At 45.1% G+C, this 72,089-nt stretch overlaps 1 protein-coding gene across 1 annotated transcript; it reads left to right on the top strand.

Annotated features, from left to right (window-relative positions):
• The first annotated feature begins 24,219 nt into the window (after positions 1 to 24,219).
• LOC126101388 (PR domain zinc finger protein 8) lies at positions 24,220 to 71,287 on the top strand. The gene is made up of 3 exons (XM_049912053.1): positions 24,220 to 24,741; positions 35,953 to 36,096; positions 71,003 to 71,287. The coding sequence occupies exons 1-3, from the start codon at positions 24,220 to 24,222 to the stop codon at positions 71,285 to 71,287; spliced, it is 951 nt and encodes a 316-aa protein (XP_049768010.1).
• Positions 71,288 to 72,089: the final 802 nt, after the last annotated feature.

Raw genomic sequence — 72,089 nt, 5'->3', positions numbered from 1 at the left:
AAATTCGGTTTGTTTGTACATCATGACACCAATATAAAGAGACTAATGAAACTCAGTGTCATTGGTCATCAGCTAGCATAGAAGCTATATCTTCAGTGCCATAACTCATACGAAAATAATTAATTTTACGCGTGGAATAAATATGAAGGTGCTGAACTAATTAATGCAGTTGTACATAAGAGAAGGGTTAACGTTTCGAACTCCATTGAAAGTATACAGTTTCCTTTGTTTCTTATTTTCCTACATTATTTAATTCAGTACTCCAAATTCTTGTAAAATACAGATGCATGATTTATGAATTAGTTCGTCTAATAAAAATATGTGACGTGAAGACTAGAAGATATTTTGTAAGACGGTATATTTTAGGGCGTTAAGGCACGTTATAAAACGTCTAGACAATGTTTCAGTAGATCAACTAAGTTGATACGGATGATATTATTACTTCCGCCGTGTATGGAGTCACCAATTCAGAATGAATTATACTTCCGACAGTAATTTCTACTGACAATGTTTTATAACATTCATATTTCAGGAAATCTAAGTAAATAGAGTAGAAAGGTATACTTGCTGAAAGATTATTGAAATTAACAGATTGGCTCAAAGGAGTTCCCTCCAGGTCACTATGATGTCAGATGTTACATGGTTTACAGGAGTTTAACTGCATTTCGTGACAATATTTTTGTTCGTCGTAAAGCTTGGACGCCATTGGCGAATTTGTGATTCCTAGAAAACATAACTTGGAACAGTTATTTTGTTGCGAACAGATATCATTGTTAACAGGTTTCTAGCTTGCATTAGCTACGCCAGAGAGCACTTGAAGCTGTCTAAGAGGGAGTACAGCTCATTGCAGACGTATTCAGTCACACCTCACTTGTGACAAGGATTTCGTAACTTCCCCTTCTGTACGAGGGATTATAATGTTTTGAATTTCTTGTTCCTTCATGTCAACCAATAAAATTCTGTTGCTTGACAGTCCTAGCCGTTGTCATCCAGTTATTGTCGTTCTAGCAACGTCTTTTGTTGGGAGACGATATTTATTTATCGTTGGATTTCGTAATAAGTGTTGGACTATATTCTTGAAAAGTTAACTGTCGATATTTCATAAACGTCTTTACGAAATACAGAAAATGTGTTCACAGTTGGGAGTATGGACCGGCATCGCTTGCATACTGGAATGACGTCACTGAACATTTGCGCCGGGCAGGGACTCGAAGCCGGATCTCCTGCTTCACGTCGGCGGTCGCCTTAACTGTTTCGGCTATACGTGCACGAATCACAGCCAGACACTAACTTAGATAAGTCGTAGTCCATTTGTTACAATCTGCACTCGTACGTGAAGCATGTTCTCGTCGAGGAAGGACATTATTACTGAGAGTCGAAGGCAAGTAAATACGAAGTAGTAGTGCCTGTGTTGTTAAGAAGTACGGTCCTATGTTTCTTCGGGCATGCATGCATGCATGCAAGCATGCATGCATGCATGCATGCATGTTCGAAAGAACATTGCATGGTACTTCTTAACAATACAAGCACTGCTACTTCGTATTCGTCCCATGAAACATTCGTAAAAATACGGAGCAAGAGGAGACTCTATGTATGTAATTTCGATTAACTTATAAAGTCTGATTACGTTTTTGTTAAGCATTTTCTGCCGTACGTTTGACCTTCAATGCAGATCGCGCAATAATATCATCGCTTTTAGTTTCAATACAATTTGCGAATTTGCACAAATTGCTGTGATGTATCATGGTTGTTCGTAGCTTCTGCACTCTATCGACTTCACGTAACCTTGTCCGACTCAAGTACTACATCTCGGCGAATGACAGAGAGACGAAAAGTCCAAGAAAAGCGATATCTAAGTGATTTCACTTGTAAATTACGCTTCACCAGCTCATTTTCTCACGTTCGCTGCAACAGCACCAGTTATTGTTCTAAATCTTCGCGCGAGATCTCTAGGCAATACCGCAGAACTACTTTGTTTCACGGATAGCCTAAACATATTTATTCTAGGGGCAATGGATATGGAGGTACAACTGCATCGACTTATGTTGCATCATTTCTCTCCGTTGAGAAAAGCTTTTCTTCCTGTCATTGCACATGACGTATGCGTCAAAGGAGAAAAATGCCTTACCTGAGAAGAATGGATGAAAAAGAACCCATAAGACACCAAGTAACAGCAGCCCAAGAGACCTAAGAAGTCCCGAATCCTGTCTGTGCGACGCATTTGTGTTACTTCATTTCGGTGACGCCCTGCTGCAATTGTGTGGTGGCTATTACAGAGGGTACAAGTCGTAAGAACCACGTATATTTGTAATTTTTTACAAGTACTTATGAGAAAATTTCTTGCCTGAGGCATGATTCCTGCGCGAGAATTAAACAAGCATTTGTACGTCAGGTAATCAACAGCATTCTACAAGCAATGGAGGGCATCACCAATAAAAAATTTCTGTTTGCGTTCTCGAGAGCACGGTCAGCACAGCTTATTTGACAGACACACGACGACTCAGCCTTGTCAGTTGCTACTAAAACTACTTAAAATATTCCTTGGTGGAATACAACCCATTTGGATAAAAAATGTTATTGTAATCCAATACGATTTTTGATGTTTTGGCTATTACTGCGTCGACAATAGATGTAGTTGACAGGGGTTCGGCATGTTAATTAACGCATTTGACGGTATTGGTGGAAGTGAGTAACCGGAAGCCCTTCCTGTCGCCATCCCTGAACCCCATAGGAACGAAATTTATGCACCCCGTCTGTCTGCCTGCGGTTTTATCCATGTTAAAGGGTATCATCGTTTTCTGAATGTTTACCACTGTGCAGCTTAGCAGGGACTTCGTAACCAGCTCAGAACTCACCTGGTCGGAAGAGGCGCACCGCCTGGCAACCACGCCCAGGTTGTCCGGCTTACCGACCTACGTCGTTAATACGTCGGAAGATCTCGCTCCGGGGATCACCGCTCCTCCACGAATACTGGAAGAGGTAGACTAACGAGTGAAAGGAATAAATAAAAAAGTTCTGAGGCCGACTTCCATACTGATTTGCTAGTAGTGGACAAGTTGCGTATTACATGTTGTTCAAGGAACTTCTAAGGGGATGTCATCTTTTTGCCTACTTCTGACTGCAAGCCATTTGTGGGTTTAACGTGGAATCTAACAATGAAACAGTTTTCCATTTTTCATGTATCTTGAGCAAAAATAGCACCTAACGCGCCAGAAAAGGAAATCTAAGAATAGAATGACGGACCTTGAGATTAGTAGCCTGAAACTCTGTTCTGTCATATTTCAGACGTGTAGCCATCTTCAAGGCGAGTAGACCATTACACACGTTTCTATACTGTGGAGTAAAATGCGCATGCGTCACAAATGTGACAGTCGGCATAACTGCACCAGCCACAGATGAAAGTTATCTGCCTCAGAATAAAACATAGCCAGCGCCAAGCCAAAATATCAACGGTACTTACGAATTACGTGATTAATTATTACAATGGATGGCACGTCCTTGAATGTGCAGACTCAGAACAATAGAGTGCAGACGTGAGATGAGGGATTTCCATTATTTATCGAGCTGGAAACCCACGTTACCGTTGAACTGGTTGTCCTCCAACTGTATTTCCAAACTTTCCTGACCTCTGAATCCCAACAGTGTGAGGCAGTGGCTGCTATCTTTAATCTCCCGTAATCCTTACAAATGCGTGCTTTTCGTAAAAGCAGATCATCTTTCACAGATCCCAGAAGAGATGCCGTCTTAGCTGATGGGCTGAAGATAATAACCACTACATTCCTCTTCATTCTTCTGACAGTTTTTGAAGAATCATTTCTTCGGTACGCTAGAAAAGCCATAGACTGGACTTGACTGAGGTTTTCTTTTGCAGTCTGATGTTCTGTATAAAAAGTTTTACTCAGTACTTCCTCCAGGTACACCAACTCGTGCTATAGTCTGTCAGCGTCAGCCGCTGCAAGGGACCTATCAAATAAAGGTCTACATATGCTCATAATTGCGGTAGAATAACGCCTTTACTCTTGTTGTGTGTGAGGTAAATGCCATACTAGTGCGGGGACAAAACTGGCTAACGGAGGAGATAGAGAACATCTACTCAGTTCGTTCACAGGGCTGTTTACTCAGCGCTTGTGCGTCAGGCAAATACGGACAATCTCATGTGGAAGACAGCGCAGTAAAAATGCTGTACATCACACGAAGGGCTTATCTTATATTTCCAGGACTCTCCACCCGCCCCCATTCACTCTCCCTCTCCTCTCTCTCTCTCCTCTCTCTCTCTCTCTCTCTCTCTCTCTCTCTCTCTTTCTCTCTCTCTCTCTCTCTCTCTCTCTCTCTCACGCATACACACACACGCTGCTATCATAGTCTTGACTGAGACTGTCTTGCGTCGTCTACACATTAACACGGTACCAAACCTCGGGCCCGAACAACATTTGGCAAATTGGTGACCCGCTTTCCCTTGTCACTCTTGTACGAAAACCAAGAGGGAACAATAAGAATGAAAGACCAGAAAGCAAATGCTCGGATTCAGAAGAATATAAGACAGGCAGGCAGTCTTTCGCCCCTACCATTCGATCAATACATCGAAGCCGCAAAGACGGAAATGAAAGAAAGGTTGAAGACTGGAATTAAAATTCGAGATGAAAGCATAACAATGGCAACATTAAAAATCAAGTAAAAACAGTCTCGACCGCGTTTTCGGGCCTTTTATTCGTTTGCAACCGGTTTCGGCCGTTTCCTCAGACCATCTTCAACCTCTTGACCGCCATTTAGGCTGCTGGTGGCGGCAGACGGAGCGAGAGCGTTAAAAGTAGGGTTGTCTTTACTCTTAAGGATCTCGTTCCGTCATCCACAACCAGCAATCTAAATGGCGGTCAAAAGCCTGAAGATGGTCTGAGGAAAGGTCCGAAACTGGTTGCAAACGAATAAAAAGTCTAAAAACATGATCGAGACTTTTTTTATCTGATCTTTAGCATTTATACCGTTCGCTGTGCTCAGGAATACTTTCTAAAATTCTAAATGGTAATATTCGCTGATGGCATTACTGTCCTCAGTGGAAGTGAAGAAGAATTAAATGATATGTGGACCAGAATGAACAGTGTAATGAGTAGGCTATAGAATGGCTTCAGAGTAAACCAAAGAAAGCCTAGAGTAATGAGCAATGGCAGAAATGAAAGTAACTATAAAGATAACATGAGCTACTTCTATAGGCAGGAAAATGTTTATGGTTGTAAATTACTCACATATTATAGAAACTAACCCCATATTATATTAACAAAAATGTTTGTTTTTAGACGACCGTTCGATGTATATAATTAAAAATTCGATTTTCCGTCATCAACCTTGACCTCGATGTTTTTCAAAAACTACGGAATGTGTAGCAAAAGGCCGAAACAGGTATGGCTTTATTTTCAATGCTTGATCAAAATCGGTAACCCACATGTCAGGCCCTCCCCTAGTAAGCTCTGCACTATCTGTTCCACATGAAACGTAGTTCCACTATGTTTAGCGACCTCCGCATCAGGTCGCTACTTCGCCTGCTGGTTATGCTGACGTGTGTAGCTTTGGTTATTTGAGGGAAGTCTAAATCGCAGGGGTTGGGAATCACGGCCACAATACCGCTGCTTGGGTAAGGAGCGTTGCCTTTTCTACGTTTTGACGAAAGTGAAGTAAAAGAAATTTTCTTCATTTTCCTGAATTTCCATCGAACAGGACTTGGCAGCTAACAATTTCGATAGCATCTAATTCTTATATCATAAATGGAAGATGAATACTTGTAGCCAAGAAGAGTTTAAGGCCTAGTACGGCATAATGGCCGCTGCTCTGTTTTATATAATTTCGTAGTGAATCCGAATTAGCGTGGGAACACCATTTAATATACGAGACAATTGTCTCTCCGTCAGAAGCTGTCATGGTTACTTTAGTGAGACACGAATCGGATGGTATACTTCAGTATCTACTATTCTTTGGTTATAGGGGTATGGGAGAAACCTGCTGCTTCTCCCACAGGGACAATAGCGTCTTCCTCGTTAAACGTCCCCAAGGAATGAGGGAAGATGACCTGTGTGTACCGTGCAGCGACTTAGTGAAGCCAGAGGGCACGTTTGCTTACAAGAGCCTACGGTACGCTTGACAAAGCAAAATTACCTTGTCTACGGTAATGTTCGTTATGGTTTGTGGTATCGAAGTCGTTAAGCAGCTATAGTGACTGGAGGAACTATCGATACTATTAGCAAAATATCAAAAAGACACTAGTGGTTAGCTACCAAGTGTTGCTGGTCTTTTGAGATTTCCAGACAACGCCTACTTTGGGAAATTCGCCAAGGAGGGCCCAGCACTGCTGCAGGATAACAGCGAACCGAGTGACCAATGGGAATTACTTTTTATTGAAGCTTGTGAGACAAACGATCAAAATTGCGAAAATGCAGAATGTGCCTCGTGCTACGGGGACATATGCGGAACACTGGCACTCTTTGCTAGGACTGTGTAGGCTGTTGGAGAGTGGAATGGCCATACGGGAAGCGGCGTTAATTAGGGTGGTGGTTCCTCCATGCAGCCGACGTATGTCTCTACCTACAAAGCGTAGGCGATACAGTTTCCTACAGGGTCGTTTGTTGTGCAACCATTCTAATTTAACTGCTTATAATTACCCTGGACTACTGCAGTCCAACTCTGGTTCCATACATGGAATAAAGAACATTACTTCAAAGCCCTTGCTAAGATAACACCGCAGAAGATCCATAGATAACTTATATCACCTTCAACGCTACGTTATATATTTAATTAATTATCAGAGCAGAGGCAAAAGCGTGATCCGCAGAACCTATTCGTTTCTCTTTCACAAAATTCTGAAAGGTATTTGACACTGAACCGCATTATTGACTGATAGAATGTACAGCATAAGGAGTATTTTAATAATTTAATTGATCAATGGATGTTGGTTACCGTCATTCTGGTATTCTACCGTAGCCCCGTATTACGTCAGAAGCACCAGTAAGGGAGTTTTCCAGGATATGTCTTATGCAGACAATAGGGCACCGCATTGAAGGTTTTTTCTGACGGCGGCTTTGTGGCCAAGAGAGATTCAGCGCTGCACTGGAGGTAGTTACTGTCGTACTTAGGACGAACAGCCACTTGCTTCACTGATTGTCCACTTAGCTTAAATGTAAATAAATGCCTGATAATGCACACACGCACCGGTAATACGCTGGTAGCACCATTAGCGGTCGGCTGGTTCAGTGTGTATGGATAACGCTATTAAGATGTGTGTAGGAGGACTGTATTAGGAAATCAGATACTAAAAGTAGTAAACATGTTTTGCTATTTGGGTAAGAGAGTAACAATGACAGAGGTAAAGGTAATATGACACAAGGACTGGTAATGGCAAGAACAGTATTCCTGGGAAAGAGAAATATATTAAAGTCGATTATAAATCTAAATGTTGGGAAATATTTTCTTAAAGTATTTTTATGGATTGTAGCCTTGTAAAGAAGTAAATGTGGACGATAAGAATTACATAAAAGGACTTAGATGCTGTTCGCATGTGGTGCTATAGAAGTATGCTGAAAAATACATGGGCAGGTCAGAGAACCAATTGTTAATGAAGAAGAACTGAAATGAATCGAGAGAAAAGAAATTCATGGTATAACTTGACTAAAAGATGGAATTTGCTGACTGGACACATGATGAGACATCGAGGATGGACTATCATATGCAATTTCGTAGTTCACATTTACCGCACGCACGTCGGAAAGACGCGAATAGCACACTAACCCGTCGCCTACGTGTTGGTGCTTGTATACCCGCATCGGAGAGCATATATGCTACAGCAGCGGCATCAAACGGAAACTTTTTGATCGCCTCTTATATATTTTAATGCCTGTCATATGTTTGGCATTAATTTTTAAATGAAAATATGTATGAGAGTTTCGTGTTGCAGTGTCACGTTAAACATAGATTGCCATATGCAAGGACTTACACAAGGCAGGACCTCTGCGGTCATTATGCGTGACTAGTGAGGAGGGGCGACAGAGGACAGTGCGGCTATTTTTTGATTTACGTAAGTATAGCTAAAGAATTACGACACGAATCGTGTTGTTTTTCCCTAGTCAACAGAATTGTCTACCTTTTTCTGAGTGATTGATAAGAGTGTTTGAAGAACTGTTTAACTACATAACATCTGCGGAACTTGATCCAATACGATCAACATAAGAACACCAAAGAACACTGTTCCACCAACAGCACGAGGGGCCCTGCAAATGTCTTCACTTCTGTGCCAAATGTAGCCAATCACACAACTGAGGTACGGCTGAAAGTGGACTCATACGTGGACACAACATAAAATTATTAAAACTGCTGGTAGCTAAAAATCAGAAGACTGCAGGAAAGGATCCTGACTAAGGGTCGACGGATAAGTCTTCTACTCAGTCCATGGCACTCAGGATCGCAGCCGTATTGCACAGCGAAGGTTCTGGCGCTGCAGTCCGGAACCGCGGGACTGCTACGGTCGCAGGTTCGTATCCTGCCTCGGGCATGGGTGTGTGTGATGTCCTTAGGTTAGTTAGGTTTAAGTAGTTCTAAGTTCTAGGGGACTTATGACCTAAGATGTTGAGTCCCATAGTGCTCAGAGCCATTTGAACCATTTTGCATAGCGAAGGCGCAACAACAAGCCATTTAGCAGGGCGTCGTAATGTTTTGGCATATGTGTTATGCATTCAAAAAATGGCTCTGAGCACTATGGGACTCAACTGCTGTGGTCATAAGTCCCCTAGAACTTAGAACTACTTAAACCTAACTAACCTAAGGACAGCACACAACACCCAGCCATCACGAGGCAGAGAAAATCCCTGACCCCGCCGGGAATCGAACCCGGGAACCCGGGCGTGGGAAACGAGAACGCTACCGCACGACCACGAGATGCGGGCTGTTATGCATTGTTGCGCGATTTAAGAAATGCTAGAAACATGTCAAACAGTAAACATTTTTTGTCAATATGAGCTACTGAAAATAGCAAAACGCGCAGAGTGAATGAGGTTTGTATGCGATACTTGTTGCTCCATAGTACTCTAGTACTCTACAGCTGTGCACGGTAGGTAATACCGACAGAGCCTGATCTAGAAATGAATAACTGGCTCACCACGCAATCTGTTTAGGGAAGCAGAGTTATCTGTGTCGCTCTAACATCGAGGAAGTAGTGCGCCAGCGTGCCAATGATATACCAGCTGTATGTTTAGGGAGGAAGGGATTATCCTCACCTAAATTCGTGTATGATGAGATGATGAAAGGGGGGAAGGTAAAACAGATTATTTTCGCTGTCACCTCCATATTTTTCAGAAACAGAAGGCTGTGACCTAAACTGTGTAAACCTGAAACTTTTCCCGGTATTATCACCCATATGTAGAAAGCTCTCAGCCGTTGTGTCGCCTACTGGTTATGGATGAGGCGTACTTAATTATTTGACTAATAATATTGCCGATCATGGAGTCGTACTAGTAGAAAAATTAGAAATCCAATAACAGTAATCACAGGCCTATTGTGTTAATATTTAGCAAACCGGAAAACTGAAACGGCAAATCTAATTTATAATATCAGTTTTCTCTATCTTCTGGATCCACCGACGTGTTGGCTAGATGCAGGACCATTGGATAGTAGGAGACAATTAATTTTAATATCAGCCAAACAAATGGTTCGAGAAAGTAGCATCATGCCACAAACTGATAAACAACGGAGCCACTACTTTCAGACAGCGAGGAAGGAGATGGTTTTCTTTCGTGGGAGTTAAGCTAAAATGGTTCAAATGGCTTTAAGCACTATGGGACCTGGCATCTGAGGTCATCAGTCCCCTAGACTCAGAACTACTCAAACCTAAGTAACCTAAGGACATCACACACATCCATGCCCGAGGCAGGATTTGAACCTGCGACCGTAGCAGCCGCGTGGTTCCGGAATGAAGCGCGTAGAACCGCTCGACCACAACGGCCGGCGAGTTACGCTCCTGGCTCCACTGCGGAAAGACCACCCTAAAGTGTCAGAGAGAGTCATCCTCTGCCTCTCCAGCCAAAAGCCATTGGAATGGACAGTTCTGCTCCCCCCCCCCCCTCCCCCTTCCCTTCCGACATCCAGTACGGTTGCCTACGAGAACTATTTTTCTCCAGAGTAGACACTCTATAGTATTTCTTCTGGCTCTCCAAGCCCATTCAGTTGAAGATTTCGGACGGAGACAGTTCGGACACAAACTTGTCAGAGTATTGTTATATGGTTAGTGCGGAAGTCTTGCCTATCTTTAGTGAACGTGAACTGCCTTCCATTACTTCGTATCAGGTGTGTGTGAAACCTCATCGGTAGAAGTCCGCTTGCGCCGTGAGGGTACACACGTGCTTACTTTCGTTACTAAATTATGTGCGTTTACAGCTTACTTTGTGAGTTGCCTACACACTTTTGCCGATACTAATGGGGTAAGAGTTTCTGCTCCTATTGCTCTTTGTATTTGAATCTCTTGTATCTCATGGTCAACAACAATATCTCCTGTTCTCCCCACGTTTCCCTAGTTAGTACTGTCTCTTGTTACTTTCAATTCCTGCAGAGGAATGGCTATCCGTCGAGTAATACAGAATTGAGGATTGATGTCGTCCCCTGCTGTGACAAGGCTACCTCGAATTCAAACGTGATTTTAAATGGTCAGTATATAATTACTCTATTTATTTACTGGTTGTCTATTACGTGTTTGTGGCTTTCAATACGTAACTGGCGGAAACACCTGCTCTCACGTCGGCTTCCGATGATGTCACCGACAGGAGACAGAAGATCTTCAGGGAACATATCTTTTACTGCTGATTGGGAAGATAGGACAGTTAATTCGATGTAATTCTCCTCATGTTCGACGTTATCAAGTTCGTCCACTCTAAATCCATTTCACACACAACTACGACTTTTTTAAATTAAGGCGGAATTTTTCCACTTAAGGACTATTTACCGGGATCTCTTCTTTGTTCCACAATTATTTCTGGCATTTAAATCCGTCATCGAATGCTTATCCAGAACAAGGCAACTTACATATAGAAATGTGTGCCACCTCGTTCTAGCTAACCACCCGATAATCGCTTAAAAGGCCGAAACTACGGGTCTACGTCAATAAGTATCTGTAATTTTATTTTGGACTTCTTCAGGCTGGTAGTACGGCTTAGTGAGCTCGCCAGCTGCTCGATGGCATCGTTCTTTTCAGTTATGGCAAGTTTCAGTCGTGTCACATCAGTTCGATTTACGCTCTTATGAAGTAAACGTGGCTCCATCGGTCTCTGTATACAACAGTGATGAGCACCGTCTGTAGTCAGTTTTTGTGGTCTGAAGGTGCGCCAGGAGCTGACCTCCATAGAAGACCTTCAGCAAAATATGAGGGGCATTACTTTAGCACGGCCATGTTTTTACCAGTGGACTGAGCAATCCAAAAGCGGGCGAATAATCGTGAATGACGAGGAAAGATGGGAGCATCCCGTCCACTCACGTCCACTTATTGACGCCAGCACTGAACAAGTCCGTGATCTGATTTTGAATAACCGACGAGTGACTTGATAAAATGGCAAACCAAAAGTACGTTAGTCATGATTTTTTACACGACCCCATCTATGATGGGCTCAGCTTTCGTTAGTCTGCGCAAGACGTGTCCCAAAACAACTCTCGAGGCGCACACGCCAGGTGCCGTAATCTGATTTCCCAGGAAGTTCACTCAGTGGGAGAGGATTGAAAACATGGGAACACGCGTCTCGGTTTATCTGTAGACACTCGACCATTTCTGAAAAAACGACGTCAAAGTTTTTGAGGTACTTTGTGTACCTTTCACCGCCCGATACCCTCAGACGAAATGGTCGCTCAATGGTTAGCGTCGCGGATTCTCAATTTTGCGTCCCGTCTTGTGAACCCGATTATTGTTTTTATTTATTTTATTTTTATTGTTTTCATTTATTACCCGTGCCCGTAGAATGTTACTTCACGAATGTTTCTTGTCACATTATAGGAGACGAGGAGGTTATATTAATTGTAAAATTACAACTGGATTTCACTATATGTGTGACACATTTATTATGTAATATACGTGTGTGTGGTATGTTGAAAGGTTACAATTTCTAGAGATTCTCGAATCCTGATATTTTATTTTCATATCAATAGTTCTATTACTTATTTTTATTCATATGTTTACTCTTCAGAAAGATTCGGTGCATGAACTTGGATGATACCGATCGCAGAAACATTCGGCACGCAGATATTGCGAACGCCACGAGCATCGCGCGAAGACAGGTTTGCCGCAGTGACATTTCTACGTATGAATCTCACTCGCGAAAGAAACAGTTGTGAAGATTTCGCACGTTGGCAATAATTTCGTAGCAAACCATGCATTCCGAAAACTGGCGCTGGCAACTTTGATTATGAAAGAAGATGCAGTACAGGAATTTCACGGAATCTCACTCTTTTACTTTTTTAAATTCATTCATCTGACATACGCTTAGTAGACCATAAGGACAACGTCGTATCAATATACACTGTACAATATTCCACGTTGATGGTTATATAAACGAAAAACAAAACTAAAAGTAATAATCGGGTTTCGAACAATGGGCGCATAATTGAGAAGCATTTTACCGCGCTGTCCTCAGAAGACCATTTCGCCTGAGGGCTTCGAAGACATCTCGAAAACTTTGAGCGTCGTTTTTTCAGAGATGGTCGAGTATCTGCGGATAAACCGCGACACGTGATACTTATTTTGACCCCTCTACCACTGACCTAAGTTTCTTGGAAATCGGGTTATCGCAGTTGGCGCGTTCTTGTCAGTGAGGAGCGCAAGCGCTATCGCGTATGAGAATCTGTCAGCAGCTACTCGAGCGTCAGGCTAATGAAGGTGAAATATTCTGAAACGAATCATCACTGGAGGTGAGATGGAGTTAATACTTTGAACCGGAGAGAAAACACCAAAACTTAGAACGAAAACGCCCGTAATCTCCAGCGGAAAAGGAATACAAGGGTCAAACCTCTGCAGGAAAAGCGATGTTGACTGTATGGAAGCAGCACGCCAATTCAGCAATGATGTGTGGAAACAGGATCAAGAGTCAACAGCCAACATCACAGTGATGTGCTTTGCAACGAGATGAAGCCTCCAGTTAGAAACAAACTCTCGTACCACCACTCACACAGTTCAGACTCTTCACAATACGCATTTTCAGATGTTAGAGCACCCTGTGTACGATTGTTGCCCAGAAACTAATGAGTCCGCAGCTCGCGGTCGTGCGGTAGCGTTCTCGCTTCCCGCGCCCGGGTTCCCGGGTTTTATTCCCGGCGGGGTCAGGGATTTTCTCTGCCTCGTGATGACTGGGTGTTGTGTGATGTTCTTAGGTTAGTTAGGTTTAAGTAGTTCTAAGTTCTAGGGGACTGATGACCATAGATGTTAAGTCCCATAGTGCTCAGAGCCATTTGAACCATTTTTGAACCAGAAACTAATGCACCGCATTTTTTTCTCAGACGAAAGCAATGCTACGATTGCAAATTGTTACATATGCATTATTTGAAGTCTCCTGACTGAGAGTGCCAAGTTTGCGTCATTTCCGACAGATAGCGTAGCAGCAGGACTGTTTCAAAATGGTGTCTGTCGGTGATATACGTTATAAGCAACGTGCCGTCATTGAATTTCTCACTGCAGAGAAAGAAACTGTGGGGTCAGAAAGGCTTGTGCAAAGTCTACGGAGCATCTGCTGTCGACAGAAGTACAGTTAGTCGCTGAGCACAGATGGTGAAGTCGTCGGCGGAGCTCTACGATTTGCAGCGGCCGGGGAGACCATCCACGGCTGTCTCACCTGACACGCCTGACCGAGCCCCCTCGGACTTCTACTTGTTTGGGCCATTCGTCGAAGACATTTTGAAGACGATGAGGAGGTGATTCACACAGTAAAGCAGTGGCTTCGCCACCAGGACAAGGATTGGTACCGACAGGTCATACACGCCCTTGTTTCGCGCTGGAGGAAGGCCATAGAACGGGATGGAGGTTACGTGGAAAAATAGGGTGTGTAGATAAAACACCATTCTTTCGTGTGTGTAATTCCCATTATATTCAATAAAAATTGTTGAAGAAAAGAATACGGTGCATTACTTTATGGGCAACCCTCGTACATTCCTGACCTCTACTCGTCGGGTTATCATTTGTTTGGACCGCTTAAGGATGGCTTAAAATGCCGACGATTGACCTCCGACGGAAACGGAAGGCAGTGGCTGCTCTTTCGAAAAACCCCTTTTTTTTACTTTAATGGAATGCTTATGTGGCGATGGGCCATGTCCATTGAAAAGCAAGGTGACTACGTTGAAAAATTGCAATGTAGTTTTTTAATGTTGTTGTAATAAAGTAGGAAAATGTTAAACAAGTACTATTTCACTTACCCTCGGAATTGTGGGACGGAAAAGCGACATGAATAAGTACGGTCTAAAGCGGCCTTTAGACGGTCAGTATAACTGCAGAATGATATTGTACAACGTTATTTAAGTGACAAAATAAAAACACCTACAGCCGTTCTTATGATTTTATTTTATTTCGTCGGTACCAGTTTCGACACTTCATTGCGTCATCTTCGGGCTGTTTTGATGCGGTACAGGTTGATACGATCCCCATGCATAACCCTTCCATGGATGGTTGGAGTGCTGACACATTATCTGCCGGCAACTGAAGGGTTATGCATGGGGATCGTATCAACCTGTACCGCATCAAAACAGCCCGAAGATGACGCAATGAAGTGTCGAAACTGGTACCGACGAAATAAATAAAAACCTTAGAAGGGCTGTATGTGTTTTTATTTTGTCACAATAGTAAACGGCCGTCGTTCCAGAGACGTCCTGCTAAAAAGATGGACATACAAAATATTATTTAAGCTCTCCCCAGACTGCACAACAAAAATGTGCGAAAAATATTGCGTAATGTTGGACGATCTAGACGATTCTTTTTGTGGCAACTGCTCAAAAAAAAAACTGATACAAGGAGCATCAAATATAAAACTTGTGGAGGGAGATAAGGTCGAACGGAAAAAAATAAAAATTTGCCATGCATTTGTACCCGTAGGTGGTGCTCGAAAGTATTCTGTTCGGGCAAGTAATGTACACAAATTAATATCTATGTATACTCTCTCATTCGTAACTTTGCATTAATTAATAATCTTTCGTCTAGGCTGAGTCTTACATAGAAGATTACAGCAACCAACCACTTCTTACATGCTATTTATTTATTTAAACAGCGCCGTTACCGGTTTCGAACCGATAGGTTCATATTCAGACGGCTAGTTCACGTTTCTAATTAGCTTTCGCCTTTTGTTTCCACAACTGACGAAATTTCACTGGGGGTGGTGCCCTAAAACCAAAATAAGATGTGAGACAATGTCTTTTTAACTGTAATTGTTCCTCACAACGATTTTAAGTGATGTAAACAAATTATTAAAGGGAAGCTGTTTCGGTTACTTTCGATGAAGCATCTGTGCCATTATGTTCCAGTGCACATAACCAATAGGTTCGCGTTTTATATATATATATATATAACGTGAACCTATTCGTTCGAAATCGATGACAGGGCTGTTTAAATAAATAAATAGCATTGTAAAAAGTAGCTGGTTGCTGCAATCTTCTGCGTAAGAGTCAGAGTATGTTTTCTACACAGCCACGGATTCAAAATGACAGTTTTTTCAGTTTTTGAGAAAATAGCATATTCCATCGAGGATGTAGGCAATTGTTCTTCATATTTTGTCTTTTTGCACTCATCTCTCCTAACGTCTCACAATTCCGGCACTGATTAACGTGTTTCGGTGCACTTTAAGAACAAAGTGCTTTGCCCTTATATTGAACACAATAACAGAAGCGAACAACAAAAATCATGATATTGTTGAAGGTAGTAAGCGAAAGACTGACAAGAATATTGTCAAAACTAGCCGCAGACAACACAATATTTCTAGGCAGCGGAATAGATTTTAAAATATCATTGCGCAACCTCTCAATCTCACTTCTAGACGTTCAATACAGTATCTGGTCAAAACTTTCCGGACACCTATTAGTGGAGATTGGTATGAGGTGTGTCCATCGTTCCTTTTTAGGACACTTTCATGAGGTGTCTGAATGTCTGTGAAAGAACATTCTTCCTCAAGAGAGAAACCAGAAGAAACATTCATTTTGGACCTGGGGTTTGGGGCAAAATTGACGTTCATTCTCATCCGAAAAGTGTTCGTTCGATTTCAGATCTGGACACTGGGTAGGATAGTCCATTTCAAGTGTAGTATTGTCCACAAATCATTGCCTCACACACACTGCTTTATCGTGGTGATAGAGTATACGAACCGTTTGTTTACTGTTCGCAGTGCACGATGCTGCAAAAAGCGTTCATATATATCTACATATAGCGTTTCTGTAAGCGCAGTAAGGGGACCACCCCATAATGACGAGAAACATCCCCACATATTAACATCGTCTCCTCCGTATTTCACTGTTGGAAATACACACGATGGTGGGTAATGCTCTCCTAGCAGTCACTAAACGAAAGCCTCGCATCAGATTTCGACAGATACAGCGTGAGTCATCGCCCTGAATCATTCGTTTCCAGTCATCCAGTGTCCACTGGCGTCACTCTTTACGTCACCTCTATCATCGCTTGGCACTGACTGCGGAAATGCATGGGTTATAAAGGGGTGGCCGGCTGTTCTACCCCATTCTTTCTGACTTCCAAAGCACGGTCATGGCGCTGGCTGGACGTATGGTAGCACTCTGGTCTCACTAGTGATTCCTTCCTCTGATTTCATGTGATATCTTACAAGCACCGTCCAGGAAGATGGACGATGGTATCCGTCAGTAGAAGAACTCTTCCTGGTCTCGGTTTAGCTGCTGCTGTTCTTTCGCGTTTTCACTTCACAGTCACATCACCAGCAGTGGAATTGGGCAGCTTTAGCAAGGCTGAAGTATCGCTGGTGGATTTATTACTCGGTGACGTCCAACGAAAAGTCGACGTTCGAAGTTACAGAGCTCTTTTTACCGAGGCATTTCGCTGTTACTGCTACTCTGCTGACAACACGGGACACTTCGCTTCCTTTTATACAGATGGCTCTGGCTTGCGTCACGTATAGCTGACAATTCCACTTTACACACGTGTGACGGGATACTTTTAACCAGTTAGCAGAAACAGTGTCCCTTGTTATCCATGTTTAGTACGGATCTCACAACACTGAGAATTACTCGTAGACTCACTGAATTTCAAAAGGGTTCATTGAAACTTCCTGGCAGATTAAAACTGTGTGCCTTACCGTGATTCGAACTCGGGACCTTTGCCTTTCGCGGACAATCTCTCTACCTTCCAATCGTCACAGAATGTCTCCTGTGAAACTTGCAGAACAAGCACTTCTGGAAGAAATGATATTGAGGAGACATGGCTTAGCCGCAGCCTATTGTATGTTTGCAGACCCAAATTTTCACTCTGCAGCGGAGTGTGCGCTGATATGGAACTTCCCGGCAGATTAAAAGATTTCGAGTTTCAGTTCGGCATACAGTTTTAATCTGCCATGAAGTTTCATATCAGGGCACACTCCACTGCAGAGTGAAAACTTTATTCAGGTTTTGATGTGTTGAGTATTTTGGGCAGGCCAGATGCGAGTAGCAATCGCGCTCTGAGTGTTCCACACAAATTTAGTTCTGTATACAGGCAGTCCATTCATACCGGGAATGGAGAATCTAAAAGATTTTTGTCTGTTATCGACATCGGTCCCGGGAATGCCAAGACTTTTGAAAATGTTTCAATTTTAAGTTTGAAATCTCGTCGACACCATTGTATGGCAGGGTGTGGGGTCTCTTCATTACCCACACGTAAGGCCCACAGAGGCACTAGTTTGCGTCTGCCGTCGCTTAAGAACAGAAGAAATATTTTTTGTGTGATATAATTACAAATAAGAATTTTTAGATGTTTCCTTTACTTTATCGTGAACCTTTGATTCTTGCTAAATTTCATTACTCCAGGCCAAGGGGAAGTAATTTATAGATATGGATGACTGAGTTTGTATCAAAATATGTGACATAAATGGCCGCGACTTTTGGTTTCATTGACTTAGAAGCGCTTATTCGTTATTCCGCCGAGCGACTTTAGATATTGGTGTTTGACGTAAATTTCAACTTGATGTTTCCCTGAGAAACATGGGTCTTAACAGGCGAAAGGAAAGACAGACAGTCGGATAAGAAATGCCAACAATTTCTTTTTGGCGTGATATAATTACAAATTTATAATGTATAATTTTCATGATTCTAGGCCAGTAGGAAATACCCTACAAGTTTTGATGAATGAGTTCGCAGATATCGAAATGTGTTACATTAACGGCCGTATCTTTTGAGTGCAGTGACTTAGTAGCTCCAGTTTTTACACCGCCAAGAGCTTAGTATGCGGCATAAATTTCAACTTGATATACGTCTGTCCTTTCCTGAGAAAAGTGGTTTTCAGCAGTCCGACAGACAGATAGATAGACTGATAACAAAGTGATTCAATAAGGGTTCCGTTTTTACCGGATGAGGTATACGTAATCCTAAAAATGCGGTCTTTGTTTCAGAGGAGTCAGTTTCGAGTGGCCCCCGGCTAGTATACCGAATCTCGTCAACACCGGTGGGTGGCAGGATGTGGGGTCTCTTCATTAGCCACGCGTGAAGCCCACAGAGGCACTAGTTTACGCCTGCCGTCGCGTAAGACAACGGGCGTGTAATGCGACACAGTGGCGCCAGAGCCGCCCGCGACCTACCCTACGTCGCCTGCGCGCGCATCTCTTCAGCGGCGAACGTAGGCGTGTACGCGTGTGGGTGTGTGCGGGGGCTGCAGTTAATCGGCTCGGTTTGCAGAGCAGCCACCTGAGAGGCGAGCGACTAATGCGTGCCGAGTGGGGCTGGCCGGTCGGCGAGCCGCGGTTAATCCGCAGAGTGCGCAGGGGGAAGGCACGGCACGGCACGGCACGGAACGGCACGGCAAGGCACGGGACAATCGATGCGTCCGCCCGGCTGTCGCGCCGCCGCCGCCACCGCCGGCTCGCTATGATGGAGCGCCTCTGCTAGCTGCCGCTGCCGCTTGCTGCCCCCCTGCTGTTGTCAGACCGCACCGCCTCCTGGCAGGGCCGCGCCCGCTCAGATTCGGCTCCCTCACCCAGCTACTGGGGGAGGTTTCTAGGCGGCAGCGGCGAGCGTCAGTTTCTCACCGCACTGCGCCAGTTCTACAGGGTTAAAAGTACTTAAAGCGACAAACTCTGGGAGGTTGTAGGGGACATCAAAACAAATATTTTTTCCTAATGTCATTTTTTCCTATGAGGAGTATTTAAACCGGTAGAGGAAGATTTCTCTGGCGGAAAGTTAATTAAACCAACAAACACTTTTCCATTTGTTATGACCAAGAGACAATACATTAACACAACCCAGTTTCAATTACAGTAGCCTTTCAAAAATGCCTCCATTGCCACGTAAACAGAGGCTACTCCGTCGGATCATGTTCTGTCTGACGCGGGCAAAAACCCCAGGAGTATCCTAAATTTTTCCTGCTGCTGCTACTATCCGGGCAACCAGATCCTCTTCCGATGCAACAGGAGTTGCGTAAACAAGATTGCGCATCTCTCCCCACACAAAAAAGTCCAGAGGGGACATATCTAGGGATCGAGCAGGCCACGGTACAGGACCACCTCTGCCAATTCACGTTTCTGGGAACCGTCGGTCCAGGAATCGACGCACACGACGGCTGAAATGTGCCGGTGCCCCGTCATGTTGGAACCACATGCGTTGTCTTGTGGGGAGCGGGACGTCTTCCAGCAATTCTGGCAATGCTCTGGCGAGAAAATTGTAATAGTGCCTGCCATTTAATGGCCTAGGTAGCAGATAAGACCAATTAAACAGTCCCCAACAACACCGACCCACACATTAACGAAGAACTGCACTTGATGAGCGCTAGTAACTGTGGCATGCGAATTGTGCATGTTGAAGACTCCATCACGCCCGAACGTTGCTTCATCGGTAAACAACACAGATGATGGAAATGTAGGATGCATTTCGCACTGTTCCAGGTACCGCTGCGAAAGCTGTGCTCTGGATGCATACTCAACTGGTTCCAGGTTGTGGACACGCTGTAAGTGAAATGAACGTCAATAGCTCTCGAAGGACTGTTCTTACATCCGTCTGATTCGTCCCCACGTTACGTGCAATTGCACGAGTGCTGATTGAAGGATGCCGCTCCACATGCTGCAAGACAGCTTTCTCAAATTGCAGCGTTCTTATCGTGCGACGGCGTCCCTGTCCAGGTAATCTGCTGAATGACCCGGTCTCACGCAGACGTTGGTACACAGCAGCAAAGGTCGTATGATGCGGGATACGGCGATTAGGATATTGTTGTTGATAAACCCGCTGTGCAGCTCGTCTGTCGGCTGGCCGGAGTGGCCGAGCAGTTAAAGGCGCTACAGTCTGGAACCGCACGACCGCTACGGTCGCATGTTCGAATCCTGCCTCGGGCAAGGATGTGTGTGATGTCCTTAGGTTAGTTAGGTTTAAGTAGTTCTAAGTTCTAGGGGACTTATGACCACAGCAGTTGAGTCTCATATAGCGCTCAGAGCCATTTGAACCATTTAGCTCGTCTGTCGTGGTGCGCTACGTAGTACGCACCAACCATATCAGTGTACTCACTCCAGGTGTATCGCTCCATTAGTAAACAGAGACAACGCGCTACTACACTGGTGGACAGCAGTTGTTTACAACTGAACAGCGTCACACGCCCTCTAACAACTGAAGAGCGTAATACGGCCTCCACCGGTTTAAATAATCCCCGTAGGACAAATGACATTAGGGAAAAATATTTGTTTTGATGTCGGTTTAAATACTTTTCACCCTGTACGTAAATACGAGAGACGTTTGAAAAGTCTGTGCAAAAATAAAAACTACTTACGTGTTCGGCATAAACCTTTTTTATTTTTCGACATAGCCTCCTTTTAGACTTACACACTTCGTCCAACGCTGTTCTAATTTGTTGATCCCTTCCGAATAATAGGAATTGTCCAAGAAGGCAAAATAGCTATTAGTTGCTGCAATTACCTGCTCGTTTGAATAAAATCTTTGTCCCGCCAGCCATTTCTTCAAATTGAGGAACAAATAGTAGTCCGAGGGAGGCAAGTCAGGAGAACATGGCGGATGTGCAACGAGTTGGAATCCTATTTCCATTAATTTTGTGACCACAACTGCTGAAGTGTGTGCTGGTGCATTGCCGTCATGGAAAAGGACGTTTCTGCTGTCCAATCGCCGGGGTTTTTCTTGCAGCTCGGTTTTCAAACGGTCCAATAACGATGAATAATATTCACCTATAGTAGTTTTACCCTTTTCCAGATAGTCTATGAGGATTATCCCTTGTGAATCCCAAAAGACAGTCGCCATAACCTTTCCGGCCGAACGAATGGTCGCCTTTTTTAGTGCAAATTCTCCCTTGGTAACCTATCGTTTAGATTGTTGTTTGGTCTCAGGAGTATATTAATGTATCGATGTTTCATCCACAGTGACGAAACGACGCTTAGAGTCCTGCCGATTCTTCCTGAACAGCTGCAAACCATCCTTGCAACACTTTACACGATTCCGTTTTTGATCAAGCGTGAGCAATCGCGGGACCCACCTTGCGGATAGCTTTCTCATGTCCAAACGTTTATGAAAAATATTATGTACCCATTCATTCGAGATGCCCACAGCACTAGAAATCTCACGCACCTTAACTCTTCTGTCATCCATCACCATATCATGGATTTTATCAATGATTTCTGGAGTCATAACCTCCACAGGGAGTCCAGACGTTCAGCATCAGTTGTGCCCGTATGGCCACTCCGAAAATTTTAAAACCACTTACAAATTATTCTAATCGAAGGCGCAGAGTCACCGTAATGTTTATCGAACTTCTCTTTAGTCTAGTGAGGCGTTTTGCCTTCCATAAAGTAATGTTGAATCACCACACAAAATGCTTTTTCGTCCATTTTTTGACAATCACTCGACTTTCTTGATTCACACGAATGCCAAACACAAAGAAATAGTCCAATATGCCTGAAACTTGGTGTGCGTTCTTTCCAAAGATGCTACTAAATAAATGACGGTGGTGACATCTCTCGGACTCTGCACGGACTTTTAAAACGCCCCTCGTACACCGTCTGTGCAAAGGTAGCTGGACACCCTCATGTGATGCGGAACTCAGTATCAGATATCACGAAGGACGAACCCTTCAGTATAAAAGTAGACGGGGAGTAGCAGAGTAGCAGTAACGGCGGAATGGGTCGGTCAGGGCGCTCAGTGACCTAGAACGTGAATTAGTCACTCGGTGTCACCTGAGTAACAATCTGGAGCATTTCAGCCTTTCTAAACATTCCATAGTCGACAGTTGGCGGTGTGACTGTGAAGGAACAGTCAGAGCTCAAACAAGGCCAGGAGACGATGTACTGATGGGCAGGGACCGTCGAGCATAGCGCAGGGAGGTTCTGCGGAAGGAATTACCTCTGAGTTCCAAAGTGCCACCGGTAGTGATACTAACACAATAACTCTACGTTAGGAGATAAAAGGAATAAGGTACAAAGATGCAGGACTTCGTAATAAGCCACACATGTAGTAATGTTAAGTGACACTTTAGTGGCATAAAGAGCGACGCCAGTGCGCACTGGATGACTGGAAATGATTGATTTGGAGTGATGAATCACGCCATATCATGTGGCAGTTCGACGAAGTGTTTATGTTTGGCGAATGCCTGGGTAAAGACAACGGATATCATTTGTAGTGCCAACAGCGACGTACACAGGAGGGGATGTTACAGTATGCGGCTGTTCTACGTGGTTATCGAATGGTTCTCTCATCGCGCTTAAGAAAACGGTAAATGCGGAAGGACATGAACACATTTTACACCATCGTGTTTTCCGCACATTAGAGGAATAGTTCGGAGACAATGACTGTAGCCGGCCGAAGTGGCCGCGCGGTTCTGGCGCTGCAGTCTGGAACCGCGAGACCGCTACGGTCGCAGGTTCGAATCGTGCCTCGGGCATGGATGTGTGTGATGTCCTTAGGTTAGTTAGGTTTAACTAGTTCTAAGTTCTAGGGGACTAATGACCTCAGCAGTTGAGTCCCATAGTGCTCAGAGCCATTTGAACCGTTTGAAAAATGACTGTATATATCAGAATGTCAATACACCCTGTCGGGGAGCAGCATCTGTAAGTCTGTGGAAAATAACATTCCTGAAATGGACTGAACTGGTCTGAATCTCGAGCTCAACCCGATGGAGCACCTTTGGTGTGGGTTAGAACGTCGTTTCGCTGCAGACCCCAGCGTCCGACATGATTAACTTCTCTGGTTTTGGCTCTTGAAGAGAATGGGCTGACACAGCTCCACAGACACCGTATTGAAAGTGTCCCCAGTTGAGTTCAAGCCATCATAAGGACGATGGGCGGACACACCGCATATTAATATCCACTACTAGATATCGGCATACATGGAGCAGGAAAAAAATACATAAATATCTACAGGTATGATGTAGACGGGACACAATAAATACAGTGTGCCGTGTAACACGTTACAGTGCTTTTATTTCCTCAACGTGAAGGGCAACTTCCGTCCGGAGCTTCCGTGGTGTCGCACTACGCCACCTTTGCCAGTGTCCACGCCTTCTTGGCGATATGCGGTGCGCGAGGCAAATTACGCTACATACTGCTTCCTAGATTTAATAGGGACTGTTTATTGATGGACCCGTATTAATTCTCTGCGCTTCCACACTATTGAATCTGTCTAAACAAAGGTCGCCAGTCTCGCTTTCACTGTGATACAGGGCTAAACTTCTCACAACTCTACATACAATAAGTAAAACCCCTATCGCTTTAAAGGGTGCACATAGGTGGCGCTCTAGTAGCTGTGCTACTACGCTACAATGAGACCATTATCAGAACATCTGCTATCGATCAGGTGGCATATGCCGTTATCGGATCAATATCGACATCGTCTTTTCCAGGTGTATTATTATTATTATTATTATTATTATTATTATTATTATTATAATTTTTCTTTTTTTTGCGGTAGTGTATTCATGTATACGTTCAATCGTTAGCGCTCCAATACGTATGTATAACACAGGCACATTCGAAACAACTGGTGGAGAATTTTCGGTGATTTAACATTTTCAATAAAGGAACATTTACATTTTTATTTATAAAGATGTGGGCTCCTGTGGTGGCGCGTATTCGGTCATACTGGCCACACTGCAGACTCTGTTGTCAGTGCAGACACGAGTGCGGCGGCCAGTGCTGCCCGCCTACAGCTGCAGCCGCCCCCGCCGCCAGCATGACGATGGACCTGAACGTGTCGTCGCGGGCGCCGCTGTGCTCGCCGCCGCTGGCGCTGGACAAGGCGTCGGCGTCGTCGCCGCCCGTGTCCGCCCCCTCGCCCGTGTCGTCGTCGGCCCCCGGCAAGCGCAGCTTCGACGTCGCCTTCCTGGTGGGGCCCGACGAGCGGCTGGAGGCGGCGCGCAGCGGCAAGCAGGCGCGGGCCGCAGACGCCCACCCCCAGTGCCACCCCCAGCCCCACCCCCAGGCGCAGCCGCACGGCCAGCTGCGGGTGGTGACAGCGAGCGCGCTGCTGCGCCGGCCGCCAGCGCCGCCCTCGCCGCCCCCGCACCAGCCGCCGGCCCCGCAGCTCTACTACCACTCCGAGGACTACATCCGCAGCGCCTTCACCAAGGTCAGCTCCCGCCTCGTCTACGTCTATGTCGACACTTAACATTTTTTTTTTTTTTTTTTTTTTGCTCATCAGTCTACTGACTGGTTTGATGCGGCCCGCCACAAATTCCTTTCCTGTGCTAACCTCTTCATCTCAGTGTAGCACTTGCAACCTACGTCCTCAATTATTTGCTTGACGTATTCCAATCTCTTTCTTCATCTACAGTTTTTGCCCTTTACAGCTCCCTCTAGTACCATGGAAGTCATTCCCTCATGTCTTAGCAGATGCCCTATCATCCTGTCCTTTCTCCTTATCAGTGTTTTCCACATATTCCTTTCCTCTCCGATTCTGCGTAGAACCTCCTCATTCCTTACCTTATCAGTCCACCTAATTTTCCATCAGTACATCAGGTCTGAGTGGCCTTGGTTTAGCTGTGACAGTTCCTTCACAGTCACACCGCCATCTGTCGACTAGCACCACATCTCAAATGCTTCGATTCTCTTCTGTTCCAGTTTTCCCACAGTCCATGTTTCACTACCATACAATGCTGTACTCCAGACGTACATCCTCAGAAATTTCTTCCTCAAATTAAGGCCGGTATTTGATATTAGTAGACTTCTCTTGGCCAGAAATGCCTTTTTTGCCATAGCGAGTCTGCTTTTGATGTCCTCCTTGCTCCGTCCGTCATTGGTTATTTTACTGCCTAGGTAGCAGAATTCCTTAACTTCATTGACTTCGTGACCATCAATCCTGTTCTCATTTCTACTACTTCTCATTACCTTCGTCTTTCTCCGTTTTACTCTCAAACCATACTGTGTACTTATTAGACTGTTCATTTCGTTCAGAAAATCACTTAATTCTTCTTCACTTTCACTCAGGATAGCAGTGTCATCAGCGAATCGTATCATTGATATCCTTTCACCTTGTATTTTAATTCCGCTCCTGAAACTTTCTTTTATTTACATCATTGCTTCCTCGATGTACAGATTGAAGAGTAGGGGCAAAAGGCTACTACAGCCTTGTCTTACACCCTTCTTAATACGAGCACTTCGTTCTTGATCGTCCACTCTTATTATTCCCTCTTGGTTGTTGTACATATTGTACAGGGCTATTACAAATGATTGAAACGATTTCATAAATTCATTGTAGCTACATTCATTGACATATGGTCACGACACACTACAGATACGTAGAAAAACTCATAAAGTTCAGGTTTCTGCCGCCAGAGCGCTCGAGAGTGCAGTGAGACAAAATGGCGACAGGAGCCGAGAAAGCGTATGTCGTGCTTGAAATGCACTCGCATCAGTCAGTCATAACAGTGCAACGACACTTCAGGACGAAGCTCAACAAAGATCCACCAACTGCTAACTCCATTCGGCGATGGTATGCGCAGTTTAAAGCTTCTGGATGCCTCTGTAAGGGGAAATCAACGGGTCGGCCTGCAATGAGCGAAGAAACGGTTGAACGCGTGCGGGCAAGTTTCACGCGTAGCCCGCAGAAGTCGACGAATAAAGCAAGCAGGGAGCTAAACGTACCACAGCCGATGGTTTGGAAAATCTTACGGAAAAGGCTAAATCAGAAGCCTTACCGTTTACAATTGCTACAAGCCCTGACACCTGATGACAAAGTCAAACGCTTTGAATTTTCGGCGCGGTTGCAACAGCTCATGGAAGAGGATGCGTTCAGTGCGTAACTTGTTTTCAGTGATGAAGCAACATTTTTTCTTAATGGTAAAGTGAACAGACACAATGTGCGAATCTGGGCGGTAGAGAATCCTCACGCATTCGTGCAGCAAATTCCCAATTCACCAAAAGTTAACGCGTTTTGTGCAGTCTCACGGTTTAAAGTTTACGGCCTCTTTTTCTTCTGCGAAAAAAACGTTACAGGACACGTGTATCTGGACATGCTGGAAATTTGGCTCATGCCACAACTGGAGACCGACTGCGCCGACTTCATCGTTCAACAGGATGGTGCTCCACCTCACTTCCATCATGATATACGGCATTTCTTAAACAGGAGATTGGAAAACCGATGGATCGGTCGTGGTGGAGATCATGATCAGCAATTCATGTCATGGCCTCCACGCTCTCCCGACTTAACCCCATGCGATTTCTTTCTGTGGGGTTATGTGAAAGATTCAGTGTTTAAACCTCCTCTACCAAGAAACGTGCCAGAACTGCGAGCTCGCATCAACGATGCTTTCGAACTCATTGATGGGGACATGCTGCGCCGAGTGTGGGAGGAACTTGATTATCGACTTGATGTCCGCCGAATCACTAAAGGGGCACATATCGAACATTCGTGAATGCCTAAAAAAACTTTTTGAGTTTTTGTATGTGTGTGCAAAGCATTGTGAAAATATCTCAAATAATAAAGTTATTGTACAGCTGTGAAATCGCTTCAATCATTTGTAATAACCCTGTATATGACCCGTCTCTCCCTATAGCTTACCCCTAATTTTTTCAGAATCTCTAACAGCTTACACCACTTTATATTGTCGAACGCTTTTTCCAGGTCGACAAATCCTATGAAAGTGTCTTGATTTTTCTTTAGCCTTTCTTCCATTATTAGCCGTAACGTCAGAATTGCCTCTCTCGTCCCTTTACTTTTCCTAAAGCCAAACTGATCGTCACCTAGCGCATTCTCAATTTTCTTTTCCATTCTTCTGTATATTATTCTTGTAAGCAGCTTCGATGCATGAGCTGTTAAGCTGATTGTGCAATAATTCTCGCACTTGTCAGCTCTTGCCGTCTTCGGAATTGTGAGTATGAAGCTTTTCCGAAAGTCAGATGGTATATCGCCAGACTCATATATTCTACACACCAACGTGAATAGTCGTTTTGTTGCCACTTCCCCCAATGATTTTAGAAATTCTGATGGAATGTTATCTACTCCTTCTGCCTTATTTGACCGTAAGTCCTCCAAAGCTCTTTTAAATTCCGATTCTAAAACTGGATCCCCTATCTCTTCTACATCGACTCCTGTTTCTTCTTCTATCACATCAGACAAATCTTCACCCTCATAGAGGCTTTCAGTGTATTCTTTCCACCTATCTGTTCTCTCCTCTGCATTTAACACTTTCACTTCAGTGAAGTGTCAACGTCTGTCAAGAAATGGCAGCCCAATTTTTCCCGAGAGCCGAAACCAGTAAAAGTGGTCATGTTGGACACTAGCATCAGGAGCAAAGGCGACTTTCTAACCCATCCCAAAGGTGTTCCATTGGGCAGGCCAGTTCACTTCAGGAATGTTATTTCCCACAAACGTAAGCCTCACAGACGCTCCTTTACGACAGGTCACATTGTCATGCTGACACAGTTACGTTCTCCGACCTTTTCTTCTGCTGTATGTACTACACAATGCTGCAGTATGTGCTCTTATCCTTCTGCGTTGACCGTTTTTCTAAACGTAATAACGGGACCACACCCTAAACACCACAATAACGCCCACGCCCTAATGCCACCTCCTCCGTACTTCTCTTTAGGCGCAACAACAGGGCGTCAGGGAATGTTCTCTAGGAATTCGCCAAATCCAAACCCTTCCATCGTGTTTTCAGAGAGTATAGCGTGACTCATGGCTCCAAGACATTCGTTTCCAGTTATCCAGTGTCCAGTTGCCTCCCTCTTTACACACCTCAAGCGAAGCCTAGTACTGACTACAAATGTATAGGTTACACAGAGCTGTTTGACCGTCGTAGTCCATTATTTCTAAGTCCATACGCACAGTCATTGTGCTTGGTGGACTGTTCATAGCACTTCTGAACTCGCAAGAGATTCCTTCCGCTGATTTCATGAGAGATTTTACCACCACCGTCCGCAGCACTCGACGGTAGCTACCGGTCAGTACATGAGGTCAGCCTGGTCTTTTTTATGTATGGTTGTTCCTCGCGTTTCCATTTCCCAATCACATAACCAACAGTAGGCTTCGGTAACTTTAGAACGGTTGAAATGTCCCTGAAGGATTGTAACTCGGATGACATCCAATGTATAGTCCACGTTCGAAGTCACTAATCTCTTCTAACCGAGCCATTCTGCTGATACTTTTTGCCTACTTACAAGACTATAGTCTCCACCACTGTGGATGGTTCGCCGTCCGTGACATCTACTTTGCTACTGTCTGCGGAACCGTAATTGTAGCCACGTTTGCACCTCTTCGTCGGAAGCAAATCAACGGTCATAGTCTCTCTTCAGGGCGCAAAAGTGTCTCCGTGAATGCCAACAACAAATAATAACATGAATAGATAACAAGATTATTCCATAACCAGGAGAAGAAGAAAACGGAATACTACAATACTACAATGACTGCGTTAGAGCAGCCACTGACACTGTTATGGGCACACTCCGTGGATGAGACTGATGTTGGAATGCCGTGAAGCAGAATCCCTGAGAAGGACCTTTCCAGAGCGCGGTTGATGATGGTGAATCGAATAGCGTGGCGTCGTGGTATCAGCGATAGTGAAGTCCAAGACGAGACTGCCTGGACCTTATTTTAGCGGTCTTACTGTCTTGTTATAGTGGTATGTCTTACAATGACGTAATGGCAAGGACATCATTGTACTGCACATTGAAGGTGTGGCGGTGGGACTTGAAGTCCCGTACCAAATTCCGACGGTGGAAGTTCTCCTGAAGCGAGATGGTGCACTCGCTTATAGAGCCCAGAGCAGCGTAGGAATATGCCCGTCGTCGATGAGTCTACTGCGGCGTGGCGTAGCGTGATCGACGCAATGCCGTGGTGCAGCTACACTCCTGGAAATTGAAATAAGAACACCGTGAATTCATTGTCCCAGGAAGGGGAATGCACAATGTCGGCACTAGTACAGTGTATATCCACCTTTCGCAGCAATGCAGGCTGCTATTCTCCCATGGAGACGATCGTAGAGATGCTGGATGTAGTCCTGTGGAACGGCTTGCCATGCCATTTCCACCTGGCGCCTCAGTTGGACCAGCGTTCGTGCTGGACGTGCAGACCGCGTGAGACGACGCTTCATCCAGTCCCAAACATGCTCAATGGGGGACATATCCGGAGATCTTGCTGGCCAGGATAGTTGACTTACACCTTCTAGAGCACGTTGGGTGGCACGGGATACATGCGGACGTGCATTGTCCTGTTGGAACAGCAAGTTCCCTTGCCGGTCTAGGAATGGTAGAACGATGGGTTCGATGACGGTTTGGATGTACCGTGCACTATTCAGTGTCTCCTCGACGATCACCAGTGGTGTACGGCCAGTGTAGGAGATCGCTCCCCACACCATGATGCCGGGTGTTGGCCCTGTGTGCCTCGGTCGTATGCAGTCCTGATTGTGGCGCTCACCTGCACGGCGCCAAACACGCATACGACCATCATTGGCACCAAGGCAGAAGCGACTCTCATCGCTGAAGACGACACGTCTCCATTCGTCCCTCCATTCACGCCTGTCGCGACACCACTGGAGGCGGGCTGCACGATGTTGGGGCGTGAACGGAAGACGGCCTAACGGTGTGCGGGACCGTAGCCCAGCTTCATGGAGACGGTTGCGAATGGTCCTCGCCGATACCCCAGGAGCAACAGTGTCCCTAAGTTGCTGGGAAGTGGCGGTGCGGTCCCCTACGGCACTGCGTAGGATCCTACGGTCTTGGCGTGCATCCGTGCGTCGCTGCGGTCCGGTCCCAGGTCGACGGGCACGTGCACCTTCCGCCGACCACTGGCGACAACATCGATGTACTGTGGAGACCTCACGCCCCACGTGTTGAGCAATTCGGCGGTACGTCCACCCGGCCTCCCGCATGCCCACTATACGCCCTCGCTCAAAGTCCGTCAACTGCACATACGGTTCACGTCCACGCTGTCGCGGCATGCTACCAGTGTTACAGACTGCGATGGAGCTCCGTATGCCACGGCAAACTGGCTGACACTGACGGCGGCGGTGCACAAATGCTGCGCAGCTAGCGCCATTCGACGGCCAACACCGCGGTTCCTGGTGTGTCCGCTGTGCCGTGCGTGTGATCATTGCTTGTACAGCCCTCTCGCAGTTTCCGGAGCAAGTATGGTGGGTCTGACACACCGGTGTCAATGTGTTCTTTTTTCCATTTCCAGGAGTGTATTTAACGTGAATACGCCGGCCGGGCGGAGCTATGTTACCGCGGAGGTAGCTGTGTGCGTGGGCCGAGCCCGCGCTGTCCAACTCGCCAGTACTGCACTAAGAAATGCTGCCGTGGGGTGTCTAACATATGACCTGGCACTGTAGTACGGCAGAAATCATATGAGTAGAGATTGGTACTGTGTGGACGATGTGTGAGGGCAGCCTAGTTGAAACAGCCTTGGCATTTCGTGCGGCCACTCACAATGATGGTTCTGTAGGCAACTGCGAATATTTTTCCATGAAGACATTGACCGACTTGCTTCACAATTCGATAGCTGTGTTAACAGTTATGCCGATTACTTTTGAAATAATACAGAGTTTATTTATTTTCTACTCTCTTTTTCGCTGGACTGCTCTCTGTAGAGATAAATACACGCTGTCACACGAGCCGTGTTCCCCGGCCCCCCGCAGGTGGTGACGAGCAGCGGCGGCGGCCGAGACCCGCTCCCCCTGCCGCTGTCGCTGCCGCTGTCGCTGTCGCCCGCCTCCTCGCTCTCGCTGTCTCCGGACCCGCCGCCGGTGGCCGCCCCCGCCGCCGCGGCGCCCTACCACAGCCCCGGGCCCGGCCACGCCACCTCCGCCTCCGCCGCGCCCGAGTCACCGCCCCCGCCGCCCAAGCTGGGCCCGCTCCCGTTGTCGCTGCCGTTGCCGCCGCTGCTGCCGCCCTCGGTGGCCGTCTCCTCCGCCTCCGCCGCCCTCAAACCGCCGCCCCCGTCTGCAGCTGGCGCCTCCTTCCTGCAGCCACCGCACTCCAGGCACCACGACGTCACCAACGGCGGTGCTGGCGTCACCGTACACGCCAAGGTAAGCAACCTCTAACAGATTCTTTCCATTTCACACAAGACCGTCCTCGCGTGCGGGATTCAGATTGGTAAAAGACAGAAACGGCGTTCACTGATAACTACCATCTACATCACTTCCCCATTTCACTTTTCATGAGACCGATAGATACCTTTTCCCAACGGCAACCACCCACGGGGGAGACGTTTCTAGCAAGCGGCTGTTTGTTCTTCGTGCTGATGATACAATGGGGATCGCGATGGCTGTAATTTCTGTGCCAGTCGCCCACCAGTTCGTCAAGGCAACCGTGATGATCCTTCTGTCCAGGCGCTCGTCAGCGCGACGAGATGGCAGTGGAGGGGTGCGCCTGCAGTGGGGGCCCTCTGCCTCCCATCGTCTCCACCGCCGATGGATCACCGGCACAACATGACCCACGTGAGTTCCAACCCACGCCCAGCCTCCCGCAGTCTCAGTGTTCGTCCACGCTAAAAAGTCACTTCATTTCACAACAGGTTTTTTTGTTGTCACCTTACTAGCGGTGGAGACATGTTCTGTGGCATATACCTTAGAGACGTTGATGTCCATGGACGCTCAGCATAAATTGAAAGGTTAATTAATGGGCTTGATAAGATATTGGCACGCCACTAGTATAACTGCTCGATGTTTTGCGACGGTCAAAAGAAATCCACTGTGTCCCCTATACACCGCATATACTACGGTGCGAATGCTGTTCAAATTGGATGTTCGCTTTGCATTCTTCGGGAGATTTCCTTCAGTGTATCACACAGATTAACGAAAAATAACGAGATAAAAAGGTAGGAGCAGAGCACGGGACGTCAAATCGACAAAATTTTACGAATAACCATTAGTCGCTTAAGACACCGTTGTTTAGCTACGGGCCCTACCTTTTCGAATTTTGTTTCCAGGCTGTTTTTTTTCACTTTGGGTACATGCCCTGAAAATGGCACGAGATGGCTTAAACACGGAGCGTGAAAAGGGTAGTTAACTCACAAAGAAGCCGCAAGTTCGAAACACGCGTGGAAAAAAGTTTGTTGAAACTTTCAGAAAGCTTCCTGTAATTGGAGGACAGCGATCGGTATAGAATGCTAAAAATGAATAAAAACGTTATCGATCGCGTTTTCAAATTTGTCATTTGTTAGCCGCCGCTTTCGGCCCTTTCCTCAGATCATATTCAGGTTTTCCAGCGCCATTATGGTTGCTGGTGGCGGCGGACGGAGCGAGAACCGTAATAATAAGGTTGTGACAACCTTACTACTACGGATCTCGCTTCGTCTGCCACCGCCAGCAGCCATAATGGCGGGGAAAAGCCTGAAGATGGTCTGAGGAAAGGGGTGAAACCAGTTACCAGCGAATAAAAAATATCTGAAAACGCGATCGAGACTAAACAATTTTGACTTTTACAAAAAAGTGAGTAAATTTATCATGATAGACTGTGGTATTTTTCACAAAGGAATTTACTGGTTACGAAGACAATGACAAGGGTCTATTTCGATAGGATAATCGCTGTTCAATTTTTGGATCAATTTGGTTGAAATATCAAGCCTAACCCGATAACGGGCACTGCCGAGAGCCGGTTTTATTACCGGAGCGAGCAAAAAAGCCTGCTTCCTGAAGTCTCAACAGAGATACCCGTAATATAAAAAAATGTAGCGACAAGTGATAAACTTGAAATAAAAAGTACGAGGGAATAGTCATGAAGTTTTATCACTTCGAAAAAGAAAAATAGCCTAATTATTTTCTGTTTGTTTGCAGACATTTGTCTGTATTACTCGTATACAGTACAGTACCGGTATAAGATCCTAATCAGTCCACTGATAAGCTTGAGAGGCGTGCAGACATTCCTTCTTCTGTTTCTGAACGGAACCCGCCTACGTGGATGACGTGGCACACGCACGTCAGTTCGGTGGCACTCGACTAGGAGGTAAGCCGCTTTGAATACTGGCGGAGGAAAACTTCGACTGCCAACACTGCAACAGCAAGGCGAGGAGAGATGGTGACGTAAAGTTCCTGATCACCAGTCTTTGCGCCAAGGAGATCCAACGACACTTTAAGCAATACATTTTTACCGTACATATTTACGAAAAATTGTACCATCGTTTCACGATCACTTGAAAAGATAAAAATACCGAAACGAGCTCGTCGTTGAGAGACACATAATTGATAAAGTGTCAATAAGAAAATCAGCAAAAACTTGGGAGAATTTAACAGCAAATACACTACTGGCCATTAAAATTGCTACACCACGAAGATGACGTGCTACAGACGCGAAATTTAACCGACAGGAAGAAGATGCTGTGATATGCAAATAATTAGCTTTTTAGAACATTCACACAAGGTTGGCGCCGGTGGCAACACCTACAACGTGCTGACATGAGGAAAGTTTCCAACCGATTTGTCATACACAACAGCAGTTGACCGGCGTTGCCTGGTGAAACGTTGTTGTGATGCCTCGTGTAAGGAGGAGAAATGCGTGCCATCACATTTCCAACATTGATAAAGGTCGGATTGTAGCCTATCGCGATTGCGGTTTATCGTATCGCGACATTGCTGTTCGCGTTGGTCGAGATCCAATGACGGTTAGCAGAATATGGGACCGGTTGGTTCAGGAGGGTAATACGGAACGCCGTGCTGGATCCCGACGGCCTCGTATCGCTAGCAGTCGAGACGACAGGCATCTTATCCGCATGGCTGTAACGATCCGTGCAGCCACGTCTCGATCTCTGAGTCAACAGATGGGGACGTTTGCAAGACAACAACCATCTGCACGAACAGTTCGACGACGTTTGCAGCAGCACGGACTATCAGCTCGGAGACCGTGGCGGCGGTTACCCTTGACGCTGCATCACAGACAGGAGCGCCTGCGATGGTGTACTCAACGACGAACCTAGGTGCACGAATGGCAAAACGTCATTTTTTCGGATGAATCCAGGTTCTGTTTACAGCATCATGATGGTCGCATCCGTGTTTGGCGACAACGCGGTAAATGCACATTGGAAGCGTGTATTCGTCATCGCCATACTGGCGTACCACCCGGCGTGACGGTATGGGATGCCACTGGTTACATGTCTCGGTCACCTCTTGTTCGCATTGACGGCACTTTGAACAGTGGACGTTACATTTCAGATGTGTTACGACCCGTGGCTCTACCCTTCATTCGATCCCTGCGAAACCCTACATTTTAGCAGGATAATGCACATGTTGCAGGTCCTGTACGGGCCTTTCTGGATACAGAAAATGTTCGACTGCTGCCCTTGCGAGCACGTTCTCCAGATCTCCACAAATTGAAAGCGCCTGGTCAATAGTGGCCGAACAACTGGCTCGTCACAATACGCCAGTCACTACTCTTGATGAACTGTGGTATCGTGTTGAAGCTGCATGGGCAGCCGTACCTGTACACGCCATTCGAGCTCTGTTTGACTCAATGCAGGCGTATCAAGGCCGTTATTACGGCCAGAGGTGGTTGTTCTGGGTACTGATTTCTCAGGATCTATGCACCCAAATTGCGTGAAAATGTAATCACATGTCAGTTCTAGTATAATATATTTGTCCAATGAATACCCGTTTATCATCTGCATTTCTTCTCGGTGTAGCAATTTTAATGGCCAGTGGTGTATTATGTAAGTCTGCAGGCTTTCGTGGCCGTTGTCACTGAAGTTCATATCTTCTGGGTTGTTAGGCCGCGTCATGTTTCTTCTAAAATGTTCGACGTTTCGACCCCTCTGCTGGGATCTTCCTCAGGATCTTTTGGTGTCCACTACTGCTAGAACACTGCTAGAACTGTGTTCTAGCAGTAGTGGACACCAAAAGATCTTGAGGAAGATCCCAGCAGAGGGGTCGAAACGTCGAACATTTTAGAAGAAACATGACGCGGCCTAACAACCCAGAAGATTTTAACTTCAACATCAAATATTGCTTCAACCTCTGTATTCTTCTGTTACCGCACCTAATGGATTAGATGAAAAAGCTGTTACGTAGCAGGTACTTCCACAATGATGGTAACGTATTTTCGTGGTGGAACGTCCCTGAATAGCCAGATTGCGGACTTGTGCAGTCTAGGTCTCTGCCAAGTCATCCATCGTTGAGGAAACGTGTCGCATTGAAGAGAAACTATGTAGAGGAGGGCTAGCATCATCTCCACCTTTTGTGGCCGTAGCTTGATCTTTTACAGGCGATAATTACAACTTTATGACTACTGCTCGTATAGTGCCGCGACGTTGATTAGAGTTGGAAATGTCCTACGGTCCGAATTTGAGCTCCGCCTGTAGTGAACTCGTGGTGGACGGCACGTGCAGCGAGGTGTTGCGGTTGTGCCGCAGGGCTCCGGGGGCAGCGAGCTGCTGCTGAAGGCGGCGGTGCCCTCTCTGGGGGCGGGCATGGGCCCGCGGCTCTACCCCGGCGGCGTGTCGGGCCACGAGGCGTACCTGCCGGCGCTGTGCTACCCGCCGTTCGCCGACCTGCTGGTGCCGCGCGCCGCCTCCGCCGCCGCCGCCCCCGCCGCCCCCGGCGCCTGCGCGCCCCCGGTGCCCTCCGCCCCCGGCTCCGGCGCCACGGCGGCGCCCCTGCCGCCGGCCACCGCCGCCGCCGCCGCAGCCGCCTCCCTGCTCGGGGTTAGTCGCTTGGTACTGACTTCTCCAGTTATCACTTGGTCTGACTGGAACACTTCTTATTTCCTTTACTTTTCCATCTTCTCTATCTAAATGATGTCTCAGATACTTAAGGTCAGTATTATTCGGGTGGTAGAGGATCCTGAATCGTGAGGAACGAACGGAAGAAAGCAAATAACGTAGAGCATGAACTATGTGGGCCAGCGTAAAACCAAAGGGTCCCACTCAGCAAAATGGAGTTCTATTTTCTAACATATTAGTTTACTTGCATATAATATTTGCGTGTAACGTCTAGAGAAATTTCATTTCATTAATTTAAGGAGGAATAGATCTATGTAGGCTGGTTTTTCAACGATTATCTCATCAGCGTAACGAACATCACTGAAGATATTAAAATTACAAGTCACATTTGACACTTATTAGTTTTATTCACGTAATAAGGAAAACTATTGTTTCTACGTAAGAATCTACTCCACCACTAAACAATAATAAACATAGTAAAAGGGGTAATAAACTTATGGCTTAAAGGTTATGAACATTACTTCATCTTACATACTTTCAAACACATCTCTCCACCGCAAGCTCTTCGGTTTCCACATTTTTGGAGGCGGTCTGTGAACTAAAACAAAAAAAGCTATACATTGTTGGTACTTTTGTTGCGTACTGCCATCTCTGGAAGTTGCCTGCCCTACAGTCTTCCAACAACAGTAATGGTACATGTATTCTACTGTCTGATGTATCAGAACGGTTTTAGCTTATATCTTCAGACTTTCCGGACCAGGATCTCTTACCTGATACATTTATTCTTCTCCATCACCCCTAAATGTCTCCAACATCATACCAGAATCACCGTCTGTACTATAACGCCCGCATTTCATTTGTGACTTTACACTTGCTTGTCTTTTACCACTGGAATGTTACTGTACAGTAGTATTTTTATCTTATGTAAATGGCGATCACAATGTTTCCATTCGAATGCCACAGCAACCGTTTGCCTATATGTCGGTGCTTATATACCCGCATCGGAGTCGCGCTTAGTAGACAAAGATTTTATTACTTCTGTTTTACTAATTGGGAATTTTTGCCATCGATCGAATTGCTAATAGGCAAAACTGACAGTTGCACGTCGTTGTAGCTGCTGACTTGAGCAGTCTCAAAATTGATAATAAAATGTATAAGATGAGGTTAAGAAGGAAAATGCGTCGTTTTATGAATTTAAAAAAAATAGATCTTTGCACGCAACAAAATTTCGTTACGCACTCGACAAGATTATGCAAACGTCATGAGGCATCGGTTGGAAAAGCCTTAGCAAAAACGTGCTGTGGAGGCTGTAAACCAAATACTACGACGTTCGGCGGCAGGGAACAACTGCACTGACGTGTCTGAGTGAGAGAAACATTGAAGCATGCGTGGATCTTTACAGGAGCGAGTTTAGACACGTTGGATAAACATCCTGTAAAGATTCACATTAGCTCATGAAACATATGTAAAACAGGACGGCCGAAACTTCACTAACAAGGGGAGGCCGCCAATTGTGAAATTCAGATTCGATTCATACTGCGCATAATAAAAACTCATGGCCAGAGGTGTAATGTGGCAAAGCACCAAGATGCACTTCTCAGCCGTTGTCGAGAAAATCGACAGTTAAAAGAAACCGTTACGGTGAAATGCTCTCTACGATTAATAATTTTTGTACAGCGTCGTGGTGCAGCGGTAAGCGCTCGGATTCGTAATCCGAAAGGTCGCCGGATCGAATCTCGCGCCATGCAACCTTTTTTTTAGTATTTGTTTTTTGTAATTCAAATATATATATATATATATAGATATAGATATATATATATTTAAAAATTCCCGGCAATCAGTTGCAACAATTATGCATATAATACGTTGTTGAAAGTCGTTTGTCGTGGAAAAACTGGCGACTTCGAACATCATTATGTTTTCCGCAAACAAAGTTGTATTTCACAAATTTTATTAATTGTCTTCATAATGTTAACCACGTATAGTTAACGGAAGACGTAGAAACGATATTCCGAAACGAATACGTATAGCGTAAGTCAAACGTTCGAATTAGAATAGAGACCCCACGAACACAAATTTGCTGTGGCAGGTATGAAATATATAAATTCCGTTACTCGCTCGTTACACTTGAAGGACAAATGTTGAATGGGCCGAAACGAGCCGCCGCATAACAGCGTAGTTGCCTTCTAACTTCGAAAGAAGGTAGATGCGGTCCCTAGCGCAACTTATAACGTCGTCGAAAATCAGTGCAGACGGGAGAGCTTTGGTACACCCTGTTAAACAAACGGAAAAATGGAGGCGGTACAATTGGAGAGCGATCCACCTTTACCAACATGCATAAGCAATTCATTAATAGTATATATATATATATATATATATATATATATATATATATATATATATATATATATATATATTTGAATTACAAAAAACTAATAATTTAAAAAAAATTGCATGGCGTGATTTTCGATCCCGCGACCTTCGGATTACGAACCCGAGCGCTTACCGCTACGCCACGACGCTGCAGAAAATTCTAAATCGTAGAGAGTATTTCACTGCAACGGTTTCTTTTAAATGTCGATTTTGTCGACAACGGCTGAGAAGTGCATCTTGGTGCTTTGCCACATTACACCTCTGGCCAGGAGCTTTTATTATGCGCAGTATGAATCGAATCTGAATTTCACAATTCGCGGCCTCCCCTTGTAAGAGAGCCAGATTATCACTAACTATACCTCAAATCAACCCCGTCAGATTTTTACGAAGGGACTTCAAAAACCATATTACACATTATTATGACTTTTACTGAATACTGCACTACACTTCAAAGCGGCACAGATACATGACACTATTTTCCAACATAGTCGCCGCGCGGAGTGGCGGCGCGGTTAGAGGCGCCATGTCACTAATCGTGCAGTCCCACACGCCGGAGGTTCGAGTCCTCCCTAGGGCATGGGTGTGAGTGTTGCCCGTATCGTTAAGTTAATTTAAGTAGTGTCTAAGTCTAGGGACTGATGACCTCAGTAGTTTGGTCCCTTAGGAATTCACACACATTTGAACAACATCAACATAGTCATCAAGTTACTGTAAACAACGGTCCGGATGTTTTCCTTTGAGCGGCTTGCAGAAGGTCCCGACCGTCGTAACTTCTGAAATTTGCCCGGCGTATTTCTTCTTTTAAGAATTTTCGGGTGTGCAGCCGGATATCGTCGATGTTCTGCCACGGTATTTCAGCCCAGAGAGGTACTGCCATCTTCAGGTGAATAGACAACTACTGAAATTGCTGTTTTAATGGCCCACGGTTTTCTGGCGTTACGTAGATCATACTTCCGCTGTATGGCCTCATGGCAGACACCAACTGGAAAAATTCCTTTGTCACTTAAACTCATGACAAGAAGACACCAAGTTTACGATGAAGACTGCGAAAGATGGGACTCTAGACGTGCTAATACGCCGTAAGAATGATGGATCACTAGAACATTCTGTGTAAGGAATACCCACGCACACAGATTTATACCTCCAGGCGTCTATCTGGCATCCTCTCGCACAAACCACCGGTGTTCTTAGTATCTTAATGTATCGAACACACGTAATATTGGACGATGAAAACCACCATGCAGAATTAGAACACTTGGAGAAGGTTTTTAAAGAGAATGGCTACACTTCACGCCAAATAAGGAAGGCCATGCACAGCTATAACAACAACGCAGTGAGGATAGCGATGACGAGTACGGAGGGAATATGCCTTACAGAATAGGCAGATTGCTTAGGAAAAATAAGTTCAAGATTATCTTCCGTCCACCAGCAAAGAGCCGGGTCCTGGTTGGATCTGTTAAGGCCGACTTGCAACTGAAAAAAGCGGGCGTTTCCAAAATTCTCTCTGAGTGTGGTGCTGCATATGTAGGCTAGACGACCCAAACTAAAAAGTGGTCATCAGTCCCCTAGAACTTAGAACTACTTAAACCTAACTAACCTAAGGACATCACACAACACCCAGCCATCACGAGGCAGAGAAAATCCCTGACCCCGCCGGGAATCGAACCCGGGAACCTGGGCGTGGGAAGCGAGAACGCTACCGCACGACCACGAGTTGCGGGCTGCCGACCCGAACTGTTCAGGAGCGTTGTACAGAACACGAGAGGTGCACCTGTCTTCCGTAACCGTTGATATGAGCAGTAGCAGAACACTGCATTTCCGAGGGATACTCAGTGGAGTACAACAGAACAAAAATTTGAGCTCCACTGTCCAGTTTTTGGGATTCAGTAATCAAAGAATTGGTTTAAATACGTCTTGCCGATAATCTTGTAAATCGTGGCAACAACTTTCAACTGGATAAAAATTGGTATCCTGTAATTAAAATTATCCGGTCACAGCGCGGAACTGAGCACCATCGAGGGCAGCAGACACAACTCTGCTGTCCCGCGCATGTCACCACCTGACGCATGCGCCAGCACATTTCGCATGCGCGAGATTCGGCATAAATACCGTGAAGGCACCAGGACTCTTCGCCTCCCGTCCCCCACGCGGATCCTCTATGATCTCATTCCTTTCCCCCATCTGCTCCTATTCCTTGAACATATCCACATCCTCTACACCTCCCGCCGTCTTGAACCCCCTCACCCCCTGGTTGCTCCTCTCCTCTCCCATCCCCGCCCCCTGCCACGTCTTCACTGTTGTGTCCCCCCTACTCTCCATCTCTACACCCTACATCTCCTTTCCCAAGGTGGCTTCCATCAACTCCCCCTCCCAGATGATGCTCTCTCTCCCTCCATTTATCCTTCCTATCAACTCTGATTCTCACCCCCTCCTTTCCTCCATCCTTTCCCTGGGCTCCCTCTTCCTCCCCCCCTTCCATCCTGTGTTTTCTCCCCACCTACCCTCTTCCTATCTCCTTTCTCCCCCCCCCCCCGCGTCCTTTTGTACTCCCCTCCTCTGCCTTCCCCACTCCCTGGCACGTCCGCTCAGCACCCCCCCCCCTCTTATGTATCCTCATCTTCCATTGGCTCCTTTCCCCCCTCCCCCTTCACTTTTCCTCTCCTCCGCCCCCCTTTTTCCCGTCATCTGACCAGTTTCCCCCCACCTGCTCTCGGGTGTGGTATGTCATATTTGTGCCAATTTTTTAGTGCAGTGCTTAAGTGAGTGTTCAGTGTTGTGCGTCTTTCCACAGTGTTGCGAACAGAAATCATGCTGTCGCTGGGTGTGCTTTTTATATCTCTTGCGAACAGAAACCAGACTGTCGCCGTGTTTTTTAATTGTCTGTCTATTATTTTTCTGCTTCCTGTGTATTTTATTAGCATCATCCACCCTGTGTTTTATGTTTTAAGCTCCAGTATTTTCTGCCATTTTACCTTTAAGTCACCGATTTTTTCACCAGCTGTTATTATTTTTTTATTATCTTCATCTTTTTAAAACAAATTCTGTAGGCCGAAGAGCGGCGTAATAAGCTGCTGCCAGCCCGCCCCCTTTAGGGGGAATTGAAACTCAATAAAGGAAAAAAAACAGGACTCTTCAGTACTTGCCTACTCACCTCAAGATGGCCGGATGCCTCTGGGCCGAAGATCGTGGCAGGATGTCGATGGGATCCGGCTGCACTTCCGAAAATTATTAGAAGAAGAAATACGCCGGGAAAATTTCAGAAGTTACAACGGTCGGGATGTTCTACCAGTCGCTCAAATACTCTACGATGGAAATCGTCTCCTTGGTCACAGAGCAATTCAAGAAGCGTTTTCTGAACTTCTGATTCCTTGGAAAATCTCTTTCCTACAGATGTTCTTTCAGCTTGCACATTACGTGGACACTGTCGTCCGTGGCCGATGTCGGTGGCCTTCCTTCCAAATAAGCACGCGCACGGCTGCGCAGTCTCGCTCAAACTGTTGGCGGCATGTCACTACAGCTGGACACGACATTGCATTTGATCCATACACCGCCAAAATCTGTGTGCAATTGAGACATTTTGGGCACAAAAACAGCGCTGATCGGCATACTTCAACTTTGGAAGCACATTTCCAATTGCGGTGCCGTTTCGCTCCTGCACTACGATGCAACTGTTCTTCGTACCGCAGCAGAATTGAGAATTGTGTCTGCACGAAACACGGAACGTGCGGCGCTGATGAGAATGCGCCATTCGTGTTGTGCATGTGTAAATTACTTTCTGAAGTCCATACGTGGGAGTTTTCTGGTTGTCTGTACCTTTCGCTTAGCCGTCTACATAGGTTGGTGCTGGGATGTACGAATAAACGATTTTCTGGTGAAGTTTGTTGACAGTGTTACAAACAATCACTGTCGACAATATTGTGGTGTAAGTTCGCAATAGTTCACAGCTGACCACAGTGGAGTAGAAAATGTAGATAAAACTAGTTTGTCAATTTGTTACATGTAAAAATGTCGTTCAATGGTGTACAGTTACGTCGACTGTATCCTTCAAATATTCAGAAATATAATTTTATGTCAATGATGCGTTATTTCTAGTGCTCTAAATTAATGAACAATAATGCGCACATAAAATTAAACAGTTTTATAATTTTTAATTCAAAACTGCTAACGGTTAATTTTCCCATGAAAAAAAAGTGGTCCAAATGGCTCTGAGCACTATGGGACATAACATATGAGGTCATCAGACTAACCTAAAGACATCACACCCATCTATGACCGACGCAGGATTCGAAACTGCGACCGTGGCGGTCGCGCCGTTCCAGACTGAAGCGCCTAGAACCGCTCGGCGACTACGGCCGGCTAGGAACAAATACAGAGCTTCTGTGGGACGTCTGTCAGAGCGGGGCCCGTAGCACGTGCTATATGTGTGAATGGCATCTTTGTCGATTATCCGAAGTTATTGCTAGGAAGAGGGGGAGGGACACAGGGTATTCGGACAACTGTTTTTTCTGATTTCGATCACTCACCAAAACATATTGTACCAGTGTCCATAGGTACTCCTGCAGCGGGTTCCGACTATGCGACCGCAGGTTACTTTCTTCCCCCGTCACCTTGCTGTGCCATTAGACCCTCTTATGCAACATGCTTTTGAATCCCGCCTGGAAGGCGGCGCGTGGGTCTGCTCCTGTAAACTGAAGGGTAGGCCGAATGTAGAAAGTGAGTAGGATCAGGAAAAGGTGAAAATCTCTCGGTACTGCCCTTACAAATGATTTTACTATATCACAATATTAACTGAATACATAACTTTGCACAGAGGTGCGAAGCCTTAGACCCGTCGTAAGTAGTACATAGTCTCAATAGCAAGCGAAGTGTCCCGCCCGTCTGCTCTTGATGAAATGGGTTGAATCTGGAGCGGAGCTCGTAGACCTCTACAGCACCGGCTAGAGGGCGCTGTCGTCGGTGTCTGCCGTAGTGCCAACTTCAGAACTTTCACCTTCGTAGCTATCGAGACCGCACATGCTGCCAAGGTTATCTCTATTTTCTGTTTCCTGTCGTACTACAACCACTGTCACATCCTTTCTGAAATTGTTCGACTTCCTTATGTAATTGGAACAACCAAGTCCCCACTTTTCCGCTTTTATCTATTTAAATGTTTTTCTCACGAGATGGAGGGAGTGATGACCCAGTAGCTTAGGCCTTTAAACACATAATCATCATCATCATCATCACTAGTGTTCATAGGAATTTGAAACAAAGGAACGCTGAATTAAATACACATCTTATATGGTACATCTTACAAATAACAGAGAGATCCGAGTCCGTAGTCTAGTTTGTATAGTTAAAAATGGTCATTAAAATAGGCCTTCAAATTGGGAAAAGAAGTCCAAAATTTTTGTGTGCCCCGGAGAACAGAATCATTTTTTGCCGCTAAACCTCGTAAGTGTTTTAGGGGCAGCAGCTGGACAACACGAAATTGTTGTTGTTCCAACTGCCTCATAGCTGTCTCACGACAATGGGAAGCTTCCTCAATCGGTGGTCCTTTTCCTGCACAGTCCTTGTCGCTGGGCTCTTGCTCGCAGTCGCAAGAGTCTCGGTCGTAGATGATAATGGCGGTTATTTCGCAGTCCGCCAGTGCTTGAAAGACAATATCATCATCGCCTTGTCCGCCCCTGGTAGCTGCGTGGTCAGCGCGACGGAATGTCATACCTAATGGCCTGGGTCCGATTCCCGGCTGGGTCGGATGTTTTCTCCGCTCAGGGACTGGCTGTTGTGTTGTCCTTATCATCATCATTTCATCCCCATCGACATGCAAGTCGCCGAAGTGGCGTCAACTCTAAAGACTTGCACCAGGCGAACCGTCTACCCGACGGTATGCCCTAGCCACAAGGCATTTCCATTTATCATCACATTGATATTTTGTTTATCACATGCTTCTGGTCCTGATGATTCTTTAGTCAGTTCAGTCGGTTTCTACACAAACTGGCTGTTTATTGGCTCTCCAAGTCTGTGACCGCCTCATCCAACGGAAGTTATGCCAAGGTTATGCCAAGGTTTTGCTTGTGGAATGTCTAAATCCTTCTTCCATATTCCATCTTCGATCTAAACAACCGTCGAAAATTCTTCCCCAGGTCTGTCGTTGTAAGTTAATCAGAAACACTAAGAACTGGGATTTATGTGTTGCCGCCATTGCGATGACGCAACTACGGTGAGGCGAAAAAGGTCATGGGATGCCTCCTAGTAACATGTAGGCCTCCCTTTGCCCGGCGAAGTGCAGCGACTCGGCGTGAAATGGGCTCAACAAGTCGTTAGAAGTAGTCTCGAATGAAAAATAGCCCACAGTTGCACTAAACTATGTTTATCTTCACCATTGTTTCTGCTATAGTAATATAGCCTTCTTCAGAAGTCACACTAATAAATGAACAATGGAGTTAACTTACGGAAATACTGAGCCATGCTGCCTCTACAGCCGTCCATAATTGCGAAGGTGTTGTCGGTGCAGGATTTTGTGCACGAACTGACCTCTTCATTACGTCCCATAAATGTTCGATAGGATCCATGCCGAGCGATGTGTCGAATTGTCCAGAATGTTCTTCAAACCAATCGCGAAAGTGTTCCCAAACAGCTATGCGCCATATCAGCGGACCACAAGTCCGCATCGTTGTTGGCCAAAGTAGCTGGACATAACCACTTCCAGTCAATGATCGGTTCTGTTGCACCAGAGGACCCAGTCCATTCTTTGTAAACACAGCACCCACCACTAAGGAGCCACCACCAGCTTGGACAGTGCCTTGTTGCGAACTTTACTCCGCGGCTTCGTGGAATCTGCGCCACACTCGAACCCTGCCATCATCTCTTACAACCGAAATTGATTTCTGCGGTTATTTCACGCAGTGTTGCTGGTATGTTAGCACTGACAACTTTACACAAACGCCGCTGCTCTCGGTCGTTAAGGGAAGGCCCTGATCAGAAATTATGTCTAAAATTTGGTATTCTCGGCACACACTTGACACTATGGGTCACGGAATATTGAATTCCCTAACAATTTCCGAAACGGAATGTCCTATGCATCTACACTCCTGGAAATGGAAAAAAGAACACATTGACACCGTTGTGTCAGACCCACCATATTTGCTCCGGACACTGCGAGAGGGCTGTACAAGCAATGATCACACGCACGGCACAGCGGACACACCAGGAACCGCGGTGTTGGCCGTCGAATGGCGCTAGCTGCGCAGCATTTGTGCACCGCCGCCGTCAGTGTCAGCCAGTTTGCCGTGGCATACGGAGCTCCATCGCAGTCTTTAACACTGGTAGCATGCCGCGACAGCGTGGACGTGAACCGTATGTGCAGTTGACGGACTTTGAGCGAGGGCGTATAGTGGGTATGCGGGAGGCCGGGTGGACGTACCGCCGAATTGCTCAACACGTGGGGCGTGAGGTCTCCACAGTACATCGATGTTGTCGCCAGTGGTCGGCGGAAGGTGCACGTGCCCGTCGACCTGGGACCGGACCGCAGCGACGCACGGATGCACGCCAAGACCGTAGGATCCTACGCAGTGCCGTAGGGGACCGCACCGCCACTTCCCAGCAAATTAGGGACACTGTTGCTCCTGGGGTATCGGCGAGGACCATTCGCAACCGTCTCCATGAAGCTGGGCTACGGTCCCGCACACCGTTAGGCCGTCTTCCGCTCACGCCCCAACATCGTGCAGCCCGCCTCCAGTGGTGTCGCGACATGCGTGAATGGAGGGACGAATGGAGACGTGTCGTCTTCAGCGATGAGAGTCGCTTCTGCCTTGGTGCCAATGATGGTCGTATGCGTGTTTGGCGCCGTGCAGGTGAGCGCCACAATCAGGACTGCATACGACCGAGGTACACAGGGCCAACACCCGCATCATGGTGTGGGGAGCGATCTCCTACACTGGCCGTACACCACTGGTGATCGTCGAAGGGACACTGAATAGTGCACGGTACATCCAAACCGTCATCGAACCCATCGTTGTACCATTCCTAGACCGGCAAGGGAACTTGCTGTTCCAACAGGACAATGCACGTCCGCATGTATCCCGTGCCACCCAACGTGCTCTAGGTGTAAGTCAACTACCCTGGCCAGCAAGATCTCCGGATCTGTCCCCCATTGAGCATGTTTGGGACTGGATGAAGCGTCGTTTCACGCGGTCTGCACGTCCAGCACGAACGCTGGTCCAACTGAGGCGCCAGGTGGAAATGGCATGGCAAGCCTTTCCACAGGACTACATCCAGCATCTCTACGATCGTCTCCATGGGAGAATAGCAGCCTGCATTGCTGCGAAAGGTGGATATACACTGTACTAGTGCCGACATTGTGCATGCTCTGTTGCCTGTGTCTATGTGCCTGTGGTTCTGTCAGTGTGATCATGTGATGTATCTGACCCCAGGAATGTGTCAATAAAGTTTCCCCTTCCTGGGACAATGAATTCACGGTGTTCTTATTTCAATTTCCAGGAGTGTAGCTCCAACTAACATTCCACGATCAAAGCCTGTTAATTCCCGTCGTTCGGCCATAATTACGCTGGAAACCTTTTCACACGAATCACCTCAGTACAGATGACATCCACCAGCGCAATACTGCGTGTACGCGGTACCACCTATACCTGTGTATAAGCAAATCGCCATCCCATGACTTTTGTCACCTCAGGTTGTAGCAACACACCAGGTACAAACAGCAGTACGATCTACCGCACCCTAAGGTTCACATCGAGTTTCTATCTACCTAGGTTCAGACGTCAACACAGAACAGCAACGATGACGCCTGGAATGCTCTGGTTAAGCGACGCACCCTGTCGATCGGTATTCGAGCAATCGATGATCTGCCTTCGTTTTAGTGTTTCGATTAAAATAGTGTTGTGACTGATGTTACAGTGGTAGGTGCCAGCCACCAGCCAATCACAGCTCTTTCTCGAGCGACAAGTACTCGCTGTGTTGTCTTGACTGATATGTGGGTAGGCCACAAGCTGCAGAACCTTGCTAACGTGGCTGCTCGAAGGACATCGGAAACTCTCACTTCTGCCCCCCCCCCCCCCCCCTCCCCGCAATATCTGAACCACAAATGCATTCTGTTCGATCTATGGACAACATAAACATCTTAAAACAAATCAGTCAAGCGAAGTGACGACCTCCATTCACAAAGTTAGCATTACAACAGCTCTTACAATTTTGGTACACGTCCTCAAATATTCCTATTACTTGTCATAGAAAGAGACACGTAAGGTCTTGCCGACTGTTTCGTCCTGTTTCTATTTCATATCATTTCATATTCAGTTCTGGCTATCACGCAGGCCATGTGACGAGCATCCCCTCTGAGGAAAGCTATGAGAGCGTCTGCTGTTCAGGTTCTCGCGAGGATTAGTATACGAGTGGGATGGTGCACAGTTGTTGCAGCCACAGCTTCTCATTGATACTTGAAGTACGGTCTCCAACACCAGGAGCAGCATATCACGAATGAAAATCATGTACCGCCGGTCATTCAAACTCGGTAGCAACAAATAATGCTCTATTATTTGAAATTCCACAATTCCAGCCGACATGTTAATAAAGAATCTTTGCTGGTGTGCCCAGGGACGTGTGCAGTATGGATTTTCATCGCTCCAACCACCACAGCAGAAAGTATCCTCACCCATTAACAGCACAGTAGCATGTGCAGTACTTCACTACTAAGCTGTTTAATGCACTGACAGACCTTAATTTCATGCTCAGGATCAACTAGCCCCACTGCTAGAACACGTCGTTTATGATGGTAGTGTAATTGTTGCACCACTAGTACTCTCCACCCTCTGTTCTTTCAGGTGTGGATGTCGTGGGTGGGTTAACGGGTACTAATAAATTCATAATCAGTCTTCCACGCCACCATCTACGCAAGTTCTAATGTACGGGCAGATTTTTGTTAAGAAACATCGTTGTCTTTGTTAGATTCCAATCTATTCTGAGATTATGTTTATGGTGACAAATTTATTCTACACTATGTGATCAAAAGTATCCGGACGCCTGGCTAAAAATGACTTACAAGTTCGTGGTGCCCTCCATCGGTAATGCTGGAATTCAATATGGTGTTTACCCACCCTTAGCGTTGATGACAGCTTCCACTCTCCCAGGGACACGTTCAATCAGGTGCTGGAAGGTTTCTTGGGGAATGGAAGCCAATTATTCACGGAGTCCTGCACTGAGGTATCGATGTCGATCGATGAGGTCTGGCACGAAGTCGGCGTTCCAAAGCATCCCAAAGGTATTCTGTAGGATTCAGGTCAGGACTCTGTGCAGGCCAGTCCACTACAGGGATGTTGTTGTCGTTTACCACTCCACCACAGGCCGTTAATTATGCTCGATCATGTTGAAAGATGCAATCGCCTTCCCCGAATTGCTCTTCAATTGTGGGAAGCAAGAATAAGGCCTAAGCTGCTATAGTGCCACGCAAAACAAGGGGCGCAAGCCCCCTCCATGAAAAACAATACCACACCACAACACCACCGCCTCTGAATTTTGGTGTTGGCACTACACACGCTGGCAGATGACGTTCACTGGGCATTCGCAATACCCACACCCTGCCATCGGATCGATACATTGTGTACTGTGATTCGTCACTCCACACAACGTATTTCCACTGATCAATCGTCCAATGTTTACGCTCCTTACACCAAGCGAGGCGTCGTTTGGGATATACCGGCGTGATGAATGGCTTATGAGCAGCCGCTCGTTCATGAATTCCAAGTTCTCTCACCTTCCGCGTAACTGTTATAGTACTTGCAGTCGATCCTGATGCAGTGTGGAATTCCTGTATAATGGTCTGGATAAATATCTGCCTATTACACATTACGACCCTCTTCAACAGTCGGCGGTCTCTGTCAGTCAACAGACGAGGTCGGCCTGTACGCTTTTGTGCTGTACGTGTCCCTTCTCGTTTCCACTTCACTATTACATCGGAAACAGTGGACATAGGGATGTTTAGGAGTGTGGAAATCTCGCGTACAGACGTGTGACACAAGTGACACCCAATCACGTGATCACTTTCGAAGTCAGTGAGTTCCGCGGAGTGCCCCACCCAGCTCTCTCACGATGTCCGACGACTACTGAGGTCGCTGATATGGAGTACCTGGCAGAAGATGGCAGCACAGAGCACATAATATGAAAAAAGTATGTTTTTGGGGCTGTCCGGATACTTTTGATCACACAGTGTATGCCGATGTCACCTATTGCAAAACTTGTCTCTGAATGTTCACTCGATTTTCAGAACGCTATATGCAGCTACAGTATATATTAAATGCATGCCTGCATGTAGCCTTAACTGTAAATGGCAGTCCTTCGTCTTCGACAACCGGTCATAAAATTTAAATTGTTGACAAAACCCTGGTCACTTCACAGACTGTTGTGTACTGTTTATCAAGCGTCACCTAGATTGTTGCGAAAGGCACTTGTTATGAAACGTCGATAATTTATAAATAACTGAGTTGGCGTCTAACGCTGGAAGCTCCATTAGCCTTTTCGAGGACGATGCTGCTGTATATGCACTGTCTGATCGAAAGTGCCGAGCTGAACCTATCGGAACCCCTTCGGGTTATGTTAGAACGTCGACCTCACTTCAGACCCCAGCGTCCAACATCACTACCTTCTCTGGTTTAGGCTCTTGACGAATAAAGGCCTGTCATTCCTTCAGATATTCAGACATATAATCGAAACGGTCCCCAGCACAGTTCAAGCCGTCATAAAGGCGAAGGGTGCGCACACCTCATATTAGTCTCCAATAATAGGTGACTGTACGTTGCAACGCTAGAAAATTGTAGCGAACTGTAGATAGACATGCAGACGATCGACACTCTGTTTCAGGAATTATCAGTCGACCCTTAACATAGACAAATGTTATTGTATGATTACAAGCTTGCCGAAGGGCAGTTTGAGTTTCATAGGAAGAATATCCAGGAAGAGTTGTGTATCCACGGATGTGCCTCATTCGACCAGTGCTCGAATATTGTTCGTGACTCTGGGATCCATACCAGACTACACTTATAGAAGATGCTAAGGAGAGCAGAGTGTTTCGTCACAGGATCGTTCAATGACTGCTAAAGCGTCACAGAAGGACTCATGCAACTCCGGTAGTAGGCGCTACAAGAGATGCGATTAACTGTTAAAATCTCGTAAGAGTACTTTCCTTGAAGAGTCAGCCAACAGCTTGCTTCCTCCTACACATATCCCGGGAAAAGGGCGTGACGATAAGACAACAGACATTTGAGATCACACAGAGGCTTACCAAAATTCTCCCCGCTCACCCTTCGCGACCGGAACAGCAAATGGGGAAATTACGATGGTGCGCAAAGTACCCTCCGCACACATTACGGAACTTGCGGAGTATAGATGTAGAAATCTGCCGCGACCTCATACGGCCTCATGCCGCTCGAGACCATTGTTTTCTTATCTCATAATACTCGTTTTAAGAAATTATATCGTTGCAGATTTTGACCCTAAACGTTTGGAACACCTGATATTTATCAAAGGATACGGGGCATGAACATCGTAAACTGTTAAGAAATTGTATTGAAAATGGTGGTTCTTTATATGGCAAAGAGTGACCTGGTCTCGTACCATTTTCAACAACGTATCCGGAACATCATCTGAAATAACCTATTTTTTTCACATTTTTGATGTCTAATTTAGTTTCCGAAGTATGGTTGCTAAAGAGAAAGATTGTACTATATCCTTAGTGACTTGTGCAATGTATTATTTGTGGCAGCAATTGCCCAACGCACATGTTTAACATTGACGTAGTAATTAAAATCTTTGGAACAAGGTTAGATGCTGATGTTGAATGTTTGAGAGCAGCTTATACATGTTTCTCCCAATTCTATAGCGGGCGTAAACCAATTGAAGATGATAGTCGACCAGGAAGACTTTCGACATCAGCTACGGACGTGGCTCAGAAAGCAATATCATACGCACCAAACATCTTCTGTTAGAAGTCGTGTGGAAGAAACTGAAAGTTCAGTTCATTTTTGGCATGAGAATGTAGTAGAAAAATTGAATATGCATTTATTTGTAATAGTCGAAACGTAGAAGTTAAATGGAGTGAAACTTCGCAGAGGATCGCCGCAATAGATGAATGAAATGTAAAAAGCTACCTCATGAGATGAAGATTCAGTCATCACAGTTGGATGGAAAATGGTCTACAAGCTCAAAAATGGCACAACTGTGATTAACCGTTCTTGAAATGATACTCAGAGCTTTTTCAAATTTGACTCGAAATGTAGGTTCGATAATCTGCCTCAAAGTCGTTCGTCATTACTATGAAAAAAATCTGGAAAGGATTCAAGAGAAAATTCTTAAAAAGACACCAGAGTTGTGGTACGAAATCTTGTGATTCCTCCACCATAACAACGCACCTACCAACTCAGCTTCGTCAATTCGCATCTCATGTCAAAATTGAGATGAACGTTCACATTCAGTGGCTCAAGTCCTACGGCCTCGTTCCATGCAGCTTTTTCTTGTTTTCCGTATCTCAACCCTAAACGGATGTACTTGTTCGATTAGGTAAATTCTTCAGTGATTTGAATTCAATACGTGCAAATCCTTATATGTCCTAGGAAAATTCGCATGTGGCCTCTGCTGGTCGTTTTTACGCAACAAGCTCTGCATTCTCAACTGTTTAGCTTGCTCAAGTAACTCGGTTGTAACTGATTAGATAGTTCACCATCGTTTCACCCTTCAAGCCAGCATATTCAAAAAACGGTCGCTGTTTCTCAACATCGTAGTTTCTTCTAAGCGTGCAGTAACAGTAGCGCCCATTTGGTAAACTGCTCACAGTAAATTCTATATTTCTGGCCAAATCATGTTCTCTTGGTTACTCTAACTGCAAGATTACTGTGTTCACAATCTTAGACTACCATTCCTACCAGTTGAAAACGTCAGTAATCGGTAACGAATAGATGTAATTTTTTTTTGTCAGCTTACAACCTTGCAACCTTGTGAGACTGTTAACGAAACAAGTATCTGATACAAATGGTTCAGTTATTAAATTAAACAAATATCATACGGCTCGCAACATCATACGCCACTGAAAACCAGGACTAGTTAGAGGTAAATGAATATGCATGCGTCTGGAAATATATGGGTGTGTATAGCGTGAGGAAGAAGGAAATCTACTAAACTGGAACAAGGTTGTTAATGTAAAACGTATACGTACTTGACACGTACTACTAATTAAGTATCGTTGTAATTCGCAACTAAGGGATCTTTCTCGATTACTAGAAAAGGAATTTTGAAGAACACAATTATTGATGAGTTAATCACGCAGCAAGTGCAACAGAGACTACCAACTTCTCTCAATTTTTATCTTGTTGTGAGCAAACGCACTATCTTGAGTGCAGCTTACAAATTATTTAGCGGATACAAAATCAGCAGCAAATTAATTTGGTGACAGCTATTATTCAATTAAGGCTCTAATTTGGCTCGGTCGTTTTGGTTTTGTTGCTCGCCTAGGATAGAAAACAGTGTTGTTTGTCTTTAGTCAAATATATGGCACAAAAATTTTGCAATCGTCGTTAGAGTTTTGCCTCTGAAACTATGGAAATTAGGAACACGATCAGTGACAAAACAGTGATTCGTGATACCTTGCATAGTTAATACATGTATACAGAGAAATATATTATATTTCTCCCATCCTGTTGTCACAAATGAAATCGTAATTTATATTTTTTTGTTTGCTAGTACAACGTACCATCTGTGGTAAGAGCGATTATTAATGTTGTGAGATGTACTAATGTACGTTGACTAGCTTTAACTGTACTACAAATTGTAATAATAATACGAGTTACATACAGCAGTTTCCAGCAGATGACAAAATCTTCCCCGCCCATTGAATTTCTGCCCTTATGATGAAATTTCATCGTCTGATTGCAATACCTTTCGTCGTGCTCGATTTTGTCGTGGCGCCTTCTCACTCCAACGAGAGCATGTCCGAAAGAGTTTCCGTTACTATAGTTACCTAGTCTATTTTCGGCAACTCCTGGCAAATTACAAGTGATACATGTAATATCCTTATATCATTTTGTAGCCTAAGATCTTGGTTCAATGCCCTAACTGTACGCTGCACCGAATTTCATTGCACCAGGCAAACGTTGTGCGTGGCAAGTGTCATAAGAATGGATGTTAATGACGCAAAAGAAATGAACGCATTAAACGATTTGTGACATTTTAGTAATGTATCATTTAAAAAAAGTTATAAAAATTAATACACACATCAAAAAACTTTTGCATCACCCCGGTTCAAAGACCTCCTGAACATAGACGTTGACAGTGGATATTGTATCTTTTGTGGCGGCGTTCGTAGCGACAAACACTTCGCTGTTGAAACGGCTTACGAAGTCACCGCCACACTTTTAATAGCGGGCCGACCGGTCCGCTGGAACAGTGAACAGAAAGATGAAAACCCAAACACTCTGATTAAATAAAAGTCGGTACTTATCTTTATTAACGAAGATACAGAAACACAGTAGTGAACTCCGTGTCTACAGAAATCTGTCTAGTTCGAGTCGGAGCGGCTAGGTCAGCGTCGGCTGACGACAAACAACAACTCTGCTTCGATGAACACACAACTGACTAGCAAGTACACAAATCGGTGGCGAGTATACCACTGAGCGGCGAATACAGAACTGTCTTAGCGCTCGTGACTCCAGCGCTTAAGAAGCCAGAAGCCAGCGGTGGCGCGCGCAGACTTGCGGCGATTTCCTGTATCGCTGGCGCTGCTTATGCGGACGGCGTCCGGACTTCGATGCTGCCAACCTTTTGGCAGCGGGCTCGGTTGGCATTACTGGCTAGGATATAACAGTATCACAGACACAGTCCCTCTGACTGTTCAGAGATATCACTAAACCCGCCCAAAGATGTAAACAACAATGCATGAGCACCGACTATTAGACGGAGGGGTCCAACAGCCGATCAATTCCATTCATTCTACCAGGAAGTAGGTACACGGCTCGTGTTGTCTGTAGTTCAACCATGCCTAGACGGTCAATACCGGGATTCGATCGCATCCGCATTGTTACTGTGTGCCGAGAAGGGCTCTCAACAAGGGAAGTGTCCAGGCGCCTCGGAATTCACCAAAGCGATGTTGTTCGGACATGGAGGAGATTCAGAGAGACAGGAACTGTCGATGGCATGCTTCGCTCAGGCCGCCCAGGCGCTACTACTGCAGTGGATGACCGCTGCCTACTGAGTATGGCTCGGAGGAGCCCTGACAGCAACGCCACCATGTCGAATAATGCTTTTCGTGCAGCCATAGGACGTCATGTTACAACTCAAACTGTGCGCAATAGGCTGCATGATACGCAACTTCACTCCAGACGTCCATGGGGAGGTCGAGCTTTGCAGCCACGACACCTTGCAGTGCAATACAGATGGGCCCAACAACATGGCGAATGGACCGTTCAGGATTGGCGTCACGTTCTCAAGGAATGTCGCATAGCCTTCAACCAGACGAAGGTCTGAAACGTGTTTGGAGGCAACCAGGTCAGGCTGAAAGCCTTTGACACATTGTCCAGCGAGTGCAGCAAGGTGGAGGTTCCCTGATGTTTTGGGGTGGCATTGTGTTGGGCCGACGCACGCCGCTGGTGGTCATGAAAGGCGCCGTAACGGCTGTATGATACGTGAATGCCATAATGCAATCATATCGGCAACATATTGGCGAGGCATTCATCTTCAGAGACGATAATTCGTGCCCCCATCGTGCAAATCTTGCGAATGACTTCCTTCAGGATAACGACATCACTCGACTAGAGTCGCCACCATGTTCTCCAGACATGAAGCCTATCAAAAATGCCTGGGATAGATTGAAAAGTGCTGTTTGTGGACGACGTTGAGGAGTGAGTCATTCTGGACCAACAGCGTATTAGAGGTACCGGTGTGTTCAGCAACCTGGATGATCACCTCTGAAGGTCTCACTGTATGGTGGTACAAGGGCAATGTGTGGTTTTCATGAGCAATGTAAAGGGTGGAAATGATGTTTGTGTTGATCTCTATTCTAGTTTGCACATCCTCCATGCTGTCCCGATCTCTTTCCACAGTACTGCTGTACTTTTGGAGCCCTGAAAAAAGGTATTCGTTGCTGTCGATCTGCTTCGGACTAAGAGGTGCACACCAAAGTTTCCGTAGGCAGCGTAAATAGTTTTCTATGAAGCCACTGACTCATGTTCCACAGTGGGATAAATATGTTAACTATTATGGCGATTAATTTTGAAATATAGAGCAATTTCCTTACTTTATTTCATCTGTCTTTTTCTCATTTGACTGCATCTTGTATTTAATTCTACTCTTTGAAGAGTACTGAGCTGTCGTGACCACAAACACGTCAAGGAAGAGAAGGAAGCCATTCTTTTCGCCTCCTTAGGGAAGCGAATACTCGCTTAGATTGAACAGAGACGTGCTAAAAAGCTTTGCTAATTCTCACTGCCGAAAGCCTAAATAACAGAAGCGTCGTCTGCAAAATTAAAAAAAGGTAGGTTTTAAATTCTCCGTCTTCCTTGAAATCTTTCATGAACATCATGGCAATGAAAAGTGACAAAGGGCTCCCCGTCGAAACTCCATCTGTTCGTTCCTAGAACTGGTAACAGAGTAATAATTTAGTGGAAATCAGTGATGTCGAAATATGTTCGTTAAGTCAACACCAAACCTAACCTCAATAAACCGTATCGAATCAGACGGAGGAAAGGTTAATGAAGAGTGTCTACATCAATAAAGTATTAGCCTTTCAAACGCAGTCCTTTTAGCCGACATAAGAAATATGCTCAGCTTTTAGGGTGACGTACACGCCGAAATACTAGTGGCCCCGACACTGTGGCAAGTTTTCTGCTACGCTTTGTGTTGGAGGACGAATGTTAATTACAATACGCCTGAGAGGAACCTCTTCCTTGTGGATCTTCGGAAGGCCTTGCAATCTAGGATAGCACAATAAGAGTTACGACTCTTGCTAGTCTGTTGCGACAAGGAACTTTTGTTCAGGAGGTTGTTAGTTTTCCTCTAACACTTTTTGTTGCGTTAGTACTGAGTATGCCATGCCTTACATCTTCTTTCGAACATAATACTGCGTATCCAACTCAACTGTAGCGTTGTCCTTGTCTGCGGGTAATATAACAGTGTCAGGATCCGCTCTAAGTGAACACAAATGGCCCTCAGTTGGTGCAAAGTTCCAAAGTTTCTATAGCACGGATAATGCTGCGCCGTTCAGATATTTCTCGCTGACGTTGATGACATATCATCAAGATATGATATCACACATTGAACCACGTGGCATGGCATATATCGGTTACACGATTGGCAACTTTGAGGGTCAGTGTATTGAACATAAGCAACAGCCGGAAAAAAATCTGTGATTGCGGACTACTCCGTTTAAACCAGTCATCTAATGGGGGTACAACAATGCAAAAATTCTAGCGTGCAGGTCCAATTTTTGGGACAGTGTTATTAACGTGCTTATTGAGATAAATTTCCAAGTTATCTTATAAATAGGTGGATGTTTTACTTTAAATTCTGCTTGGATTCCTCCCCTCTCAATCAACAGAGACGCAGAGTTAACCCAACTAGTTCATACGTTGTTGGTTAATATTTCACCACCGATAATGTCCGGCTTGTCATCTTTGGTTGTTTGGTGGCACTAGAGTTGTTGACGGTGTTCATTGTCTTTCTGCAAGCGCCGTGATTTGGTTTACTGGCTACCATAGCCTCCTCCCGCCCCACCCCCCCCTTCCCCACTCCCTGGACAGCGCTCTCTTGTTTCATTTGAGGCTTGAAACTGGCGGTGCGCTCACCTGTCGTATTATTGCTGGTTCTCGAGTGCTTTACTTGCCTACATTCCCTTAAGTTACTGAATTTTAACATCTGACACGCCGGGCGAAGTTCATATGTCATGTAGGGCCTACTTTATTTGGCGAAAGGTGTAGGGTTCTGGGCCAATGTAATTTCCCTTTCCCCCTTCCTATCTGCGGGTGGTTGACGGGCAGAACGACTGTTTCTAAGTTTTCATGTAGGCAAAGAGTTTTCCAGTTTTATCAGCAGTGTCGTTACTAGGGGAAGGAAGTAATATTTCCTGATGCATGTGATTTATAAGCGGCGAAGAACATCTTTCTGTTGCGTCTCCCAGTATAGGCTGAAGAGCATTTCTATGACGCTTTCATCTAATCAAACGATTCTGTGACATAATTAACATTCTGCCTTTCTTTGAATATTCTCCACTTCTTCCGTTAAACCATATTACAAGGAGATCTTAGTACAGAGGGTTTTTTCCTCGATTTCCTTCAAACTTACGAGCTTTCAAAGCTAATTTTCCAAAGCAATAATACGCAGTTCTCAAAAGAACTCGAAGTATCATCTTTGGAAATTAGATTTCCAAAGACAAAACTTTTAGAGACCATTAACACAATCGCTAACAAGTGGCCATATGATTTACCGTTCCCAAGCACAAAACAGAATGCTGTGAACTGGATTATATAATAGCTAACATTCTATTCATTGACACAAGAAAATAAAAAAAGGAAGATTTTTGGCTGTATATCAATACACACCATCAAACTACTTAAAACGTACGATTACGTAACAGACAAGTGACTAACTGAAAACGACTAGATGAAAGGAACCTTGAATAAAAGTCAATTTCAAAAAGTTCAAAGAGATATCCACGAAAACAGAGAAGAATTATTTATAATCATTTTATATTTTAACAGTTAATCCCCAATGGATATTGTTCAAAGTTATCGACAGTTTAAAAGCAGCCGATGGAAAACAAACAGTGTATTCCCACAAATTTCCATACAAGCACATGAGGATGGACAGATTCCACAGCTTTTCATACTGAAGACTGAAATGATTATTGGTTACAATGTTTACAATGTGCTAGAAATACTCTGAGTTCTTAATTTGATGTACATGCCGACCTACTAGTGACAGTAGAGTAATTCATAAACCGATTTTATTTTTACCTTACTGTGATGTGTTTATATAAAGTTAATTTTGCTAAACAAAATTTTGAACGAAAAAGTGTGTAACACTAAAGTTTCGTAGTCCTTATGTCACTGGTTCTAATCTCGCTTCGAACACCATTTCTTTATTGTCGTTTGAATTCTATATTCAGTTACGAATGGAAGAAGCGTACGGTCGCATTGTTAATAAGGACCCCAAGTGGCAAAAATTGGTCGGAGAACTGAAATGTAACCCATGGATTATTCTTTCTCAGTATCCTCCAAGCGAATGTCAGCTGACATCTTGTTTTCCTACAGTTAGATACATGAAAGATGCAGTCTAAACTCCGGCTGGCTACAGTTGTGGACTGACTTCAGTGATTGTACGTCACTCATACAATAAAAAAAGTCGAGTATCTTTGTCTGTTTTGGCGGATTTAAGTTGAAGGTGTGGCGGTAAAAGAAAACAGTTTGGAATGTACTGGGTATTATCTTGGCCATGTACCTGAAACGGTCCTCTCGTGATTCAGTCCTCTCTCACTACCCCACCTCTTCACGCATTTGTGTGCTGGTCAAGCGTAGGGGAGGATGGCGATAGTCGTAAGAGTTTTTAATTTTACAAACGAATTTTGTACAAATATAGGTGCAAAATAGCTATGTTAAGAATATTCGAGGGACGATCCCTTCTTTACATCTTAAATTTAATGTGTATTTGTCGAGTATGCATACTGCTCGGTAAACAGTGTTAAAGTGATGTGTTTCGTAACAACGAGCTCTTCCGGCGTGTCACGTGCTACAGCAGGATGATAGGCTATTCCGTGAGGTTTCGGGATTGCAGCCGGATCATGTCGACTTCTTGCCACCAGATTTCGGCTGGCAACTGTTCAGTCATCTTCAGCTGAGAATCAGCGGCGGACACTCACATGATGATGGCTGAATGGTTGCCAGCCGAAATATTGTGGCAAGAAGTCGACATGATCCGGTCGCACTCTCGAAAAGTCGTAGAATATTTAGTAAGCCGGGAAAATTTCAAGAATCACAGGAGGGTATGTGTTTAGAAATTATTTTCTAAGTCACAATGAGGTAATGTGTTTGTTTATGTAGAACTTCAGTAGAAATGATGATATGAACATTACCCTGAAGTTTATGTCTTAAGTAGGAATAAATATAACAACAACAACTAACCATTATTAGTACATAATTGCTTAACTCTTAAATTTTGTTATCCGATTTACGGTTATGGCAAAAATAGTGGGCTGATTCTTGGTACATTTTGATTGAGTCCATCTCTCTACTGCATACACTCCTCTCATTGTTGACTACTTGTTGACTGTTACCAAGGTCTGAAGCATTTAACGCACTCAGAGTTTTCATCTTAACCTGAAGGTGAAGGATCTCGACTCGTACGTTGTTCGTTACATATAGGCATACACGCATGATTTTTTTTAAAGTGTTATTGTTTCACGTGTCTTACAAGGGAACCTCCCCATCGCACCCCCCTTAGATTTAGTTATAAGTTGGCACAGTGGATAGGCCTTGACAAACTGAACACAGATCAATCGAGAAAACAGGAAGAAGTTGTGTGGAACTATGAAAAAATAAGCAAAATATACAAACTGAGTAGTCCATGCGAAGATAGGCAACGTCAAGGATAGTCTGGACTCAGGAGCGCCGTGGTCCCGTGGTTAGCGTGAGCAGCTGCGGAATGAGAGGTCCTTGGTTCAAGTCTCCCCTCAAGTGAAAAAGTTTACTTTCTTTATTTTTGCAAAGTTATGATCTGTCCGTTCGTTCATTGACGTCTCTGTTCACTGTAATGAGTTTAGTGTCTGTGTTTTGCGACCGCACCGCAAAACCGTGCGATTAGTAGGAACCGAAAACATTTGATCGAAAACACGTCTGATATATTCTATACGGCACTGGTGACGGCATGTGCGTCACATGACAGGAATATTTTGTCGACCCACCTAACTTGTACACTTGGCGAATCGGTAAAAAGATTCTTCTACCTTTCCCAATACTACGGCGCAGTTACCTCGCATCGGACGGACGGACGGACAGATAATAATTGTCTGAAAATAAAAAATTAAACTTTTCACTCGAGGAAGACTTGAACCAAGGATCTCTCGTTTCACAGCTGCTCGTGCTAACCACGAGACCACGGCGCTCTTGGGATCCTATTGTACTTCATGTTGCTTATCTTGCGCATGGACTACTCAGTTTGTATATTTTGCTTATTTTTTTTCATAGTTCCACCCAACTTCTTCCTGTTTTCTCGATTGATCTGTGTTCAGTTTTTCAAGGCCTATCCACTGTGCCAACTTATAACTAAATCTGAGGGGAGTGCGATGGGGAGGTTCCCTTGTTAGTAATTTTTTCTTTAGCTTCTCATTTTAAATGTTCTCTACTTTTCCAACTACCTTTACCGCAAAACTGGTCAAAAATGCAGATTTAATGTTTGTGATTATTTCGCTTTCCGCCACTCTTTGAGTGATCATAGACCTTACGGACTTTGTTAGAGCATATCAACGTGCCCCCAGGCTCCTGTAACAGCAGGCCTCAATTCGCTTTTTGACGGCTAAGAGCTTCTTGAAGCGTCTTCGACCACCATTTTGTAGCATTACCGTTGATACAGGAACACTCCAAAACTATATAACAGTAAACAGTTTAAATATTCGATAATTACTTATAACGATTTCAGAGCTGTAAGATTCACAATAAGACAAAATATCCAGTTGCAACAACACAATTTTTTAATTTTCTGTATAGACGTACCACACACACAGTCACAGCATAACGGTATTCGGGCGGGATGCAAGATATACGGTAACATCTTACCGCTGTAACGTCTAGTTGCACCCTTCCCTGCAAAAGCTACTACGGGTACTATAAACAGCAAGCACCATTTTCCCACAAAATTGAGAAACTGAGACGAGTTGCTCCTGGACGTGTCCCCTAGAATAAAGAAGCCGAATTCAATGAGTTAGTGAAATATTTAGTGATAAAATGCAAAGATAGTTACATTTCGTTAACATTAGAAGAAAACGAAGTCATATTCGAGGACTGGATGTAATCTTACTAAGCAAAACTTTTTTCTCGGAAAAAGCAAAGTGAATCACCTCTACCAGACCGCAAAAAACTTTGGAAATTTGCAACAAACACGATAAAGGAGTAGTATTAAACGAAACGCTTTATGCAGCGCTGCACAAACGTATTCACCCTCATTTATGAATCAATCACAGCAAACGTCATTTGCACACCCCGGCTCTGCGAGTTCCGAAATACGTGACTCCCAACATGAAGGTAGTGTCGGTTTCTCAATAGTTCCCACAACGAGTTCTGTGACGTCTAATAGGAAGAGGTCTTCCAGCCATGCTCTTCCGCCTTATGTAATTTCATCGATTCTACACTCCTGGAAATGGAAAAAAGAACACATTGACACCGGTGTGTCAGACCCACCATACTTGCCCCGGACACTGCGAGAGGGCTGTACAAGCAATGATCACACGCACGGCACAGCGGACACACCAGGAACCGCGGTGTTGGCCGTCGAATGGCGCTAGCTGCGCAGCATTTGTGCACCGCCGCCGTCAGTGTCAGCCAGTTTGCCGTGGCATACGGAGCTCCATCGCAGTCTTTAACACTGGTAGCATGCCGCGACAGCGTGGACGTGAACCGTATGTGCAGTTGACGGACTTTGAACGGGGGCGTATAGTGGGCATGCGGGAGGCCGGGTGGACGTACCGCCGAATTGCTCAACACGTGGGGCGTGAGGTCTCCACAGTACATCGATGTTGTCGCCAGTGGTCGGCGGAAGGTGCACGTGCCCGTCGACCTGGGACCGGACCGCAGCGACGCACGGATGCACGCCAAGACCGTAGGATCCTACGCAGTGCCGTAGGGGACCGCACCGCCACTTCCCAGCAAATTAGGGACACTGTTGCTCCTGGGGTATCGGCGAGGACCATTAGCAACCGTCTCCATGAAGCTGGGCTACGGTCCCGCACACCGTTAGGCCGTCTTCCGCTCACGCCCCAACATCGTGCAGCCCGCCTCCAGTGGTGTCGCGACAGGCGTGAATGGAGGGACGAATGGCGACGTGTCGTCTTGAGCGATGAGAGTCGCTTCTGCCTTGGTGCCAATGATGGTCGTATGCGTGTTTGGCGCCGTGCAGGTGAGCGCCACAATCAGGAATGCATACGACCGAGGCACACAGGGCCAACACCCGGCATCGTGGTGTGGGGAGCGATCTCCTACACTGGCCGTACACCACTGGTGATCGTCCAGGGGACACTGAATAGTGCACGGTACATCCAAACCGTCATCGAACCCATCGTTCTACCATTCCTAGACCGGCAGGGGAACTTGCTGTTCCAACAGGACAATGCACGTCCGCATGTATCCCGTGCCACCCAACGTGCTCTAGAAGGTGTAAGTCAACTACCCTGGCCAGCAAGATCTCCGGATCTGTCCCCCATTGAGCATGTTTGGAACTGGATGAAGCGTCGTCTCACGCGGTCTGCACGTCCAGCACGAACGCTGGTCCAACTGAGGCGCCAGGTGGAAATGGCATGGCAAGCCGTTCCACAGGACTACATCCAGCATCTCTACGATCGTCTCCATGGGAGAATAGCAGCCTGCATTGCTGCGAAAGGTGGATATACACTGTACTAGTGCCGACATTGTGCATGCTCTGTTGCCTGTGTCTATGTGCCTGTGGTTCTGTCAGTGTGATCATGTGATGTATCTGAACCCAGGAATGTGTCAATAAAGTTTCCCCTTCCTGGGACGATGAATTCACGGTGTTCTTATTTCAATTTCCAGGAGTGTATTTTTAAAGATGAACGCTTCACGAGGTGATACATAAGGAAGTTGGCTGTCTCCAACTAGCTGCTCCGAACGAAATGAAATCGCATTATAGATGTACGCCAGAAACAAGAAAAAACGAGGTTTGTCACTCGCTGCTAAATTTTTTGGCTTATGCACCGTGTGGATGCCCATATCTCCACGCTGGTGTTGAGCCATTTCCTTAGCCTCCCGCCCATCCGGAATCTACTAGGCCGCTCGTGATCGGGCTGTCGCTGGCCAAGAGATTTCTACACCATTACTCAACTCTGCTAAAAAAATTCTTGATCTGATCCTTAAATCTGCGCTGAGGCTTTCATTACTTTCGTAGAAATTTTTAACATGGATATGGAATGTGAGCGGGTCTTTCCCATTCAAGACTACCTCGCTTGGGTGTGTGTTTTTCAGTGCTTCCGAATTTGATCCATTTGTGCTCCTCGTCTTCATTCCCAGAGATGAATGTTCGATTGTGACTGCTCAAGTAATTTGTAGATAATCTGAACAGTCCGCATTGCAATTGGCTATTAATATTGCAGTTCCTTCACAAGAGCCAGAAGTCATCAAGTCTTGACAAACTGAAGGACGTTTTGCTTTTCAGTACACTGTTCTACGAATATATAATGACCTTCCCATGGTTCCTTGCTGTCCTTCGTCTTCTTGCAATACCTTCCCGCTGAGGAACGATCCGGGATCCTATTTCATGCATGTTAAATTTCTGTTATATGATATTCTCAAAGACAGTTGAAGACGGAGATATGAATTTCCTACCGTATGTTAAGGACAGTCTCTTTACTCCAGCAACCTACAATGAAGGGTTTTGCACTAACACGAAATGTTCTATCTTTTTTTAACTCCTACTTTTATTAAAATCGTTACAACATATAAATGTACATAAAACACACCCAGATGAATGACATATATTCATGAGTGTTGTTACATGGCTTTGCGGATGACAGTGAAGGAACCTGTTAAAATTTTAAACCATTAATATTGCATTAATGGAAAACATATAAATTGAAGAAAAGACGTTTATAATTTTCATGTGAAACTTCTTGCCTTTATTGTTTTTTAGAAGGTCCTGCTCCGTATTGTTGCTTATCTCCATCGCTACTGCCAACAAATAACAGCTCTCTTCTCCTTTTCATCGCCTCTTTCATTTACTACAGCTTCGACAATTGAATGTAATTACAGTAGCATAGGGACCAAATTTTTGTGTTCTCACATCAACAAATACAAAAACAACACGAAACCGTACTTGGGACACAACTCCTTTGGTTTCTGGTTGATCTTCAGACAGTGCGCCACTGCGTAGGAAACAACCCAACTGTTAGCTTTATTTGCACTTTTCGTAAGGATTCTTCTCAAACAAAGACACCAAAACAATGATGTTTTTATGGAAGACACTGCAAAAATCGAAAAAGAACTTTGAGACCACAACTGTGCCGAAAAGGCAGAAAACCATTGTGTTCTAGAGTAAATAGTTTCGCATGTACCTGGCGAGATGTGTCAACATAATTCTTGAGGAGCGAAACTGTGAATTAAAATGTATAATATATACGATGGAAGTTACGAGAAACTTTTTCCTCCCAATAATTAATACATCAAGCTTGCAGATACTCGTGTTGATGTGGTCTCGAGACTGTATAGATAACTGAAAAACCTGGATAATCCAAAACACATGTTTTAATGAAAATAGCTCTTCACTGACAAAATTAAAAAAATTGCAAAATATTACGTAAAACATACATTTTGTATCACTAGTTTTCAGTTCACATTTGGGAAATAATCGTCCAGTTCTTTTGGTTTTTGTGTTCAATTCACTTTTTTCCTGATGATAGTTCTCATTTTTTCGGACTCTCAAAATACTGGTATAGTCAAACGAATTTTGTCCAGCGTACTATAATAACAAATGAATGCATTTCATTGCCTCAGTGTTCATGGTAAAGGACTCCTACTCACATCATCTCCGTTCTCTTCCTAACCGAACACACTTTTTAGGCTATATTGCGTTACTTAGCTGCTCATAGGAATCACTATTTAGCCACCCACATTCACAGATACTTTTGATTAGCTACTAAAAATCTAAAAATCACTTTCAGCAGCGTATGTTGCAGTTTTCTTGAACAGGAAAACTCTTATCTATACGTTGCCCCAAGCCTTACAAATAGTGTGGATTCCAGAAACTGGAATGTCTGAAATGTGTTCACATTAAAGGGGCGGAATTTATGTATTTTTCAGAAGATACAATGGCAAATAATGCAAAATACACTCTGTCATCAGTTTGCAGATCCTCCGTGCATTGTTCGGTGATATTTGAAAAAGTAAAGTGAAACCTGTAGCGTTCTGTTACAATTAGGACCTATTTTTCATTGAGAATACAGTATTATACATCTGACAAATGTTTTACAGTCGGAAGACAATCCACCAACGGCTCTCCCTGAAATACACTCTCAGAAAATAAAATAAAATTTTAAAAAACCGACGCACTACGGAGGGATCATCAAATGCGTGCTGTGGATGAGAAACAAAGGTGTCCTTCTATGAAAAGGAAATGGCACCCTAGACCATCACTCCTTGTTGTATGACGGGCCACACTCAGGTTGGTATCCCACCAGCGTTCGGGGCGTCTCCAGATTTGTCTTCTGCATGGAATCCTATGGACTGAAGCAGAATTGTCCTCACTGATGATTCCCGCATCCAATTGAGTCCGGATGACCAGCGACAACGTGTCTGGAGACGCCCAGGAGAGCGGTATCTTCCCAACTTGACCGTCGCTCACCGTACTGCCCGACAACCAGGAGTGATGGTCTGGATTGTCATTTCATTTCATGGCAAGAACCCTTTGGTTGTCATCCGATGTACCTTCACAGTACAGCGGTACGTCGATCATATTCTACGCCTCGTTTTGTTGACCTTCATGACAAGCCATCCTGGGCTTACATTTTAGCAAGATAATGCCTGCCCGCACACGGTGGGTGTTTCTGCTGCTTGTTTACATGGTTGCCAAACCATACCTTGGCCACCAGGAAGACCGGATCTCTGCCCAGCTGGGAACGTTTGGAGCATCATGTGCAGGGCCCTCCAATCAGCTCGGGTCTTTAACGATCTAACGCGCAAATTAGTCATAATTTGCCATTTTATCTCTCAGGAGGACATTCAACAACCCTGTCAATCAATGCCAAGCCGAATAACTGCTTTTTTAAGGACCAGAGGTTCACCAATGCGTCATTGATTCGCTTAGTGTGTGAAGCCCTTTTTCTCAAATGAATCATCGAATTTTTCTGAAACTGTAATCATTTGTTTGTACATATACATCACATCTACCGATTTCCGTCTGTGATAAACCTTTTGCATTTCTTTTATGTTTTCGTCTTCTTTAAAGGCAAAGAGAAAAGATGAAACGGTAGCCCATCATAGAACCTATGCCTACCGTCAGGTATTTTTGATTTTCAGTTGTTAAAAAAGAGAGGAGTTTTTCTTGTACCAGTATGAGGAAGGGAGGATTCGCGCTCAGCTAGTGAACGACTGAGATGCACGCCATTTTTAGCGAGTAATTGTAGACCGCCATTTTGGGGTCGCTATGAATAAGTGAGGAGTATGTATTTCATATGGGCACCGTTTAGAAAAATAAAGTATTTTTTTATTAACAGAAAGGTCATGTGAGTTGTTATTTCAAATAGTACGATAATTACAAGAACTGAAGTCCACCTGTGTACTTTGGAAAATTACGAAGATCTGATAAGCTTAATGGGAACACGGTCAAGACTTTAAAGGTTTATTTATTTATTTCGAGTCAAAAACATTACAACAATATTTACAATATATACAATATAACAAATCAGGTCAAATCATAAAAGAACAAACTAAACGGTATTAGCCCAAAATTGTGCAACGGCAGCAGCATTGTCTGAAACATCAACAAGCTCTTGTGTGGAACATGATACAGGACATCTAGGACAGTTAATTAAATGTTTGGTTGTCTGTTCTTCTCCGCAGTCACACAAGGTGGAAGATTCCTTCATGAAGCCCCATTTAAACAGATTGTCCTTAGTTCGTCCGACGCCACTCCTGAGCCGATTTAGAGACTTCCACACTGTCCAGACTTGATTTCCACCAGGAGGAAGGGTCTCAGAAGGAGTCATCCAATCATTACTGTCAGATTTTGCTGTCCACTGAGATAGTCTGGCTGCTCCAGTCCGACCGGTGAGGGGTGTAGTAGTTCTCATGAAGCTCCTCCTAGATTTGAGTCTACTAATTGGTGGCTGGTATCCATGTAGCAGGTGATCGGTGTTATGATCTGCTTTATGTCTCTCAAGTTTGGCTGCGACTTCACGCCTTATGTCTGGAGGAGCAATACCTGCTAGTTTATGGAGTTTATCAATAGGTGTAGCTTTGAGGCATCCCGTTACTGTCCTGTCACTTTAAAGGTGAACGCGGCGACCAAACGTAGCATTATAAAGAATTTTTTCTATTAAAAACAGTCTTGATCACGATTTATTTATTAAGGTGACCGGTTTCAAATGGTTCAAATGGCTCTGAGCACTATGGAACTCAACTGCTGTGGTCATCAGTCCCCTAGAACTTGGAACTACTTAAACCTAACTAACCTAAGGACATCACACACACCCATGCCCGAGGCAGGATTCGAACCGGCGACCGTAGCAGCAGCGCGGCTCCGGACTGGAGCGCCTAGAACCGCACGGCCACCGCGGCCGGCTGACCGGTTTCGACCACTACTGTGGTCATCTTCAGACCACTGAGTAGGAACCTCTTTCTGTTGGATAGTAGTGGTCGAAACCGGTCACCTTAATAAATAAATCGTGATCAAGACTGTTTTTAATAGTAAATATTTGTAAGACTTTGATCACTGCCTCTCCCATAATGTATTCAAAAGTAATTATAAAGAATGGTAAGCACAAATCTACAGCGGAGAAAGAAACTACTTCGCCCTGCAAAATAATATGAACTAATATGAACTTTTTCCCAGGCATAGCCCAGCTTATTGTGCTTGTCATTCGTGCCGAAAAATGAATGTCATTAATCCAATACATTTTAAAAAGCCACGCATTTCAACATTTTATTATCATCTATTTCATTATTTTATTATATTATACGTCCCATTCGGACGACGAATGGTGGGTTGTGGCCCAAGTCGTCTTCCGCTACTAAAAATTGTAATAGTGTATTCTAATTGATAGAACACTACCGGCTTCGTGTTTACTTTTTCAAAAATCACTGAAAAAGCATGGGTGATTTGGAACTGGATGATTCACACTCTGATATTCGGGAGTGTGCCAAAATGCTGAGCAGACTCTATAGGTTTTAATGAAAGAATCAACGATACATATTTATTTCACGTACTGGCCAAGATGTCGCCACTAAGAATAGTCTCACGAGTCCTGTTTGCTAACAAGGGAACCTCCCCATCGCACCCCCCTCAGATTTAGTTATAAGTTGGCACAGTGGATAGGCCTTGAAAAACTGAACACAGATCAATCGAGAAAACAGGAACTATGAAATAATAAGCAAAATATACAAACTGAGTAGTCCATGCGAAGATAGGCAACATCAAGGATAGTCTGAACTCAGGAGCGCCGTGGTCCCGTGGTTAGCGTGAGCAGCTGCGGAATGAGAGGTCCTTGGTTCAAGTCTCCCCTCAAGTGAAAAGTTTTTCTTTATTTTCGCAATGTGATGATCTGTCCGTTCGTTCATTGACGTCTCTGTTCACTGTAATAAGTTTAGTGTCTGTGTTTTGCGACCGCAGCACATAACCGTGCGATTAGTAGACGGAAGGACGTGCCTCTCCAATGGGAACCGAAAACATTTGATCGCAAGGTCACAGGTCAACCGATTCCTCCAGAGGAAAACACGTCTGATATATTCTATACGACACTGGTGAGGGCATGTGCGTCACATGACAGGAATATGTTGTCGACCCACCTAACTTGTACACTTGGCGAATGGGTAAAAAGATTCTTCTACATTGCCCGATTTAGGTTTTCTTGTGGATGTGAGAATTACTCCCAAAAAAGTGATGAAAACGTAAGAGTTTGTCACATAAACTGCAACAACTGAATCCAACAGTTTCACAGTCGCACACTTTTCCCTGTGCTCTGTCAAAACGTATGTTTTTAACGTTTTCAAATTTTTCCGTGTGTAGATCGTCAAATCCTGCATATGTCCAAGCAAATCAGAACATGTCCTAGAATTTTGGAGAGGAGAGTTGATTATGTGTGAGTTCCTGAACTTTGATAATTGTCTGAAAATAAAAATAAAATTTTACGCTCCAAGGAAGACTTGAACCTAGGACCTCTCGATCCGCAGCTGCTTACGCTAACCACATTTTTTTTTTTCGATATAGTTCGTTGCGTTTGGTCGGGGCGGACGCCACAAGAAATCCGTTCAAATTGATCGTTGGTTCCTTGACTCAGTTTTTTTATTACAGAGAGCACGCAGCCCTCTGACCGAACACGCTTTTTTTACCTTTTTTTCCTTTATTAAAACAACCATATATGTACATAAGCACAAAAAACAAAATATTGAAGTGCTGGAACTGATTCAACACGAATTGTATCCTACAATAGACTGAAGAACACAGTCCGCCGCTCGTGGTCTCGCGGTAGCGTTCTCGCTTCCCGAGCACGGGGTCCCGGGTTCGATTCCCGGCGGGGTCAGGGATTTTCACCTGCCTCGAGATGACTGGGTGTTTGTGTTGTCCTCATCATTTCATCATCATCCAGGACAGTGGCGAAATTGGACTGAGCAAAGATTGGATAATTGTACGGGCGCTGATAACCACGCAGTTGAGCGCCCCACAAACCAAACATCATCATCATCATCTGAAGAACACATTTTAATATAGTGCCATTTGTATGCTTACAAAATAGAACATAAACAGTAGCCTCTTCAGTCCAGACAGAGACATTGATCCGAAACGCAAACATATATATAATTGATTGTCTTAACTGGAATGACAGTTCTGTCATTTGATTCATAACCGTCCAAACTCAAAGTCATTTGGAGCACACAAACGGATAACAAGAGATGCACAGGTACATAAATTAATGAAAACGTCATAATGAAGTTAATTACACCATTGAGAAGTCGGGAGTAGTCCTAGGAACTGGTATAACCCCTTACTCGTTGTGTATTTTGTTCGCTATTACACGCTGAGCTACCGTGCCGGCTATTGGTTCAAACGGCTATGAGCACTATGGGACTTAACATCTATGGTCATCAGTCCCCTAGATCTTAGAAAACCACAGGACCACGGCGCTCATGAGCTCATATCATCCTTGACGTTGCCTATCTTCGCATGGACTACTCAGTTTGTATATTTTGCTTTTTTTTTTTTTTCATAGTTCCACACAACTTCTTCCTGTTTTCTCGATTGATCTGTGTTCAGTTTTTCAAGGCCTATCCACTGTGCCAACTTATAACTAAATCTGAGGGGGGTGCGATGGGGAGGTTCCCTTGTAAGTGTCGCCCATCCCATACTTGCCAGCCATAGTCCCCAGACAGGTGGGATAGCTGTTGTTGATTGTGCGCGCGTGTTTCGGCAGGTGGCCGCCGCGGCGCTGCTGCCGCCGTCGCTGGCGGCGCTGTCGCTGCCGGCGCAGAACGTGTGCGCCAAGTGCAACGTGAGCTTCCGCATGACGTCGGACCTGGTGTACCACATGCGGTCGCACCACAAGGGCGAGTCGCAGGCCGAGGCGCTGCGGCGGCGGCGCGACCAGGACAAGCTGCGCTGCCCCGTCTGCGCAGAGACGTTCCGCGAGCGCCACCACCTCACGCGCCACATGACGGCGCACCAGGACAAGGAGGGCGACCTCGTCGACGACAAGTGACCCGCGCCCAGGCCCGGCCGCCGCCGTCGACACGACGACCACGCCGACCCCTACCTGCGCTTCGACTGAGGCGAGGCCGTCCCTGCACGAGACAGCACCGACTAACGGACAGAGCCAAGGGCGTATCCAAGACTCTCACCGAAGAGGGGGGGGGGGGGGGACTTGACGAAACATAGGGTAGCATAGTCTTCCCCTGACTACAAAAAGTTGTTTTTGAGGAACCGTGCTCGAAGCATCTATAAGATTTGTTGCAAATGGTAGCTTAATGCTAGCGTAACTGTGGTGTGCGTACTGTAAGACCTTCGGTACACGCACCATCAGATTATTTGACTTGTCGCTCTAACGAAGTAGGCGCGTGTCAGCAATATGTCTCGTGGTTTTATCGTGGCGTGTTTATGTTCTGCTGTTAAGCTAGACGATAGAAATGCCAGTTGCACGCTTTGAGTGGCAGATTGACGGTGACCAACTTTAAACAGAACTTGATTAATTTTCACACACATTTATTAAAATAATAACAAGCATAAAATTACTTAACTTGATTCTGGATGCTATTTACAACTGACAGTCTGAAGTTCCTTTGGTCTTGGTACGTTAATCTTATTCTCACATATCTCTGATACTTGACAAAGTGTCTATACATTTATCTTCATGGCTATGTACAGGAATATGATAATCTTATTAGGTGCAGACTGAAACTTTACTATAGACTGGTGCAGACTGGTACAGACTGGTGCAGACAAATGCAGACTGACTAATCGGAGGTCTGTACACTCGTTATAATACCTCACGCGTTCAGGTATCA

This window comes from Schistocerca cancellata, chromosome 9 (genome assembly GCF_023864275.1).
Source record: "Schistocerca cancellata isolate TAMUIC-IGC-003103 chromosome 9, iqSchCanc2.1, whole genome shotgun sequence".
NCBI lineage: Eukaryota > Metazoa > Arthropoda > Insecta > Orthoptera > Acrididae > Schistocerca > Schistocerca cancellata.
This window is presented reverse-complemented; position numbering and strand designations above follow the sequence as displayed.

Excerpts from the sequence above, each read along its gene's own strand:
- LOC126101388 (XM_049912053.1), top strand. The coding sequence starts at position 24,220 with ATGTGGGCTCCTGTGGTGGCGCGTATTCGGTCATACTGGCCACACTGC. Across the intron at positions 24,742-35,952 it reads TCCGCAGCGCCTTCACCAAG|GGCTCCGGGGGCAGCGAGCT; the intron begins GTCAGCTCCCGC and ends GTTGTGCCGCAG. Across the intron at positions 36,097-71,002 it reads CGCCGTTCGCCGACCTGCTG|GTGGCCGCCGCGGCGCTGCT; the intron begins GTGCCGCGCGCC and ends GTGTTTCGGCAG.